Consider the following 72089-nt stretch of genomic DNA (forward strand, 5'->3'; position numbering starts at 1 on the left):
TGGGGCTGAAACCTTGGCGTAGGGTGAAGCCATTCTTCCTGCTATCCGTCATCATGTTTGCATAGGTGTGTGAGGTAAGAAACAGTGAGTCAAGTGTGGCTTACACCCTCCAGTCATTTCAAACTCAATTATTCTCCCTCTAGGTTTCTAGATACTGACAGAGCATCACTTTCAACCTCAAACAAAGCAGGTTAATTGTACACTGTACTGCTTCTGGTTTTACCCTCTCTGCAGTGCATGAGGCGCTTGCAAGAAGTGCACAAAATAATAGGAACACCTACCAATATAATAATACTGTAAAATAATATAAATGTATTGTGTTCAATTATCTCAAAAACCCTCTGTGTTTAAAAACTTACAAGTAGGAAAGGATAAGGCTTTACAGGTCCCATACCTTTCTTCTAGCTTCTTTAAGAAGATATGGCTGTAAATTCACAGGAAGGTTCCAAAATGTAGTAGTCAGTTTTCTGATTTATAAAGAACATGGAGATTTATGAATATCCAGTAACTTTATTCCAATTAACTGCTACTTTAAGACAGTTTTTTTTTTAACAACATTTAAGGGTTTATAATGCACTATATAATGTAGTTTGTAAGCAGATGTAAGGGTTTATTAATGTACTTGTCAACATCTATAACTCTTCCTGTGGGCAGCCATAAGTGGAGGCTTGTGTATAATGACTGACAATATTGTAAAATACGGTTGTAGTGATATAAAATGTCTTTTGGGGATGCCCTTATAGCTGTGTACAACTACGTCATAGTTTGTGTTTAAATCATTTTACTGAATTTTTGGATAGTACTCATAAATGCTAAATAGGGGGACCTGCCTTTTTTTTTTTTTTTTTCTTCCTGCATCATAAACCACACTGTGTTACAGTTCTGGCAGTTAAGACTGCCCCGAGACGAATGAGTTTACTTAACCCGGTGATTCATTCAGGGAAAGCATGCTGAGCGCACCTGCTCTGCTTTTGTAATGACGTTTGACATTCACTGCTTCATATGTTCACTTGTGTATTGTTGTAGCTTGGTGGTACAATTTGCACAAGGAGAGTGACGCGTTCATTGCTCCTGCTTTTGCTGTAACTGCTTCAAACAAGCCTCATTATTTGAAGTAGCTTGAGTGTGTGTGTGTGTGTGTGTGTGTGTGTGTGTGTGTGCGCACGTGCAGGAGATCAAACCAACAGTGAATACGGGACTATTGCTTGCAGAGAGAGATACACAATCTTCATTGTAGCTCAGTTGATCAATCCAGTTAGATCAAAGCAAATAAATGATAATGAGAGAACAAAACCACAAACTCACACCACATGTAATGTTTGTTTATTGAAATTAATCAACAGGAAGAGGAGGTCATAATCTGTCAAACAATCGTAGTAACACAGATGAAGAGTTTCTGAAATATTTAATCAAGGGATCAAAAGGACAAATGTAGCAGGGCTGATGTGCAGCGTTTCAGTTCTACAAACGGTGATCCCTGCAGCGTCTATAAAGCCCCACGATGTACAACAGGTAATAAGCAAACAAAGTAACAGTCATATAATAATACTAAATTGCACATTCTTACCGAATGACTTGTCTGCAGTGCCTCGTCTCGGTTTCTAGAAGCTAAACTACTGTTTCTGCTAATGGCAAAAAAATACAAAACTTCAAATAGCGCGTCATCTCTTGGATGATAATAACAGCAGGGTTATTTATTTGAAAATAACAATAAAAATCTTGATTGTAGAGAATTATACAGCTTACGTCACCTCATTTTACCTTCTTCATAATCAGTGTCACAAAGGGTAGTAGTACAATGGCTAATGAAATTTAAAGGACTTGAATTAAAGCAATAAATACATGTTTCTCCCCTGGCACAGCCCAACCTTCCCCAAACCTTCACCCACATTCTTCCTCGCTTTATAGTATAAAACAGTATAGTATAAAAAAACTGGGACAAAATGTTTAGCGCAACATATTTTATATTCCAGATTCAGCCATTAACCTGGCTAATATAGGCTCAAAAGGATACAGCCTCATGGATGTTTTGAAAATCATGTAACAGTCGCCTCAGAGATCCACTTTTGCATATTTTTTTTTATACAATATGTTCTGACCATTTTTCATCACTTTTTTTTTTTCTTCCACATAAGGAATGTTATAAAGCAGCCAACATACAGATTTAGTATTTTTTTAATTTTTTTTCTCATTATTGGCAACGTGCTCCTCCTGAGCACCACCTGTGCATGCAGCAGCCTCTGAGGTGAAAATCATCTGGTTGTAAGCACAATGCACCTTCCCCCACCTGAGATTCACTTTCCATCTCATTTTTTTTCCTTTTAAATTTTAGACATACATGTCAAAACCTCCTCACACTGTTCTCTTGGTGCAAAACTGACAGTTAAGACCTTAAGGTCTTACTGTAGTGACATTTAAAGTGGTGACATACATTTATAAATGTGTAAAAATGGCAAAACTGGTTACGATTATTTAACGAATCGAGTCAATCATGTGGGAATGCTGGATGTGGTTGTGCTGAGGAGTCTCCTGGAGTAAATATATACTATATATATAATATAATGTAATATATCACGTCAATATCATGTCTAGGCAGCATTTGTAATCAATGAATCATCTGATCTGGGGCTGCTGGGAGTGGATCAGCATAGAGGGGAAAAGAATCGGGAGCAGAAAGCTGGTCTTCTAAGGTATGAACACACAGGTGGGCAAGTGGAAAAAGGCTACAGATACTGTGGTTGATGGTCAGTGTTGTGTAGAGAGGAGGGATGAGGCTGAGGGGACAAAGGTTCAGGGCTGGGTAACTGCACTGGGCTCCTTGTCATAGATGTAGCTGCCCACACCACCAGTGTTCACGCCTGGAAGAACCAAAGGGACAACGGTGGGTGTCAGGGGTTGAGAGAGAGAGAGAGAGAGAGAGGGCAAGAGAAGGTACAACATGAGCAGGAGAGGCTGCGAAACATGTCCTGCAACGGTTATCCTCAGGCTCAAGAAGCTGCAGACAATGCTGTGATGAAATGACTGTTGAGTCACACTTATTTTGTGCAACGTATGCAGCTTGGATCAAGTGCTCAGACATACAACATTCTGTGTTCAAGTGTAGCTGATTAATTGGTGGGTTGACAGCACCCCCTAGCGGTTACCTTTGGGCCCAAAGAGAACAGCATAGCATGGTTTGTGGCAGTAGGGCTGGCCGTCATGCTGGAATAAAAAAAAGAATGGAAGCATTGACAAAATTACAGCATTATATTTCTGTTCCAAAGAAAGTAGAGGTACAAAAGTTATAAAAGCCTTTATTATAGTGGCCGCGTTATGGTCACTGAAGTATTCTGTAACCCTGTGAGAGGTGGTGACAGGCTGCAAATAATAAAACAAAGGGAATGTTTCTAACATAAATGCCACTGTATATGATTGGGTTTTTTTTTTCTCCACCTTCACCTTTTTTTATTAAATTAGGTGTTGATTTCCTCAAACGTGCCACATTTTCCTTCCGTTATCCCTTTTTTTTTTTTTTCACTGATCATTTCTTCTTTGTTTTCATTGTTTTGATTTAAAGAGAATCTACTTATATAATGTACATGTTTTCACAACCTGTCATTGCTAAAACATACCATTTCAAAGCAGACTGACAGAACTTACATTGTACAGGTATACCTAATAAAGTGGCCACCGAGTGTACTTCTGTCAGCACTTTTGTATTTGTCTGTTTTGACTCTTTCCATTTATTTCAACTGGTCGTCCCCCCCCCTCCTCCTCATAAATGCCTCTTTCTCTCACCTCTGCGTGGCTGCCAGCAGAAAGAGTCTTGCTGCACCTCTCACAGCGCAGACAGGGTCGATGCCAGTCCTTGCCCAGTGATGTCACCTTCTCAGCTATCGTGAAAAACAAACAAAACGCACCTGTGAGACACCCTAGCAACCACTTTGCAGGCTCACACCTATTACTGCACCTTTTTCCTCACCCGTGTTTCTTGGATGTGTGGAGCTACTTACCAAAATACACCTTCTTGTTGCATCGGGGACATAGGTTGGCCTCGCCAGAAAAAGTGGTGATGCTTCCAGCTGCTGACACATTATAAGCACACACATACACATTACAATACTGGAAAAGCTGTAGGTAGCGAAGGAAAACGGTTCCATAAATGACCACTAATGTTTCCAGTTAGGTGTGAAATCCCGTGTACTAATAATGTGGCGGAATAGAAAAAAAAAAATTGAGCCGGGTACTAAATAGCTTTTAGATGTTTCAAGATGGAATTTTTTAAAAAAAGGCTAATGTGTTCAATTTATATATTCTGGTTGCCAAGTTAAAACACTTCTCTCACTCCTTTTCACAGGAGCCAATTATGGCAGCCAAGGGATGTTTGATTACATGTAGCGCTGCGTTGGGAACTGCAGGTGGTGCCAAAAGGCGAAGGCTGGTTTTGTTTTGGTTTTATTGTCATAAAACATCCAGCACATGACACACTTTTCCCACATATTCACCAACAACAGACAAACTAAAGCGCACAGATTATAGCCAACGGAAAACACGGACATGCAGAAATGCAAACAAACTATAAACAGCATATAAAACAAAGTGTTTTTAAAAAAAAAAAAAAACTGAAGAGGCCACGTGCAGGTTTAATTATAGTATTTACAGTGTTACGCTTTATACAACTTGTACTAAAATACTAAAGTCATTAACCCATTTCTCTGCTTTCCTTTGGATTAATAAAATGTGTAATAGGTTTCAAAGATCTCATGTCATCTGGTAAACTGTTCCAAATTTTTGTCCAACACACTGAAAGAATTTAGCTCCAGTAAGGTTAGGGGAAAAAAAAATAAAATAGAGTTTTCTGGCTTCAACAACCAAGTGGTTGGAAAATGGCCACTAACTGAAAACTGCACAGCAGAAATTAATTCACCCAAAAAAACAAAAGTTAAAATGGTTTTGTTGCTGCTGATGTGGTATGTGCATCTGAGAAAATCCCCCACAAATCCCAGGAGACTTTCTGTATCAATAGTCTTATCATTGAGTCAGCAGCAGCCTGTTGAAAACACCCAAATCTCTATGAAAAAACACCTCCATCGAGCAGGTTTCTCACCTCAACACTTGCTGATAGAGCCACAGTGTAAGGCACATACCCTATGAATACATGCACACGTTTCCTGTTTACCTTTCGATGGTGCCTTTGGTGCGTACATTCGCTTCTCCTCAGCTTTGGGAGCTGAATCCACACCAGTGGGGTTGTTGTTGACTGGAGCGTCATACACATAAGAGCCTGCTCCACCAATGTTCACACCTAAAAATGACAGAAGACAGGATCCGGGGGGGGGGGGGGCAAAAAAAAAAATCAGTATTGAAATCAGCACTTTATCTGACTCTGCTGAAGACTAAAAACTCAAGGCTTTTTTTTTTTTCTAACAGAATAGATTGAGTACACAAATAAATGCAAAAGTAAAGTAATAAAGTAAAGATTTTCATTAATGAATAAAAAATGTGTGTACATCAGTAGCAGGTGTACCAGTCATTTAATATACAGACAAATAAATACATAAATAAATGTTGGAATAGATGAATAGATTAATGCAGATTTGAAAAATGCATAAATGTGTTTAAAATACTAAATGAATATTAATTTATTTACGTGGTATTTCAGGTTATGTGTTGTGGGGAGAATGTAAGCTGAATTTAATTTTAATCTTATTCTGCTTTTATGTTGTTGTTTGGACATCTTTAAGTATTTAATCATGGAATATAGTCTTATGTTTTTGTGGGTATTTATTATCTGTATTTGGTCATCGGTGTTAGCTGATTAGGATGGGAGTACTGTACAGTCCATGTCTTTATGGATGAATGAATTAAACCTTTTGAACCTTCACTTATTTGTTTATTGATGCATATCATTTTTAGTCCTTAACCTGACATACTGTATGTTATGTTTAAACAATGACAAATTACGAAGCACTGTTTGTTGAGTAAAATGACATGTACTTCACCTTTTGGCCCAAAGAGGGCAGCATAGCACGGCTTGTGGCAGTAGGGCCTTCCATCGTGCTGTGGGGGAGACAGAAAAACACCATGACAGACAGATAAAACCAACTCAAAAAACCTGTAATGAAGGGGGGAAAAAAATAATAAAAATCATGACGCAGATGAGAAAACTGAACCATGACATCCATGAGAAGTCATATTTTTTCACACATTTTTCTGACATCTTGTATTTGGTTTTGATCTTTTTTTTTTTTGGTGGAATGAAGAGATGGAGAAAATGTGTCCAAAAACGGAGACGTGCATTTTTTTTTTCCAAGGCTGCTTAATGATGTCACTGTCACAGGTTGCTTCAACACAAAATAATATCATGGGCTGTATCCAAGAAACGGGCCCGTGTTGATGAATTTATCGCCACACTTCAGTGCAGCCTACATGACCGTATGCCACTTGAAGGGGGGGCCAGTCTAAGACATAGATGGCCCGGTTACTGATGCATGCTGGGAATGTGACGGTCATTGCAGGAGCATGTGACCAGCTCGGGTAGGGGATCAGGGCTGGAAGCCAGAGCAGCCACTGGTCCAGAGCCCAATGCCCATAAATGAGAAGAACAAGGGACAAGGGGCACTTCTGCTTTGGCCAAATGAGCTCCTTTTCCTCAAAGGCGGTGCAGCAGTAAAAAGGACTGTTCTCTCACCTTTAATAATGCATAAACCGTGACAGGATCAGCTACTGTTAGAGCCGCCACGCACTCCTCTCACACGTCTCACACACAGGGTCTCATTGCCAGGTGTACGGAGTGGTCTATCAACAGCCTGCAATACAGTATCACTGTGGCTCTGGCTGCGAAGCATCAAGAAGCAGAGGGACCCTGAAAATGGATCATCCATCGCTGATGCACAGCCCACTCTCTTCCCTGCAGTTTACGTCCCACATCCTGAGTCTGAAATCTGTCGTCTCCATCTATTCTTCATTCTGCTCCCCTTTCCCTTCCACCTTTTGAACTCCGTGGCCAATTGTTTCAGCCATTACTCACTGCTTTGCTAGAATTCAAGACCAAAGTGAAGGTGGATTAACTTTGAAGCATTGGCTGTTTCCCCTTTGTTCTGCTTCTCACTTCCTTTATTTATTGGCTCATGGCAAGGTCTACATGTCTTAGCTGTTAGTAAATTTAGGAATAGGTTGGGCTTTTCAGAGATGTCAACATTTAGCATGTCTATCGTACTGTAAATGCTCTTCCATATTTTTTTTTTTGGCTTGTGACCTCTTAAAACAAAGCAAATATCTACTTGTGAACTAGCTCTATTTGGAAACTCCCATAGAGAAGTGCAGAGTGCCGACTGAGTGCTGGGTGGGAAAGTTAAACAGACATACATTTGCAAAACCAGCCAGTTGCTCCTCCGCACTAAAGTCTTTTCTCTCGTAAAACTGAAAAATAGGGTTTGAAGACACTTCAGATAAAGCATAAATCTCACCTTTCTAGTGCAATATCTTGTTCTCATTGTGGGCTGATTACTGCCCCCTGACAACAGAGGCGCCCTGATACTTTACGGTTGGTGAGAATTGCACTCGTAGTAGGTATTTTTACCCCTACGGCCACAAGAGAAAACAATGAGCCCATTCCACACTCGAAAACAAACGTTGAAAAGTGACACACAGGTGAGATTTATGCTTTATGGGTAGAGTTTTCGAACAGTATTTTCGATTTTGCAAGAGAAAGCCCTTTAAGGATGAGGACTAACTGATTGATTTTGAAAGACTTTTTTTTAAAGTCTGAAGAAGTATCCAAAGTATCCAGTATTTCACCAAAAAAAAGAAGCTTGAGAAAAGCTGGATCGTTCTGTTCCTGAAGAAACAAACAGTCTAAATATGATGATTATGAGGGAAGATTTTTAAGTTATGAGGAGCACATTTTTATATGATTTCTCAGCAAATTTATGGATTAACGCTTCAGAGTTCATTCTTGACCCCAGAAACAGCAGTTGACAAGCCAGTCTCACCTCAAGGTCCATTTATTAGCTGTTCTGGAGCTTTCAGTCATATCACATCTGCTTTATGAGCAGATGTGATGAATTTGGCCCAGTTGTCCTGGCCCTGGCTGTTTTTTATTCTGCTTCTCACTTCCTTCATTTATTGGCTCATGGCAAGGTCTACATGTCTTAGCTGTTGGTTATTTAAGGAATAGGTTGGACTTGGATCAATTATGGTTGCATAAATGTTCTCGTTTTGACTCAGAAAAGAAGGTATGCAAATTTTGTTACAAACTGTGCTAAACAGGTGCTACGGGTTAATACAGCCAGGATCATTTAGGGTCAACAGTGGAGACTTGTCACTTTGTCTTTTCCAGCCTGGCTCTCTGCCACCAGCCTCAGGAAGACCCCCCCCCCCCCGAAGAAGCAGCCATTACTGCTCTGAGGTTCTTAACCTTCTGCATACCAGGCCTAAAATGACATCAAACACCCTCCTAGACAATCCCACAGGTGCTTTATATGCTTTCCTTTTTTTTTTTTTTTTTTTTTTTCATATGTGATGTCTCTCTCCCTCACTCTGTTTCCATGACGATGATCGAGCATCGAGTTTTTCCTACTAAAGTCACGCTCGTAGCACGGCGCTGCAGCCCAGGGCAGGATTTGGATGCTGTCCATGGAGAGAGAGGATGGAGGCGGAGAAGAGGATAGTTGTGCAGAGAGCGCGCAGGCGTCAGAGCGATTGTGTGACTACATTACTGTAATCATGCAGAGATTAAAAAGTAGGAGCAGCATCCTTTGGGGTCTGCAGGGAAATTGCTTTTGTGTACAAAAGAGGCTGAGATCACATCCTCCTTGCACATAAAAAAAAAAGGCGGGAGACTCGGAAAAGTCCTTCAGTGATATTCACGCATGTAGAGAGAGAGAGAGAGAGAGAGTGGGAGAGAGAGAGAGAGAGAGAGAGAACGAATTGAATTGTTGGATGGGCCATGGAGGGCAAAATAAAAGGGGGAAAAAAAGAAAATCCCCAGGGTGAAGGTGTCAGCACTCATTTGGCGATCACAGTCTGGGGAATCTATGTTGAGATGTGATGCTCCAGTCTGATTATGTAACAGAAAGAGGAAAAAAGGATCTGAAAGCAACTCATCTGGCAGCACTAAGGGGGTTAAAATTCCCACAAGTACAAACCATATTGACAGGAAAAAGGGCACTCACTCAGCAATTTCCTGTACTAAACGCACATGGTCTGTGAAATGAAATAACCCACTGAAAAATGCTTAAATTTGAAAAGATATTCTCCCACTGTAATACTGCGCTTCCTCTCTGACACTAAACTACGGATATGGATTTTTAATTAAAAAATAATAATAGCAAAAATAATAATAAACTATCATTTTCCATAGGTTAAAACGCTCAAGGTTCTGAAAAAGCACAACATCTGCTGAACAGTTTACATTTTTCATTGAGGATTCACTGTAGATAAATGTCACTAAGTTAATATATAACCAGGCAGCACCGGCTTCCCCTTCTTAGATTTCACAGTAACAGTCAATGAACGATGGCGCAGTGTTTGTTGGCCTTAGACCCTGTGTTATCAGCCCTTCTGTACTGACATTTGTGTAGAAAAATAGAGCTTGAGTGAACACAGGGAAAAGTCTATGAAGTCAATTCAGAAGAGCATAACAGAAGCCATTTGGTGGACATTTTTAGCACCACTGAGTGCATACAATGTTGGCCTGAATGGCCTCAGAGGCAAGTTAACTCTTACCTCATTTAGTGCTGGTGACATTTTATTAGTTTGTTAGACGTTAGTCAGTCTCCAAGCACGTAGCTATACAGGCTAGGAGTCCATATCAATGCCCCAGTTGTGGAGTTAAAAGCCACATATTGTGGTTTTTCCTTTATTCCACCGTTTAATTACACTGTGAATGGAAAGATTGTTCTTCAATGAAAAAGACTGTTTGTTCAAAGTCAAAGTGGTTTTAAGCAAGAGGCTGGACCCTTTGGACATTCAATTTTGATCAAAAGATTATGACACATAGTGCTGAAGATCAAAAACTAATTGACAATTTGATTAATCATTTTAGTCAGTAGTTTCCACCCTTCAAAGAAAGCTTTGTCTTCTTGTAACGCCTTATGACAGAATGAATATGCTGCATTCCAGCGTCACTGTAGGTGGTCATTTTAACCAAAGATTTAAACTGTATTTGAATACTATGAGGTGCCTAAAGCTATAAAAGTATCTAGTAAAAGCAGACATTACAAAAAAAAAGTCAGAATAATGAACTTTTGTACTTTTATTTAGCAGGAATGTGATTTTCTGCTTTCCTGCTCTGTTAAAAAGAATACTCTTTATTCCACTATTCCATTAATCACTTTATAGAATAAACCATGCATCAATGGTTAGTTGCAGAACTAGAGAAGATAGGAATTAGTGTGACATGTATATAATTTCACTACTGTTACTAGTGCTGTCGTACGGACCTCAGCGTGGCCTCCAGCGTTAAGAAGCTTGTTGCAGCGGTCGCACTTGAGACACAACTTGTGCCAGTCTTTCCCCAGTGATGACACCTTTTCAGCTGCACATGAAAAACAAGGGACAGAGACAGAAGAATGGGGGTGAGTGCAAACATTCACATAAAGCAGCATTTATATACATTACTGTGAACAACAGCTTTTATTTTCTCCATCAGTTGTGTCGGGCTTTGTATGTGTCATAATGTGCCGTTCAATCACTCATCGCAGAGTGGAATGACACCCCCTCATTGCTTCACTCTCCTCAATAATGATTAGCCTGTGCACTGTATCTCAAGACTGCTGTGCCTCAGTGGAAATTCTGTCATTGCCAACTGAATGATTGTTTTCTGGGGGAAGGGCGGAGAGTGGGGGATACTGGGTATGCCTGTGTACTACACAGGATGCTGTCATGATGTCATTGCGGGACACACAGACATTGATGTGAGTCCCAGTCCAGCTGGAGCATCTAACCCAGATCCTTTGTGTTACCCCTCCAAACATACACATACCCGCCCCCCAGTTTACAGTATACCCCTCCTTCTGCAGACTGCCCCTCAACCCCATTTCCGTCTCCCTTTTCTCCAGTCTCCCAATATTGACTGCCCCTCCAGACAAGCTAAGGACCCTAACTATATCCTTTCCAAGAATACATTTCTGCTGCTTCCTCACAATGGGCCCTAAGGAGTCATGCAGGCAGCAGAGGAAACACCTTCTCTTATCAAGGCAGGGCACAAATAGCCGGATACCGGAGTCGGTTTCCTACATACCTTCGGTCAAAAATAAACACAAACATATGCACACACGTTCAGCATGTATGCAGACATGCAGACGATTGCTTCCTCCTTTTCTTCCTTTCTTTAGCTGCTTTCCTGCATGTACCATAACCTGTTAAAAGTAATGTCAAATTCCTTTCAGCATCATGTCAGGAAGCAAAATAAATGGACGTCAAAAACACGTCAGAAATTTGAGTCAGTTTCTGAACAGCATGGGGTGCAAAGAACTATCTTGTCAAAAAAAAAAAAAAACAAGAAAAAAATAAGAAACAAAACTGGAAGACAAAGTATAACTAAATATGGATGTCACAAAATGGATTCCATTTTTAAAAAGACCTTAGAACAATTATCACACTGGCCAACTTTCAGGAAGATACACAGATGCACCAGACCAGCAGACTTCTCAAAAAAATTAAACAAACAAGCAATACAGATAACCAAACTTGCATTAGCAGTAGCTAACATATTCAAACAGACTGAATTTTTGTAATGCGTCAGTACATTTGTTTCATCTTTGACTAAATTTACTTCTTTGGATAACAAAGTTAAATTGGATTTGATTTGCTGTGAACGACAACAATTATGTTGTGAGAATCATGTGGAAAAATGCTTCTCAGCAATGCTGTAGGAAACCCGATGAAGAGGTTTCTGTTCACTCACCAATCAGTCTCTCTGTCAGTTCTCGCTGTCAATTGTAGCACTGAGACAAATGCCCAACAACAAGACCCCGCAAAATAGCTGATGATGGGGTGCATTGTGAAGGGTGAAGGGTGGGGGCCTCCCATCAACACCTGAGAGCAGAGGAATGCTGACTTGGCCAAAACACACTGCCGGAAATGTTAAATCACTCTTAAAGATACTGTCAATCAGAGTAAAAAGCCTGTAATAAATCAATCTATAAATCAATAATCTGCTCTTAAATCAGAGGAGGGCCACAGATCCTGGAGTTTACAGTCACGAAATGCTGGCCATACTATCTGCCGAGGGAATTCACTGCTGTTGGCATCAGTGCTCAACAAACAGCACACCCCAAAGGATTTTTCAATGTCGTTGGTGACTTCAATCATGCAAATTTAAAGGCTCGCGAGAGGAAAAATACACTGGAACTTGGTAACATTTAGGTTTTTGCATCTGATGTAAGAGTGCTCACTCTTATCCTTAAGACTGTGCGGTGTTTGTATGTCTGTTATATGTTGCACTGAGGTCCATGAGGAACATTTTGTTTCCCTGTATGTATATCAAGCATATGTGGAAATGACAATAGAACTGAACCCGTTTGTCGCATGGGCTCTTAGCGCCGCAAAAACGTGGGTGACCTACACTCAGGGCTGAGCCTGAATGCATCCTGTGTTGACACAGATGGAGGACTGAAGCTGCTGATGATGCTGCTGCTCCTGCTGCTCAAGCTATGACTCCTGTGGTCTAGAACCCTTTCAGTGCTTCAAATTCGACTGCAATTCTCATTCAATACTTCACCATGCAAAAGAATTAACATTTCTGTTTGTGCAGGCAACCTTCAATGTAAATGAGCTGACTTAAATTGACTTTTGTAAAATTCACCTTGAGTTTATCTTAAATTAGAGAATCATCACAAATCTTCAAACTTCCTCAGTGGATGTTTAATAACAGTTTGAATGGAACCAGCAGGGGCTTAACCTGTCTGCTGTGAGTGTGAGTGTGTTTGATTTATTTCCTCCTAAATCTGAGGATAACCATATACTCCCTGACACGTCTACAGTGTTAAAAATAGGCTTCATAAATGGCCTAGAGGAGCCCTGCCCCTCCGTCCTCAATGTTGCGTATAGAGTGTGTGTGTATCTTTCATTGACTGACTCATGAACGCAGACACACCTCCAGACAGATTTGAAAAGTCTGCGTATGAATGGAAACAAACGTCAGAGCTTCACCAGTACGTCCTCATTCCTCTGTATATGAAAGTGTCAGTGTGTGTAGTAGCAAAGTCCACAGTTTAACAACTCCCTCTTTTAAAGGGCAGTTGTTATTGTAAGAGGGGTGAGCCTGTCTGTCTGTATTATGTGTTGTGGGAGTTATGGAGTGGGGGAGGTGGAGGGTATCTGCATTTGGCCCAGATGTTTATACCCCCAGCTCTGATCCAACCACTATGCTTATTATCCTTCATATAGCCCCGACTGCTAAAATAAATCCAGAAAATATGCAATTGGGTTTACATTATACATGGATACCAAATAGAAAAAAATCTAAATGAAAAAAATAAAAATTAACTAATGACCGCACCAGTGGATTGATAGACAGTCAGCTCTTGGAATCCCAAATTAGTACACGTGTGGGCACAAATGAAGTGACTGAAATACCACCACATCTTCCTCTACCTCGTTACAGCAACGACATGAGGGTAAATGCGCCCACATGTGTAAACAAACAAGCTCCTGTTCACAGGGAAGACTCTCCGGAAATTCACGTTTACATTGTCAACATCAGTGAGGATGTGCCAAATCCTTCTAGCCAAGCTGTTTTCTCTCACAACTGACTGCAATTTGCCTCAGTCAAAAGCAAAAAACAAAGGATTCCTCCTGTGTTTTTATGTAAACAGTGGACCTGCTTTGAAACATCACTGTTGAAGAGTTTTAGTACATCTCACCTGAAATTCTTGTTTTTACTATGAATTTACTATAGACATATACATATATATACTGTATATGAAATAAAGTAGTTCCAATAATTCAGAGTTTCCTGCTGGGTATAATAGCGGAGTTGGGCAACCTGAAACAAAGCCCATATTTAGTAAATTATTACAAAAATGAACCTTCAGGAAAAAAGAGCAGATGCACTTCTTCTCACAGCAAATGCCATATATTTATTCAGTGCGGTTGCTGTTTAGGCCGCAATCTACATACTAAATTGATTGCTTACCTCCTTGTGTAATCATTGGGCCTCATGCAAGAACATTTTCGTATTCGTACTGTCTTTTTTCAGTGAAGTTTGATCATTAGCATAATAAATGCCCCTAAAATTGCTATTAAAGGTTCCTATTCTGCTCCGTTTGTGGGCAAGTTTCATTCACAAAAATGATACCAAAGAGTAATACTTAGTGAGAAATAAGCCAAGATAATGATGTTATGGTGAACAGAAAATTAATTTTAAGTTAAAAATAAAAAGTTTGTCCTATATTTCTTTGTAGTTAATTTCATTTTCGTATTTTTTCTCTTCCAAATTCATTCAGATTAAGGCATTATGATTTCAGGTTTTTTGCCTTGTGGAGAAAGGCATACAGAGAAAGTCTGTACGTGACTCATACCACAGGTCTGGACAACTTGTAAATTTAATTTCTACTTGAGAGAAAATTCTAAGTAGGAGAAAATTGGTGAATGCGACAAATTTCCATAAAGCACTCACATGTGCCACTGAAGAACAACTCTGTTGGTGTTCTTGCACAAGGCCCAATGGCCTTGGCCAAACCCTATAATTGCATTCCGTTCTGAATAAATATAAACACACTAAATATGGAGGTGCTGAAGAACTGACAAACCTTTCTGAATCCCATGGATAAGGTTCATCCACGGGACTTGAAGGATTTCAATTAGATTTTTTGTTTTTGTTTTGGAATAACTGTATAAAGGTACTACTGTATATTAGGGGTACTACAGCTTAAAAAAAATCTGCATGGGTTTCAAGGCCCCTGAAAACCTGTTTTCTGAATCAGCTTCTTATTATGAGTGATTTGTTCCCATGTGAATACACAATTTTCTGCCAAGGTTAGAACAGTTTTGTTTATTTCTGTATTTGTGTTTTTGTCCGTGCCCATTTCACTGGAAATGGGCAGGACTCGTGGATAAAGGCAAAACATTCACATAGTTCTGAGCACCAATCAGGATTTATATATTTAGATGTTTAGATATTTGAGCCCGAATCTGAAGACAGTTGTACAGTTGTTTGCACATATTGCCAAATCAAATCAGATAAAACCACACCCACACATTCCTGAGTTGATTAGTTCAGTTTCTGACTGTTAAACTCTTATTAAATAATGACTGAGGATGTTTTCTCTCAAAGTTAAGCTTTAACTGTGCTCATATAGAAATTAATATTTATTGTTATAGAGAAATTCTTAGATTTGAAACCGCATAAACTCTGATGGCTGTTTCTTAAGAGATGTTCCAAACATAAATTGTACCGTAGAAAATTTACTTTATCTTAAATTATTCAATCTTCACATTTGTTATCTGTTATCTGTTTCACAGTGATGCCATAGTTACATTGTGCCACATTTTGCATCTAAAAAATTGTGAATTAAAGTGAATGTAGTTTAGTCATTATTCATGTGAATTACTGACTGACAGAGAGATGATGTCACAGCAGGAACATTGAGCTCAACAAGATAAATTAAAACGGAGTGACAGTCAGAGGTCATCACCATAACCATATGATACCTGCACCACTGTAAGCTGCTTAACTTTATTTGTAAATTCCGCGTCTAAGCTCTTCAGTCTGCAGTCGAGTTCTCTGATTGTACCGTCAATATGGCTTAAATCACTAAAACAGCCTGCTGCTGACTCCTCACACTGATTTAGCCTCAGTGTTTACGATTGCTTAGTTTCACTAATGTTACTGAACATTAATCCGTGTAAAGGAGGCAAAATTGGACATACTTGAAAGTGTGTTTGTTATTATGAAGAGTTTCTGTGTGCGTAAGCCACATACATTTCCTTATAAGATGTGATCTTAGCAAGCAGCAACAGAACTCTAATATCATGTAGAAATGGGTGCTAAAAACTGTGCACTCCACCCATCTCAACACAGTTAAGTTGATTTGGAGCCAGGAAATTACCAAACCGGCTAAACTGTAAAAAAATTGACTTGATGCCCAACGAAAATGGCATTACGTTAGCACTACTACTGGATTTGCACGGGCATGAGGGGCAACTTCTAAAATAAACACAATACTTTGTGTCATTCAAAAGTCAAAGCATGAGTAAGTGATTTAGGAGCTTTTATGTCACTAACTGGAAAAAACATGGAAATTGTGATTGGCTCATGTTTCAGATTTCATATGGTAAGACATATTTACACTTTACATAGCTATAATGCATTTAATAGCTGCAAAGGTAAAGATATACAGTACTTTGAACATCTGTAACAGAACTGTTACTGATGAGAAAGTACTTAGTCATATTTTATTTTGAATAATTTAGCTTTTTCTACTGTTAAGTATGACATACTATCCATGGTATGAGTCTGTAAGACATGAGGTTTTTTTTAAGAGCCAAAGCAGTAGATTCCAATAGGGAAGCCAAGGTCTCTCATGAAAGAGAAATCATTCATTAAGGCTAACTTTTTTTCCTCGGAAATTGGAGCCATAAGGCATCTAATGCAAACGGTAAAAACAGCAATTCAACCTCAAAAAGATCCAGCATCTTTGAAAACAAATTACTCGTGATACTTCCGAGGTTAAGAGAATCCATTCTGCCTCCAAAGACAGAGGGACATCTGAGAACTTCAAGCAGGCTATGATTCGATTTATTTTGTTTGTTCTGTTACGTGATGCACTTACACTTCAGACAGTAATGAGAGTGAAACCAATTACGACAGAGACAGAGCCCCACGGCCTGTAAAGGGGGCAGGCCTGCAGCAAATGGTCTACAAACACACTGCAATTGGACAGAACAATATGCAACAGACCTTTAATAAGAGGTCTTCAGAGGGAAAACATTATTGACCCATTTCTCCAGATGACTCAATAACCGTTGCTTAATTGACAACAGTGACAGGACGGCGGCACCCAAACACCAGAGCAGACGATGGACTGAGTTTCAGGGAAGTTTGTCCTCTGTCTTACAAAAAGTCATAACCAATAAACAACCACTAGCACAAGTTTCTGAACAAAATTTATGCAGTTGAACTCCCAGAATGCAGCACAGCAGGGGGTTGGGCTCTGAAATCTCACGTGGGTGCACGCTTAACGCTCCATAATTTGATCAGGGTGAGACGGAGGGGAAATCTAATGTGTTTGACAAAGGGGACGACAACACTGCCGCTGCTTGGCGTGCTGCAGGAGCTCCAAGTCACCAACAAGACAAAATCAGCAGCAACTGTAAAGGCTCCTGTTTCTGGATGTTCAACAGTTTGAAGAGGAGCGTACACAGATGTAACACACTTTAATTGAGCATGAGGGGACATATGATCGTCGAAGGACCCACCGCAGTTTATAACTATATTCTCAATCAGTTTGTCACAGATGAGACTGATGTTAAGTCAGTGTATTTTAAACAGACATCAAGTCACTGGATTAGGAGCATTTTTGCGCCAACTTAGCTCAAGCGTCTTCATAATGTTCATGATGTAACCCATGTTATTGTAAATATTTCTAAATCTCGCTTGGCTAGATTCCGTTCTGTTGCACCCTCTAGTAATGCGGACCCATCTGTTCGTTTATGAGTGTGTCCATAACACACTCATAAACGCACACATGCACACCGCCTTCTCACCATCCTGTTTCTCATTCCCTTCATCCATCAGTGATGGCTGAGTCCACGTGGCTGTTTTGCTTTTGTCACAGCAGTGTGATAACTGCACGTCCTAATAAACACCGTACACCTGACTCACTGACTGACTGACTTACTGACTGACTGGAGGCCCAAAAGGCAAAGCAGGAGTCAAACATGGGAGGTACATTTAGTGAAAAACCCAGTTCATATCTCAAGAGAAATGCAAGAAAGGAAAAAACAAGCCGCCTGTGTTTCCTTCTCTGCATCCTCTTACCATTCTGCTCTCTGGAGTACAAATACCCTCAAGGACTTGTGACCTTTTGCTTAACTTAGAGACAATGGCCATTCAGTCGGACACACAGGGGTATTCGACCTCACCAAGGGAAGTGACTTTGAAGGAATTTTCAGCTGAGGTATAAGCCGTGCATTTGACAAACTCATTCATCACTTACTTAACCGCATATTTTATTGAGCATCATCATGTCATCATCACATTTTTATTTAATAAATTCCTTTAGCTGCGACTACCAATTATGTTCTTGACGAACTGATGTATCTTTTTGTCTAGAAAATGTCAGAAAGTAGTGAAAAGTACCTTTTATTACTTCTGAAGTTATGTAAATGTCTTGTTGTTTTGTCTGATCAACAGTCCAAAATCCAAAGATACCGTATTTACAATTATATAAAACAAAGAAAAGGACCAAATCCTCACATTGGAAAAGCTAGAAACAGATTATGTTTGGCCATATTTTTGTCAACTGACTAATCATTTCAGCACTATTGTACAGTAACGGTATGAAGCGTAAGCTTTAACATAATTGCATGAGATTAATAGTCAATCCATACTTGATAGACTGTTGAGAATATTTTAAAAACTTGTGAAATTTGTGAAAAGGAAGTTTCGGAGTTTTAAAACACAATCCTCTGTTAGATCTGTCTAAACTAAAAGTGGGTTGAGCCTGGCAGCGGTGTGTTGTCGAACATGAAAATTGATTTGTTCAGGGTCAGTGTGTGCGTGCAACTCCCTGTGGTGCTCATACTGACTGTGCAGGGTGGAGACCGATGCTAAAGAGCCTCTAGGAAACGTGGATTTGGATCCGTCTCTCCCCGCGGCTGATGCAACCCTGTGGCAAAAGTTAGCTCTGGAGGTCGTCTGTCGCCTCAGCTGAGGCGAGGTTTCCTCCCAAGGTTTTCTCTCTACCCCTAACCCCCTCCTTCCCTCTATGAATAAAAGAGGCCGACCTTGTGAATCCTGCTGGCTGACGTAAATGGGCTGCAGTTAACTCGCATCCTGTCTGCGCTGGTCAGAGGAGCCGCAGGCAAAGTGTTACTCCACATTCCCTGCCGCTGTGACTTGTTGACCGACCCTAAGCCCCTGAGCCTGCTTACCCCACACCACATCTCTCCTCTAACCAGTGAGGACATGGTGTCCCAGCTACAGGGACTTCAAAAAGATGTCTTCAAAGGAGGAAGCAGGCCTATATCAGTAGAATTGCACCTTCAGATCTAGCCTATAGTAATTGGATAATCAGCCCTTGAGGAGTAGACATCATATGACAGAGGCATAAAACATAGCAGTGCTTAAATTCCTTTGAGTGAAATCATCTGAGTCTTGTAAAGTGGTGTAATAAAATTGACTGTGTCTACATAATAGCATGGTGCAGTGGAGTATTTCCCTTCGAAAGAGTTGACAAAAAGAAACCTCAAAGCTAAAGAGTTTAAGTCATAATTCTTTAGCGATTAAAGATTTCAGACCTGCTGATTTGGCAACACCTGAGGTGGTAATGGTATGAGCTTTTTAACAATACAGAGTAACATCAAAATGACACTTGTATTAACCACTTTGGGTAGCAAACTCGCCTTGAGCCGCTACTGTCAGAGACACAACAAAAGAAGTGTATCTGTTTACAGCACACTCAAACAAACCATGCGCTGTCACGCTGTTTTAATAAAGAGGAAGACGACTAAAGAACACATAGTCTAAAATGGTAAGACTGAGCACTAATAACGACCTAACGAAATCAAATGTTGTCTGTCGCATCACGTGAAATGCAGGCGTGTACTGGCTTTGGTTTTCGCATCCAGTACGTGCATGCATTTTTTTCCGTGAATCTCTTGTGCATGGGTAAGGCCTTTCTCTTTTTATTCAAAATTTGAGCAACTGTTCAAAAATTAAATACTCGATCTGTAATTATTTGTTTCAGTTCACAATTTTCCTCCATTCTTCCTCCATTTTCCTCCTGTATTTCTATGTTTTTGAAATCACAAAACCAGAGGATACGCGCTAATTTTACGCCTAATTTAAATAATAAATAAAACATTTAAACTTCCATGGCCTCATCTTTGCCACAGTTTGCACCCCGGGTGAATTTGTGTCTGTACATCGGCTTTAAATTGACTTTACATTTGATCTCTGAATTTGTGTAGTTATGTAACTTTACTCTCGCTCAAAAATCTCAAACATAGCAGAAAATGTCACAGACGGATACAAAGCTAAAAGATTAATATTGTGAATTGTACGCTGCATCCTAGCCAACTGCAATTTACAACTATCTGACATCTACACTCTAGCTCGTGCAAATGGTTTGCTCCTGCACCTTCGGTGTGACCATATTCTAATGGTGAATCTGTTTTTTTTCTTTCTTTTTTTTTTTAAACAAAACCTTTGTTCTATTACTGTCTCATCTTTTTCTGATTTTTCTGATTCTATAATTGAATTTACTGTTTTATCCAATACACTTTTCGTAAGAACTTCAAAGGCCAATCTTCAGCCTTTATTGGAAGCGTGACTAGCTTGATGCATAGCTGTATAACTACAGAAGACTACATTATAAAGAGGCAATTACAGAATGAAAATACACTGAACTGTTAGTGCTGAAAAAATACCAGCCATAAATAATATCAAAAATGTGGCCTTTAAACAATAAAAATGTTAAGGGTTATAACTTTAGAGTAACTGTACACAGACAACTTTGTTCCTCTGTGCTGTTATGTAAGGAAGGTGGAATGGTTTCACCTGTGTGTGTGTGGGTTGGGGGGGGGGGTCCAGCTTAATGTTATACCCATTAGGGGATCATATTTGTGCCTCAAAAAGGATGAAAAAAAGGGCCCTCATTGACTGGCGCACAGTAGTTGGCAGGTTATGCAATGGCACTGAACAGGAGGCAACGACTCAAGAAATTATGTTACATAACTGACGAGGCACATTCACACAGCCTGCTGGGCAGCCAAGTGGAAAACAGGGTACTCTAGTGTTGACAAAAAAAAAAAAAGAGGGGAAAGAAAAAAGGGCATTGTGATGATGTTTGGGGTAAAAGCGGAATAAAAATTAAAAAGAAGTGTGTGGGAAACACTGCACCACTCCGTATCATCAGGCGGAGAGGACGAAGGTATTCTCCCTCGCCGGAGCGACAAACATGCACAGAGACAGAAAGAGCCTTGTGTGAATGGAGATGTCGTTTCTCATTATAATGCATGAGGCACTTTGAGAGTCTCCGTTTAAATAAAGGCGAGCCATCTCACCCCATTTCCCCCAGTCCTTGTAGTTAAAAAAAATCAGGGGAGGAGGAATTCAGGGCCTGAGGCAACACCATGTGACTGAAGAAGAGGAAAGACAGCCAAAGTGAGAGGAATCGGTGAATGAAAGAGAAACTCACAGCAGTGCACCCTTAGTTCCCATTAAGTTCTCGTTTATTCACTTAGCTGCACAAAGATGCATTGCGCCCATTTGTCATGAACAAGAGTTGGATCGCACAGCTGAATTTGGGTCTGGAGTTGGGCGATTTAGTGAGCCATGCTGTGTTGTGTCCTGCATGGACTCTCTCACACGCTAAAAATGTATTTCCACTGGGCCTGTTCACATGTCAGTGAACAGTCCCTGGTGTAATATAAGCATCTCTGTACCACAGGAGCTAACAGATGCAAGGTTACAATGTGAACCCTGGGAATTTGAATTCAACCCTACAATTGAGATGTTCACAGTACCAGCGACAAGTGAACGTTTCCTTTTTTTCTTTGGTTGCCGTTTATTTGGGTTTCTGAAAATAACTTTGCAACACTTTAGACATTTCAAAGTCTGAGGGGATTGAAGCAACAGTCAACATTTGCCTTTAATGGCCATGGAATTGAAACGTCACCACTGTAAAACAGCTGCCCATTAAAGAAACAGATGGAAAATAATGAAAACAAAAAAGTTTCCATCCCAGACTGTGGCTTACCGCTGCCATTTGAGGATGTTTTTTTTTTGCAGGAGTAAATACGGAGAGTCAAGTGTTGAACGTATCGCCTGTAAAATCCAATATTGGGCAACACCAGCTGGGGGACCAGGTGGGTAACTACAGGGTGGGCCAATCACTGCTCTATATAGCACGCCATGAACCAACACCACAAGAAGGAAAAATGGGAGCTAAATGGGATGGGAAATAGACAATTTTCTTTATCAATAACACATGTCCTGGGGTAGATCACAAGCAGGGTATTCATGTCTGTTTTCTATCTTTAACTGTTCTGCAGACCCGAAATTTCACCTCAGCACTGGATTTCTTGCGTCTCTAGAGAGTCAAGTGGCCGAGGAGGAGGATTTATGTAGGTGGAGCAGCTGAGCTCATTCTACAATATCTGAAATTCATCACTGACATCATGCTGATGCTTCAGGCTGTGGGCAGCAGCACAGGCTGAACCTTTCTCCCTCCCTGATCTCTCCCATGTCTTGTCATAGGCTTCCCTGCCTCCCTTGCAATGACAGAAACTTTAATATTGTCATCAACACCTGCCCTAACTTTTTTACATCCTCCCTGATTTGACATGTGCAGTCAATTCCACCCATGCCGGCTTCCAGTAGCAGTTCATCATCACCCTCCTCATCTTTACAGTCAAAGCAGCCCAAGGCGCTCTCCACCCAAAAAGACACACCCCAACCAAAAATAACACCACTAGGCTGGATTTCAGTATGTTACATAAAAAAAATAACATACATCACTGAGGAGCTGTGACTCACTCACTGCAGCGAATTAAGGCTACAGAGGAAGTGAATACTCATACTTGCATAAAATCTGTATTTGAGGAAAATATATCTTATTTGTACGGATATTATTCCATGCCAGTGACTCTTGGGACCCACAGGATGAGCAGCAGCTGTGATGTTCGCTGCCACTCCTGTTACGTAAGAGGACTTCCATCCACTCACATAATTGATTTTGACCCCGGTGACAGCTCTGATGTGTGCTGTGAAGTGTTGAAACGATCTGCACCAAGGAACAGATTTATTTGTTCCCAGCATGTGGTCAAACATAATCACACGATTTTTCAAGGTTCAACAGGACAGAAGCATGTTCCCTAAAAGACACTGAACAGGGTGCATGTCATGTGCAGCCTTCAGATTCAAAAGCAGCAATGGAAGTTTTCGTTTAATATCACAGTCTAAGCTCCTTTAATTTTTTGCTTTGCTCTTGTACATTTTTTTCCACTGTAAAAGTCTGTTTTAGGAGATATATGATGCCATCTTCCTCACTGTAACTAGATGTGAGTCAAAGCTCTTTGCCCAAGTGGGTGTTTTGTTTACCCACCTTTGTTTACAAGGATGCAAAAGATGCGTGTTTACAGGTTTTCATCCCACTGCATGATGTTGCTGTGCTCCTCTGTGAGTGGGCAATCTCAGCATATGGCATTTCTGCACTCTTGGCAATGTCTTCCAGCAGCAACCCTCCAAAGCCAACTGCCAGGCTTGGATGTTTACCAAACACAACAAATTAAAAATGGCACAGATCGGTGTCAAAATAAGATTAATCATTCATCCAGTTTTGTGAAGACAGTGCAGAAGGGGCATGTTTTTCTCTCGCATTAGATAAAAGGATTTTATAGGTTTTAAAAGGTGTATATTTGTTTAAATGTTTGATCATATGGATTTGTTTACATTGATTGACTCTCCAGCTTTTGGTTCTACCAAAGTTTTGTCTCTGTGAATGATTTACATTGCCAACAACTATTTCCCTCAAACAATACCTAATCTAAAAGAAATGCTGTGAACTTTACTTTATGTGAGAAACTCATGTGGAAAGTGTAGGAAGGGTCTGTATTTTTTCCCACCACTGGACAGAAAAAAGACTAAAGCAATATTGAGCTTTATGGATTAAATATTAGGCTACAGTCAAACATACACCACAAAAAATACTTTTAATATTCTACTGTGCTCTACTGAGATATTGTTCAAAAGGCACAAATAGCCAAAGTGTATGTAACCATTCAGAACTTCATTTGAAAAGTAGGCATTTTTAGTTAATATACATTTTAAAACTTAATTCTAGTTGCGTGAAAGGTATATTTTTTTCAATTAATGGGCATTAACTACTTTATATCCGATTAGAAGCACTATTCATTGCATTTGCAAATTAAATAACTATAGCATTACAAAAAAAAAAAAAATGTAAAAGAAGTTGCCCCAAAAAGATCGATTGCCCTGTCAGGAGAATCTTTTGGCTAGCGCGCAGGATCACCATCATCAGCCGAAACTAATTTCAACAGCCAGGACAAAATATAGCGGGCATCACTTACCGAAATACACCGTCTTGTCACACTTGGGACATTTTGAAGCCATGTTGGGATGATGTGCGGCGAGTGAAAGTGATCTGTTTTTGTTTGTTTGTTTGAGCGGCGACCAATCTCTCTTCGTCCTCTGGCTCCTCTCTCCCACAGCAAGTGTCCCGCTCCACTCTCAGGCGCGGGGAGCATCTATTCAGTCAACGGCTGCTCATTAGCATAGCCCCTCCCCCACCGCGCCTCCTCATGTCTACTTCAGGTGTTGTGGGAAATGTCGAAACGTAACGGCTAATGGCGACACAAAAAACTGAATTAAAAAAAAAGACTCAATAACTGTTCACTTCTCTTTGATTTGATTCTCTTTTGCTCTATTAATGTTGGAACGTCAGTTAACCGCGTTTACTCTTCTTTCTGCCTCCCAAGCACATTTTTATTGTGACTATTCCTCAAACTACTAGCAAATAAACTAGCGAAGATACATTAGCTCTCTAGCAAAGCATTGAGCTAGCTATAAATATTCACCTAGCTTCCTGTTTTATTTGATGATGAGCAAAAGGCTAGAACTCAGAAATTAAATTTTCTTTTTTACTGAATCTTTGAGGCAGCTTTTTGTATCTAAGTTTGTTTTGTGAAAAAACAGCCACACGGTCCATTTAATTTTCATCTGAACATGCAGTATCCATGGCTAAGGAACTAGCCAAAATACAATTTAATTCGTCATAAAGCTTCAAACAAACTGCTTGTCAAATTATTGAACAGCTTCTGAAACCATCTCTCTACAATTTTACAATGTCCTGGAATTGGGACGGGGACGGGGATGGGGGGCTGTAACCTTCATATTTGTAACTTTCCCAAACCGACAATATGACTTTAAGCAACAGTTGGCCAGGTTTGCAGAGTTACGAAAATATGCAGAAATTTAACTTCTCAATCATACTGTCTCTGCTCATTCTTCACACAATTATCTCTATCACTTTTCATGTGTGCAACAAGGCGTAACATCATGAATGCTTTTGAGGAGATACTGTCCACAAGTGTATGCTGTTATGCCCTTTTGGAGTTGTTTTGCAGCTCTCTCTGACCACACGCTTCTTCCGCCTTCGAGCGTGGTCATTTGGACTACCTTATTAACACCTGTAGACATAGTTGGATTACATGTTGTACGACCGAATTAGTTTCAAGCATAGAATCTTCATAGCTGTATTCTAAGTTGCAAGTCTTACGAGCAGCACTTAAAGACAGCATTTCTTTTTCTTCTTCTGCGGATTCCACAGTCACTCCAGGGCCAGGCGGGAAAGCTTGGGAGCAAGTGCTGGGGCAGTCCACAGGGACACACGCACTCCCATTTCCCTTTTCCCCTTTTCCGCAAGAGGAGTAGGCAGTGTTTGGTTGAATCACAATGCACCCTTTCAGAGTGAGTGACTCGTAGGAATTTGTTAGGCAAAGGAAGACGCAGAAACATTGCTCGGGCAGATCAGCTTTCCCTTGAGGAGGGTTGCTGGCTTCATGACACATTAGGCCCACTGAGGGGAGACGGGCAGAGCAGAAAAAACAGCTTCTGAATTTCTCACAATCCAGGATGACATGTGGTTGTTGGATTCACATATGATGACTAAATAAAAGACTGGCCATTATCAGTTCTTCCAGCAGTGTCTGTCTCTTTCCACTTGGACCTCCCGAGAGGGACTGAGTTCATCTCTTTCACACATCGGTGCTGTCTGGGCTGTCTGCCTTGTGATACAGTGCAGGTCCTGGTCCACGAACGGACGCTGATATTTCCCACATCTGCGTCCCGGCTGATTAGCACCCGTCAGCATGCCTGTAACCAGTTCCTCTTTATCTCAGAGTTCATTGTTTTGAAAAGAACCTAGTCTTAACGGTCAGTTGGAGACTCAACGGCCTCTTAAGGAAAGAAAAACTGTACAGTGGGCAGATTCTGGGGCATTCCTAATCAGTTACAGTCATGGCCAGATTAACCTCCTTGGGCACCTCAGGAAAAAAATTTGTTTTTGGGCCCTATTAGCAACAATATTGATAACCAATTAATAGTTTTATTTTTGCCAAATCCACTGGCATTAGTTTCTTAAATGTGAATATTTGATGCTGAATAGGTTCAATTGGGCTTCAGGGAATAATGATGGGTCAGTCAATCAGTTATTAACGAAAATAATTGTCAGACGTATTGATAATGTAAATAATTGTTTGCTTACTCTTCTCCTATGATGGAATAATACTACCTTGCTCAAGGTTTTCTGTGTTTTAATTACTTGACAAACAGAAAAAAAATTGAAGCCAATTGATAAAATACACCTTTAAAATAAAGGAACTCAACATAAACTAAAAAAATTTAGGTCATAAAACTAGATTTTAATGCAGAGCCCCTCTACAAAACCATGGCCACAAGATGGAGGATGGAGGAAATGTCCAATTTCTGAAAAATTTACATTTAATCAAATTATATAATAATATGGAGAGAGCGTTGGGCTTTTTGGGCATCCTTGGGCACTTACCCACAATGTTCAGTTGTTAATTCAGCCTTGGTTATGGGAACCCAAAGAGATATTTCACAGTTTCCCAACCAATGTAAAGTTAGTGTAGAAAGTCTTCCTGCCGCAGGGATCACAGTGTGTTTTCACAGAGGACATGAGTTCATTACCTCTCACCTCCAGTCGTCTGCTGTGTTTGCAGGTTTGTTGCCAGTTCAGCCGTGGCGCACAATCAGACTCAAACCTGCTGAGAGGAGAGGAGGTCGAATATACTGTGGAGCGAAACAGAGACAGAGAGGAGGCAGGAGATTGAAGCTGTAGAGCTACTGATCTCCGAGTTCCTCGGCTCACTGAATATACGCGATAATGTGATCAAGGTTGAAAATATACGGCGCAAAGTTGAATGACAAGTGAGGGGAGAGATGCCCCTGACAGGCTCGGTCTCTGAGGACGTGTGATGTGACGTTACTGAAGAGTGGGTAATCCTGGGGAGACTGAAGTGGACATATCCAGGCCACTAGTTTTACTTTTAACTTGTTTCTGATCTGGTGCTCAGTTCAGACCTATGCTGTTTTCTCCAGAGCAGATCAAGCATCCAAGCCCATGGGGAAAGACGGTAATAGACAGAAAAGGGGTAGAGGGAGAATGTTGAGGTGGTCCTAGGGGCCCAGATGTTGGTACTTTATTCTCAAAGACTTAAGATAAAGCAAACACTGGTGGAAAAAGTACATGACAATGTGACACATCCTAATCTTTTCTTTATCAAAAAGCATTCTTAAAGGGAAACAAGCTCAGTCTACTCTTCACCACTTATCCTGTGAAGATAGTTTAATAATGTCTTCTAAAGTCTGAATAAATATGTTGGATTCAGCTTGAGATTTCAAATTTATACCTGAAAGCCTGCGTTAAGAATTGGGGCTGTAGAGCTTGAAATTTGCGGGCATTTACTGGGCAGGAAGGGTCATATGTAAGATGCCTCTGAACTGAGGCACTGTGGGAATTGTAGGATCCAGTTTTTTGGGAGCTTGACACATACTAGGGACAGGATATTGTTAGATCTAGCTGTTTTTATTTATCATACAAATATTAGGAGCACGCCAAAGATATATGCTGTTTGCACATCGTGAGTTTTAAGAATGTAATCACTCACTATTTTTCTACTGCTTGTTGCACATCGTTAGTGAAGTTCATATTATGAGAGTAGTCTGTTACATGCAATGAGAAGGTTTTAAGCATTAGCTCCACGGTGTGAGGAGTTAACACGGTGATAGTACTGACCTGTAACAGAAATAATGTATTGTTCACAGTTTGCACTCATATCCCACACTCCCTCACAGAAGATAAAATATTTAGAGTTTACTGATATGTGCGCAAGCACAGAGAACGCAGTTGGCAGGGCATCCGTCCATGTACATGTTTAATTTGATTCTCTGGTTTATAATAAATCGTTGAACTGAGAAATAACTCATCTCCTGGATTCTCTTCCCAAATCAACGAACGCGCCGACAATATCTCAGCCTCTGTTGCATCAGTTTAGATCTGTCTCTTACAGGTCCCTCAACCTATTGGAAGTGCAATACTAAATTGCTGAAGTAAGCTTTTAAATGTTGACTTACAAATGCTTTTAGTTCAAAGCTAATATAACTGGAATATCCTCCCATTTTTTTCTAAAACATTGGAAAAATGGTCATCCTATTTGTAATATGCTCTTCGACAATAATATATTATACCATCTTAAAAAGTGCCGTTCAAACCCTCTGAAAAGATTATTTCAAATTTTAATATGATCTCTATGACTAAATAAGCAAAAATCAAAGTTAAAGTTAAATGCAGTACAAAAAAATCCAGTAAAATCACCAAAAGTGTTCTACATTGGGCAGAAAATAGTGTGTTTATATCTGGAACCCATTGCTCATAGTAAGACGCCGGCTGAGAAAATATGTTTTAAGGGCCGTAATATTTCTATGCATCACTAGCATAGTTCCAGTGGCAATTAAACTCGTAACCCTTGCAGTGTTAGTGCTCAACCCTTTGCCCTACACAGGATGGCCGGGCTGTTACCCAGCCAGCAGCAGAGGGGTGTTTATGGATTCTAGCTGCACACCTGTCCTAAACCCCAACACACTTTACATAAGCCCCACGCCCCAAGGCCAAGCAGGTGCCAAAGCCGCTTTTGGCCCCAGACAGGGAAAATCCAGCGTCTCTGCCTTCAGCCCCCCCCCCACCCGTAGACGAACTCACACATTCAGGCTTCATGGCTGCAAATGCGGCACAATCCACACGAGCCACGTGACATGTCGTTTGCTCAGAGGAGCCCACATAACGGCAAGCCTGAGCCCGGCCCAAGACCGGGCTGCCTCCTTCAGCAAAGGGGCACAAGTGCAAGAGAAAGGCAACCAAATGACTTAGGTCAGGATCGAGGGGTTCTGAGGCCGCTATTTAAGGCGTATAAGCACATCATTTAAAAGACCTCAGACAGCTGTGGAATTTCTGAAAATGTACGAACATACTGTTTGTATGAACGACACGTGATCTGTTGGCCGAGCATGTGCACGTCTTTGAGTAAGAGAGAAAGAAATGAGTCTGAATTAATTATTGAAATGTTCCCAAAGCACAAGCTCCAGAGTGGTGATTATTTTAGAAACACTATCCTATGTTTAGCCCTGTAAGGAGACAAGAGTAAGATTAAACATTCTCAGCAGACGATAAGCTGTATGATGGGTGACAGGCGGACTCTAGGAGACTGAGTGGTTGGTGAGATTTTAATGGACAGATACTGTATCTTGTGGATAAGACTGAAGGACAGTTTTATCTGCCATCTTGCTCTGTGCCTAATAATGTGATGTACCTTACCCCCTGAAAGAATCCTGTACTCTTGTATGGCCCTGTGTACTGTTTAATAACTTGTTTGTGTAATGCCTATGCAATACAAGAGGACTGTATTGAAAGTGTAAGGCGTGCACATGACAAAAACGTGTAATCCTTCTGATTTTAACAATTAATGAAATATAAAACTGAAACCCTGCACACTACTGATAATTTTTACTCAGTTTATTTAATCACAATATTTCAGTCAAGACTGAGGTGTTAGACCAAGGCTGGATTACCTACCGGGCAAACTGGGCAAATGCCCAGGGACCCAGACCCCCGGGGGCCACAAAAGCCCAGGTAATTGTAAATTTGTTATAAATTTGCACCACTGAAGTTCAATATCAGCTATGTTGGGTCCTCCATCCTACATCTTGTGACCACAGTCTTGAAGATTGACCTTTTTTTAAAAAAAAATTTATATTGTGCTCATTTGTTTTAAAGTTGAGTTTTATCAAATTGCTTCAGAATCACAATCAGAAAAAATGTATTGTCCATTGCAAATGATGGCAATTGGTCTTTGACGTGGCTCACAAAGGTACATATAGAATAAAAACATACATGTGGCAAAAATATGCACGTCATTAAAAGAAAAAAACATACATTGTATTTACACACAGAGTTGAGAATGGCTTGGCTGTAAAGTGGAAATATGTACAAGCTCTTGTTATGTTGTGCAAATCTCTTAACAATTTTTCAATTAATCAAATTACCAAAACTTGTTCACATGCAGTAAAATTGGAACTTTTGTGGCCCGATTTGGTCTGGGCCTGAAATCCAATATGTGTATTTCCCAAAACGTCAAACTGTTCTTTTAATTTTAGGCAGTGTTTGCCTCGGCCCCCTCTGCCAGATGGGTAATCCACCCTTTATTGTGAGCTAGAACCTCTCAAAGTAATTCATTAAATACAATTTCTATTGGTTCTTAAGGTCGTCCTGCAGCCACACCAGTTGGAGACCGTTCATTACAAATAACACTTATGAAGCTGTTTCGAAATGATTTATCCTGATATTGATTCCCTATCTGACCAAATGAGGGCTCTTGTTTGTCGGGTCTGCACATCACATCCAGCCGAATCTTAGTTACGGCCACAGGGATCTCCTCAACCCTGATCCATCACAAACGTACACAGTGGGCCTTTTGACCCAACTTTACAGACAAGACGAGGGTCTGTTTGTGGCTGTGGGGATGCGAGAGTGACCCTGTGTTTTTCTTTAGCCAGTCAATTTGGAAGTATTTTAGCCCCATTGAGACTGTGAAGGGCCCAGATTCCACTGAATGCCGTTTTTAGTGATGTGGGTGTATTGTTTAACTTGGCAAATGACTTTACTGGTCACTGGTTCCACTGCATGCACTTTCACTGCTCCCTTGTCTAATCTAAAAGCCTATTTTTAGCTGGTGCATACTGGATAGTATATTCAGTATAAGCTGTCATTTCATTTTCTACCCTGTAGAAAAGGTTTGTTTACAGCATGAAGCCAGGGTTTAGGGGGCACATGTGCTGTACTGTTCCAAGGGGTGTAATAGATGCGCGGCACCCATGTTGAATCCCAGTGAGGGCGCCTGTGGAGGGAGGGTGTGGTAGAGGCAGCTGGCATGAGTTTTTGGAGGTTTTGATCTTGCTATCTACATGTCCTGTGATCCTCCCTCTCACAGAGCTCCCTGTCATTTCCGAGGGAATATCTCTATTGACGCACATAAGAGTTAGACCTTAAATACAAAGAACCTGCATGTCCTTATGTTCACATTAGCTTTAAATTATAATATTATCATTAGGAGGATAATGAACAGATATAATACCTACTTGAAACTGATTTAAAGATGACTGCTACTAAGCTATTTAAACCAGTATTTCAGATAATGGTCTTTTTGGCTTTCTGCATCCCTGGCCTTTGTTAAATCACACTAAAGAAACCGGTGTGGTCAGTTTTGTGTTCGACTAATTAAGCCTTTTCTGTTTGTGGGGCAGCATGTTGCTGAAGTGTAACTGATTAATGTTCAATATGTCTAAAGACTCCGTCTCACTCAGCGGCTATATCAGTGGTGATGGCGCAGTGTGAGCCTCATTCATCAAGCATTAATCAGCAGCGGAGTCATTCAATACAGCCACAGACTGACAACTGTTTAGCTATCAGTCATGTAGTTTGTATGTGTAAAGGGCTTCACACAAATATTAAAGGAATTTCACTCACTCCCTTGCCAAGAGTTAGAGTTGACAGCACTTTCATTTCTGTACTGTATTCTTTTAAATTTTGGAATACTGGTAGTTTAAGAGAATAATTTTTATATATTCTTGCTAATGACAACAAGTTATTACAGACACTAGACGTCAGAAGTTTTTGCAAAGATACTCGCTGGAAAACCCCTGGAGACACTTCACATCTTTTATCTGTCAGGCGCTTCCAGCCAAGTTTGTCCACAAACAAGATCAGTCACCGTGACAGGCCTGCTTGGCCTGTTTTGAGCCCAGATTTCATCATAAAAAACTCAGCACTGGAAAATTTTCTTTACCTCAGCGTTAAACAAAGCCTGTCTGTTTCGTCCACACAGCCAGGGACATATTAGATGTAACTGCCCGACACAGCTTTGGTCCAAGTTAAACTGCCTATAAACAATTTTGTTCTACTTGATGTAAAGCAACCTGCTGTGTACTCTGACTCGAGGTCTTGTGGTGTATAATTAGACCCATCTCAACATGGGTGGTGCTGCAGTGGAAAAAAACGTGTGCTCTACCAGGTCCCCATCCTGTTTCAGGTGTTTGTAAGGGTCTTTAAGAGACAAGCCTCCATTCTTTTCCTCGCCCCGCCCTCAGCAGGATGAAAGGGGTGGGCAACGCCTCTCTCTTCTCATTGATATAACTCAGTGTGAAGCAAAAGGCACCGTTGTGTAATGAAAGGTACATCAAGCATGTTTAATGTGTGTAATAGATTTTTACGTCAGTCAATGGTGGGAGTACAGGACGTGTCAATCTCCCAGGCATATCTCCTCATAAAGTACTAATACATTATAGGGTTATTGATCCCTCTCAAGAGGCTTTCCAGGTATGAAACAAATCGTGTTGCCATTACCTGTAATGCCACCATGGGGTCCACTGAAGAAATGCCGTTGTACAGAAAGGACTAATACTGTCAGGCTAAACAGAAAAAGAAAAAACATCTTCATTTTCAAATGTTTTTATAGGGCTTTTAAAATATTAACATATAATTTTAAAGCCCCAAGTTCCCACCAACCCTATCCCCTGCCAGATTGGCCCACACACAATAACAATATATACAAGCAGAGAACACAATGTCTGAGAGCAATAAAGTAAATTCGGGGCTGTAAGTGATCATTATTTTCATTATAGATTTACCCTTTCTCCGTTTATCATTTTGTCTAGAAAATGTTGGATGATAGTGAAAATGTCCATTGCAGCTTCCCAGAGTGAAAGGTTAACATCTTCAAGTATTTTGTTTTGTCCGAGCAGCAGCCCAAAACTAAAAGACATTCTGTTTAGAATTGTAGGAGACTAAGGAAACCAACAAATATTCAAACAGAATAGACTGGAATCAGAGAATTTTGGCATTGTTTCTTTAAAAATTGACTCAAAATGATCAATTATCAGAATAGTTGTTCATTTTCTGTTGATTGACTAATCAATCTGTTGTTGCAGCTCTAAGTAAAATGAAAAAAAAAGATACTACAAAATTGTGGTTACCAGTTAAAATTTTATTTTTTTTGTAACAGGACATTTTCATTGTAGAAGGTATCCTGAAGACAGAGATGCTTTTAAACTTTTTATTGAACCGACTAATCATAAACGAATTTAGCAAAGCATTAGTTCTATTCAGATATTAATAATCTACTTATTTTGAAATCAGATGTCTCAACAGACAAAACACTAGTAACCAGCCCATACTCTGGTTAACAGCCTACAAGCAAATTACCAAGCAATTATCTATACTTAACATGTACATATCCAGCAAAATTCAAAATGACATGACAACTAAAGGTGTAAACAATTGTACTCAGTTAAACCAGTATAACTGCCTGAAGGTGTATCACACAATAAGCTTTAATCAAGTACTCTGGAGGTTTAAGAGAGACCAGGGTCTGTATTAATCAAACTGCTAAAAATTAAATTCCTGACCTAAGTGCAAGATAAAAGTAAAAATCCTTCTTTTACTCCAAATCACAAACTCTAAAAACTATTTATCAAACCTCTTTTAACTGAAAATGCTCATGACTGAGAGTAGATCTTAGAGAAAACTTCTGTTTTCACACAAATAAAATGAAAGAAATTTAATAAAATATATAACTATATATGTTTTTGCAAAATAACATACCACTTAATAAACTGTAAGGATTTTCTCAAAAGAATGTACAATATGGCAGATGTAAGGTCAACCTATATTTCTGATTGGCTTTTCTTTGTCTGAGCATAAATGTGATCAATGGTGATCGTTTGAGAGTTGCTCTTAAAGGTTACTTTTATACTTCACCGTAAGTAGGAGTATGTCACTTGATAAATGTTATTGCTCACACTTGGCGAAGATCTGTTTTAGTCTTTAGTTGGTACTTTAGCGTGTTCTTAAGTGTAACTCTTAGAAGTTTGATAAATACGGGCCCAGATTTTCATCCAAACCAGGAACCTAACAAGGTGAAATATCTAATGAGCACGCTAGACTGAAATCTAGCGTGCCCTGCTTGGACAAAAATTAAAAAAAACATTCTCCCAGCAGGTATTCAGACTGGCACATGCTTAAAAACCCCACTGATGCAACACTTGAGAGCCCTACGTTTTGACTGTGACTTTGATGGTATACACACTTGGCTTTCCCTGTCCACTGTATGTCAGATGAATACCATAAAGCATTTAATGATATACAATTTGTTTCGACAATAACACATTTTTAAATCGAAAAAATGTTGCATCTAGTTACATCTTCAGTTATCAGTTATGTAAAGAAGCATTGATCATTCAGCAATCTAATTGGAGCACTATATTTAACGGGTTGTTTTTAACTGGATGTAGAAATGCACGTGTTCAGTTTATGCAGTGTACATTTTTGGTGGTAAGACATAAAAACATATTTCACAAGCTGCTGAATCTTCCTTCTTGACATCAGCTGGTGCAGCTCTAGCTTGATGATCTCGTCCTATAAAATAACGAGCATTCTCGGAGGAAAGAGATTGAAATTCAGTACGTGACTTCTTAAGCCATTTGCTATTCCAGTAATTCCTTTTTCATGTCTGACTATTGTGGGTTCTCTCCACATGACACTGTCCTCTCACCAACTGCCAGCACCCCTCTCTGAAGATGGAGGATCACCAGCTGCTTCACCAAAAAAAAAAAAAAAAAAAAAAAAAAAAAGTGTTGCTCTCGTCTGGCAGCTCCTGGCATTTTGGTACATGATCCTCTGGTGGAGGGTGGACATTCAGCAGCAAGATTCCCTTGCGAGGTGGGGCCTGGGACCTTCCAAGGCCATCTTGTCTGGTGCCACATATTCTTCTGTCTGCATCCACATCTGAAAAAAGTCTTTCTTCTCAGTCGCATAGACATTCCTTTTTCATTCTGTGAAGGTCACAGTATCAAGAACCCACAAGTGCAATATGGCTAATCCCTTTGGGTTGGAGCCAAGATTTCTCGTGAGGGTTTCAAAGTATAACTGAGCGTTTCCATCTGAGCCATGTCTGCAGTCACAGATGACAGATTGAAAGACATCTTCCAGAAGCAGTACACACTGTAAACAAGCTTTCTAGCGCTCTACCAGAGAAAATAATGAGGACACAATGACAAAGTTTGATTTATGTTATGCTTGAGGTCTACAGTCATTCCTGATTCTACTCACTGGCGTCGTCCCAGAAATCATAAAAACTCACTGAAGTGTCATTTCCGCTGTTACGGATGGCTGCATTGCTGGCCTTTTTTCTCCCATTGCTGCTGTGAAAGGGAGCAACTGAGGACAATAGGAGAGGCTGTGTGAGTGATGACCCCTTCTGCCGGTCTGAGGCAACTGCATCTTAGACCATCATGTTTTCAGTTGGCATTAGGCTATTCTAACGTTTCATCAGAGATTTCGGAGCTTAAATGTGTGTTTCACGTAAGATAAAGATTATGGGTAAGAGTATATCCAGCTGTACATGGTCTTAAAGCATCTGTCCCTAATATAACAACTGCTCATTTTGTCAAAAGCAGGACAATAGCTCCACCTGTTGTTAGATGTTTATGAATACAAGTTGCATGTCCTCAGCAAGATTCCCTGCGAGGGACCGTATCTCATCAGTTACTGACATTTTTAGCTGTGAAATCTGTCTGACAGATCCCCTACACCAGAGATTCCCTACTAAAAGAGTCAGTGTGTGCTGCCCTTGCGCCAAAGGTTTCTGAGCAGTGAAAAAAATGGCCAGTCACTATTGAAGTCTGCAACAGAGAACTGTCACATTCAGGACTTGTACTCAGTCAAGTCAGACAGTGAAAAATTATACTTGTGTGACACCATTCTTGGATATTTTCTAACATGAAACTGCAATGGTGGTGATGCCTTTTCAGGTGGAAGCAGGGATGAGAGGTTTTGTGTGTCCATTCACAAAATCTCTGGGGTCTCTTTGGATTGCTGTTTGTGTACTGCAGCTAAATACCACACAGTATGCGTATGAGTAATATTTACCATATTTAACTTTATACCTACAGCAGGAGTCAAAGCAGGTGGCTTGTTGTTACCAGTCAAAGACTGTGGTGCGGCTTGAAAAATCCCTGTCATGAACCTAGCTGACAGTGACTCGACGGGCTTTAGCACCACCTGTTTTCAGTGTTCCAGAATCAGCCTGAGAACACTGTCAGGTAGTCTTTCTTGAAAAGATTGAGTAAAACCGGTGTTTTTTCATAGTTGATACAGAAAAACACTCATGCACAGTTTGATTGTTAGGTACAGAGGAGATAGTGTTCTAACAGTTGTCCCTTTGTTGCTGTACCTCCCATAGTGTCTTTGGATCCAAGCTCAACCACACCCATGGGAGAACAAATGATGAACCACAACCAAAGGTGTAGAATGGTTTCTGCCCGGAAACAAGCCTCTTTTCCTCCGTGTCTTTGTCCCTCCTGTGCATTTATCTGCCACATGGATGAGTGGAGGAAAGAAAGAGGATGAGAGAGGAAGAGAAAGAAGGAGACAGAAAGAGAGGCCATCAGAGATCATCCTCCAGGACTGCAACCAAACCACAGGGGAGTTTCTGCAGACACTCTGTGTCTTAAACAAATCCATCTCCACAGACTGAGATTCATCAGGGAGAACACCTGCACTGTGCTGTGCTGTGCAGAGTTCTGCCTGCACGCTCGCCTGCCTGCCTGCCTTCCTGACTGCAGCAACATCTGGCAGAGGAGAAAGTGGATTCAAAAAGAACATCTGCGCAACAGCAAGCAGCCAAGTAAACAAACAGTTCTAATGAGAGTAGTCACAGTTCCCAAATACGAGGCTACATTGATGACCACCTATTTTCCTTTAATTAAGACCACATTATGTATTGGCACAGTTTTCCTCCCAGCCTATTGGGGAACATTACAACAGCAACTTTCTTGTGTCAGCTGTTGTATGATATATTGCACAGAAAAATGTACTGGGATTGTCTGTGATATACAGTACATTTTATTGTACAGTATTGCAGGAAAGGGAAAGTCAGTTAACAAGAGAAGCATATGACATAAAGTGCACCACAATGAGCAATTTTCTAAACAAAAAGCAGTGCTTTTCAGCCAGATAATGGCTATATTTTATGCAGAAATGCACTTTATCTTGCACATAACAGTGAGCAGAATGCTCTATATTGGGCAATAAATATACGATATGAAAAAAATATCCATTGGGTAATAATGCTCTTTTATTTCTTTAACAGAAAATTATAGTCCACGTCAAAATGCTTTTTAGTTCTGCTCCCACCATGCACATTATCATTAAGAAACATTCTCAAATTCACTATATTTTAGACTAAATGGCATAAACGGTTGTGCATGCCCATACATAACCGCACACACACAAACACACACACTCTCTGTCTCTTGTTCTTTTTCATTAAAGAGCCCTTAGAGACAGTACAGGACACAATGCAACCCTCCAATGCAGCACGGTTCCAACACTGAGACTGCACACATGAGCAGGAGTGCATACTGTAAGTACACACGATTGGCTCCTGACGGTCATGTGACTGCAGACTGTAGTCCCCAGTGTTAGGCCACAGTAATTGAGGCTTCCATATGGTATAGATCAGATGAAGCCTTCACCACAGCATTCCTTCAGCAAAGAGACTCTACAGTACGCTTATTTCAGCGTTGAAAGCTGAGCTTATCCAACGAATATCACCGGAAGATTTAACTATTTAGCCCTCTCTTGTCACATTGTATCTCAGTTTTTAGACACCTTCTGCTAAACACTCTTTTTACTGCGATCAAAAGCTATACTTTTATGTTTGCTGTCTTTATTTTTAGAAGTAATTATGTTTTGATTATGATTTACTGGAAATATAATCTTACAATATCCAAGGAGAATAGCTGATTTGTGGTAGGTGTTTCAGAGGAAACTTGTGCTGCTGGTCTTTGTTGCAGTACAAAATATCCCATTTTTCTGTGGTGGATTATGGCAAACTACGAAATCCTGTCCACTTTCTATTTGCCCACATGCATTCAGGTCCATACAATTAACTAAGTAGGTTGTTGTAATAAGATTGATTGTCCTAAACCTTCTTTTCCTGCTGCCAGAATGCTATGAATCCCGAAATATGATACCATCAGTCACTGTGCATTCCTGTCCTCGCTGCACAATGTGAATATAATGTTGGTACATTCACTGTTGTATACTGAGACCAAGGGTAAATATGAGAAATATAGAACAATGGACTAATGAATTAATCTGCATTCCTATGTGTGCATCCCTGACTTTGTTCCATAATAACTGATCAAGTGCTTCCATACTTAACTTGGTATCTTTTAGTGAGCAAAATGACATTGTTTGGCAGGAAAATGAACAAAATGAACACGTAAATTTGACAACCTATTAACATTTCGAGACTCTTGCAAGAAAAAAAGTCAGGTTGCACCCACAGAGCAAAAATATCCAACATTGCATCTTATCTAGATATCACAAAAGCCAATTCTATGAAAATATATAAAATCATATAATACATAAATTTAGTACAAATTACATACTACGTAAACACCTGAACAATTAGACTAGGTGTCCTGACATGATGTTATATTTAACATTTATCTGGTTACTGTCACCGTGGTGAGGGACCATTCTTGCATACATTAATTAAACTTAACTGAGCCTATTCCTCTTTTCAACCAACCCTGTGGGGCCTTGCCCATAGATCTACTCTACAGACCAAAATTGACACCACTGAGCCGAAGTTTCAAACACCAGTGTTGACCTTTTTACTCCAAGCGCCCATTAGCCCAGCCCTTAAAAGGTGCAAAACGGGGGTTTCATCTTATAATATCACAATAGTTTAATCGTATAAACCAGGTCTATGATATTTTTACTTTATGATATTTACTGTGGCTTTTAGTATCTGAGAGGGGTACTCAGATCCTTGACTTAAGTAAAAGTAGCAAAACCACCAATTGTGTAGAAAGGTTATTATCTTGTGCAACAAGGTAAAAGCATTTATATATATTTTTTCAGGACTTTGGGGTCTCTCCTGATAGTTTTGTTGCAGGTGCAAGTTACAGCTTTATCATTCTTACTGGTGAGCTCTTGTAAATCCCAGCATAACTCCAACCTGAATAAATCTAATCAGCCACATAACTGACAACACCTGTGTGGGTATACAGGACCTTTAATCAATAATAACACATAATTTTTTAGAATTGGTTATATTTCTTTTGTATGTAAAATCAAAGTAACTATAGCTGTTAAATTAATGTAGTGAAGTAAAAAGTACAATATTTGCCTCTGAATTGTAGTGGAGTGGCAGTATAAAGGAGTATAAAATGGAAATACTCAAGTAAAGTACAAGTACCTTAAAACTGTAAAGGACAGTACTTCAATAAATGTACTTAGTTACTTTCCACGTGGCCTGATAAATCTCCTAGGTGGACCCTATTGACCTGCACTATACATGTCGGTTTCATTATTTCCCCTGGTGCCCAGAAACCAACCAGCACTCTAGAGCTGAAATGATTAGCTGATAACTGATAAGTCAACTGACGGAAAATTGATTGCAAAAAATTTTGATGTTTGACTTTTTAAAATTTATGTATTTATTTATTTTCCCAACATTTTTTGGTTTTTAACTGTTGGTCCGACAAAAGAAGATATTAAAATATTATAATGATGTGATTTTTTCCACCATTTTTTCTCGTTAAGACATTCATTAATTTAACGTATAGTACTTCTATTATGGAATAATACTACCTTCCTGAGGTTTTCTGTATGTTAATTACTTGACACGTTGAAGAAAATAAAGCATAATAATCAAAACATAACAACACATCACATGAGCTCAATAGAAACTAAAACAGTTAAGGTCTTAAAATTAGTTTTTGACATAAGGTCCCCCAAAAAGACAAGCCCACAAGATGGAGAAGACTGGTCATAGTTGATATTAGGCCTCAGCGGTAAAAATTTCAAAGAAATTTGCAATTAATTATACAGACCCAAAAATGTATTGTAGACTGTAGTTCCCTGGTCAGTTGCCCGGCTGGTAATTCAGCCTTGATTTTCCACCACTGGTTTCCGAGCTACACCAGGTCAGTTTTAGTAGTAACAGGCCCACTTCCAAGTAAAATTTTTACTTGGAAGTGTTACTACTTCCACGTAATTTTTTTTTAACTTTACTCTAACTTACTTGGAAGTTGGAGTACTTTACTCTAAACTAAGTAATACAAGACAAAAAAAAAAAAAATAAATAAAAAATAATAATGGTACAACCGTTGGTTTTGGACGAGCCAGCCAGTAGCAGCAAATAATGGCGTCGTTAGATTTTTTTTGTGAAACGTTTGTTAGTAGTTAACGGTCACAAAATTAGCAGGACTAAAGTAGAAATGTGTTAAACGGCCTCAGATTTTAAATACTGCCGCCAAATGTCGGGTGAATATATGGAGTGTACTGTCTCTTTAAGGTCTCTCGGCTGGTCTGTTTCGTATTGATCAATCCACCATTTTCCAACACACAGCGGCGGCAGCGCTAGCACAGCTCCGGCAGCGAGAGAGAGAAGAGAGCCACCCCTCTACCTGGAGAGGAAGCCAGGGACCGGTGGCAGTCATGGCAGCGAACATGTACCGGGTTGGAGGTAAGGTGGCGGCGGGGAGAACATTTTTAGGAGCTTCCCGTGTGTTTTTTTTTTTCTTTTTATGGCGGACTCGCCATGATTCGTCGCGGGTCTTTTATGTATTTACAGAGCGTGGTCCGTCTTTTCCTTCCCTTCTTTTATTTCCCTAAAGCTAAACAGCCTTGTGCTTCACAGATGATGATGGTGACTGTGTGAAGAGGAGGATGGTGATGAAGAGTAGTGGTTCGCTTACCGAACTGCTGCCTGGTTTCCCTCGTTTCTTTTGTTGTTTTTTTTTTGTAACTTAGCATAAACCCAAACAACTACTTCAATGTAAAGATGCATCTAAACTAACGCGCATTGTGTTTCTGTATATTTAAGGTTGAAACAAGGCGAACATATTCTAAAAAGTTTTGCGTGCCATTCAACTACTGCCCGGGCTCCTCTTTCATGATAATAAGTAACGTTATTAGTATTTCACTTAACCTGCAGAAATCCCTTAAGACGTGCAGGGAAGCAGCAAGGAGTGGATGCAAATTGCAGAGGACGTCCTGGGATAAAAAAGTTAAAGGTTACTTCTTACCTATAAAAGCTGAGATGCGGACCATTGGAATAAAAATGTAAGCAAAGCATGCTTAAAGGTCTATTTTCCACATCTTTAACCAAGGTTTCTTTTCCTCTTTCGCTCAGGCTACTCCAGTTAATACCTAATTAAGATTCCTGTTTTCCCCTCCCACTCATTTTCTGATTATGTTGCTCTGATTCACATCCTGCTGGTATTGTGTAAAAATAGTGTAATGAAAGTTACTGCAGCTATAACATAGTTTAAATCAGGTTGTGGCTACTTTTTTTTGGGGGGGGGGGTGGTCCCCAGATCACTGTATATGGGGGGGAAAAATTGGGAAGACTCAGATGCCCAATGCATAAGAATATCAGCACTGCAGAATTTTCACTCAACGGGAGATTTTATTAGATTACTGCTAAAATGTTCACCGTAAATTTCACTGTCCAAAAGTGTGAGAAACGCGACATCACCGTGTGCTGTGACAGGTATACTGTAGATGACAGGTGTAGCTGCTCAGAGGACAGTTTCCTTACCCTGTGTGAGCTGGTCAGCCTGCTTTTTCCATCAACCAGGTTTCTTCATTCATGTTTCTTTTTACATGAGTGTAGACTGTTGCTCTACCTGTAATTGTAGGGTAGCCTAATTTTTTTTTTTTCTTTTAATTTACTTCTCTTAAACTGTACCCAAGTGTATGTGTGTCAAAGAGAGAGGGAGGGAACGCAAGAGCAGTTGATTACATTTTAAAGATATATTCACATGCGATGACTGACAGTAGTTCAGCGAAGTAGGAGTGCTGTGACTCTCCTTGGCACGGTACCTGCATCAAAAATAGCCCGTAGTGAACGTCAAAGCCCTCTTATTTCATCAAATGAAACAAAGCCTACCTGAGTGAGAACAGGATTACTGTATGTTCTAGAGCCGGGGAGAAAATTAACACTTCACCAGCGAAATGTTGCTGAATTTGGTATGTCTCTTCACTCTGTTGGCCTCTTATACTGAGACACCAACCAGCTAAGCTTCTTTGTTTCGTCTTCAGAAAATTCATTTGGTTTCAGAGGAGTAACAATGAGTGATTTATGCTATTTTCCCACCTTCTAGCTTTGAGATGGTGCATTTTGGCCCCCAATCTTCAGCACTCTGCAGTTTAAAATGAAATTTAATTAAATAAAATGAATTAAACTATATTATTAATACCATAGACTTGTTCTTTTTGATCACGATTGCCAATACAAGTTATTGTTTGCAGAAAAATAACTTGGCAGAATTGAAACATTACAAATAGGCCTAATGGTTTAATAACCTAAACTAATTTGAAAACACAAGTCATAAAAATCATATTACTGAATAACCATAGTATTGAATTGTTTTTTCTATACTCACAGTAATAATTTAGATCAAAAAGAGCACCATTTAGGCCAAAATATAAGGCTCATAATTGACCTAATCTTCTCCTGAGACCAATTCAGCCCAAGATCAGAACAAAGCAGAACCCTTGGAAAGATGGCCGCTACTTTGCAAGACAATGCAGGATCATCTTGGAAAAGCAATGACTTCCCTAGTGAATGAACCTTGGACAAAAGCCGTCTTTGTAGCCCTTGATGTCTTTGTTTTTACCGTGCAGGCCACAAGCCACTCTTCCGGTGCCTGCAGTGCTTCTTCCTTGTACTTTACCCCATTCACAGGAAAGTGCTGGTGGCAAGGTATACGCTAAACCATAAGTCTTAACATCTTAATGGTGGGAAGGCAAGAGAAACTAGCCCACCGTTTCTGTGAACAGGCCGCAGAAGTTGAAAAGTCTGAACCTGCAAAGAGCCACCAATACTTGCTGCAGATTTATTGCTCAGACAAAAATTACTCTCATGAGACTATGAGAAAATAAATAGTTTTTTTAAAGATCTGGATATGAACGCGTTATATGATAGGTTCAGAGTGTTTCAAGTCTGTCTTAAAACAATAGTTTCATGCCCATAAGAACACTGACGCGGATTTTGCTTGCTACAATCAATCCTGTTCATGCTGGCCAGTAAAAGATCCCATCCTCATGCATTTCCAATGTAAGTGATTTAAGACCAAAATCCACTGTCACTGTTTGTGCATTGGTGGAGACGTGTTGCTTCAGGTACCAGTGAGACGTGAAATATGATCCAGGAAGTAAAGTTTGAGCAACAGATCTGTGAATTCCAAGGCTTCTCAGATGCCAAAACACTGCAAATGGGTTTATGGTACTGTGAGACAGGATTTTGCAAACTGGAAAGTTATCATTGTTGCAGTTATTTTATCTTTCGTCATGATGATCGCTAGGTAAACAGGAGAAATACGGTGTTGCTGGATGAAGTTGTGTTGCATTGCAGCTAAAGTTAACCCAGGTTCAACTTTTTTTTCTGGACGACCATGTGTTTTTGTTTGTTTGTTTTGTTGTTGTTTTTTTTTTTTTTTGCTGGAGCCCCCCTGTGTTGTCACCTCAGCTGCACCAGTGGCCCCCATTCAAAGGAATGCCTTTAGTCCAACAGATCAAATGGATAACTTCCAAAGTTGAAGACTTTAAGTACGAAATTCAATCTTTGTGTTTCCCCAAACAGTGTTTCCATGTTGAGCTGCATTGGAGGACAGTGAAGGGAATTTTTTAATAAAAAGACTGCAACTCTGTAAGATCTACTCTTGAGAGACTGTTAAAGTCTGTTATTAGCTTCAGATAAACTTTCTAATGTATTTTTCCACAGAACAAGGACTTTGGATTTTGTTCTCCGTCACTTATACTGAAAGCATATTAGAAAAGGATAGCCAGTATAAACAGGAGAAATTATTACAGCAAGCATGTTCTAAGACTGACTTAAAAAAATGTGTGCACGTCCTTTAAATTATTACTTGTACTGAGGCTGTTGGAGTATGAAAACCCTTATGCAGAATGTGCTTAATGCGTTGTAGTGTTTACTGACTTAAAAAGTAACACACTTTGGTGTCAGTACCCACATCTCTATGACCTTGTACTGTTGGGGATTTTCTCCATGCTGCCAATTACGATTCAGAACCTGCTTAAAGGTGTTGCAGTTTTTACTAATCTACAAAACGACTAAGTTTAAAAACTTTGTCAGTGCCCACAGTTTGTTTGGTTGGTGGCTGGTTTTAATTGCCCCTGCTGGCAGTTGCCAATCTTGCAGGTCTGGTGGGTGTAGTTGCAGAGTGAAGATCTGAGGCCTGTTTCGCTGCCATCCTGCCAAATAAAGGACGGTCAGTTGAACAGATACATAACAGCTATTAGATTAATTCAACAAATTGTCCCTATCATCACCTTTCATTAGAGGCCAAACTGCACAGTGCACATACATCCATTACAATGAACAGGATTTGCTACGAGCTAGCCGCCTTGTGGAAACTTTGCAGGACCACAGTTATTTGAAATTGAAGATTTGGTCGTCTAAACTGCTCTCAAATAGTTGTTTGAGAGAGAAGGTTTTTATAAAACCTACACACAATTGCTGATTAATCACTTTCTAAACAAGAAGAAGATGCATTGGTTGCTGCAACGCAAGTTGCAGGACAGATGGGAGTTAAATTGCTACTACTTTTTATTAGATCAAATCCCCCTCTGCTTAAACATCATTAAACAGAATTGTTAACCAAAAAGAACTCCGATCTTTATGAAAAAGGCATATTTTATGTTTTACATTCTGGTGTTGAATGTGCATTGTGTCTCGGGTTAGAAGAGAGATGCAGAGCATTAAATAAAAGATTGTCTGAAAAGAAGACGTTCATTGTCTTCTGCTACGAATGAGAAGAGGAGCTGGTAGGTTAGATACATAGATGAGTAGATAAATGCTTAAGTCTCACCCTAAACAGATGTGAGCATCTGTGTCTAGGTTTGATCAGTGAAAGAAAGTTATATGAAGGTGCGAAAAAGATGTGCAAGATTGATTCAGAAGATTAAATTACCTGCCATTACCATAGAAACCTCCATCTGAGCTATAATCTCCTCCACAGTTGCTGCTCACGATAACGACACACTTCTGTGTGTGTGTGTGTGTGTGTGTGTGTGTGTGTGTGTGTGTGTGTGTGTGTGTGTGTGAGTGTGAGAGAGAAAGCATTGGACGGGGTGTGGGCTGTGTAGAGGGGGTGTGTGCGTGGACAAATGTGGGCGGATGTTCACATTCTCCATTTCCTGCCTCTCTCTCTCTTCTTTGCTCTAGCCCAGCTCTTTTCATCACTGTCATAGAAAGTACGCTCTTTATGGACACCACCTCTGTACCTACTACGGCTGTGTGTGGAGCCTCAGTAGTTTATGAATCCCAAATTAACTGTGTCTGTGTACCGAAAATTGTGAAACACCTAAAACTGTTAGCGAAAATTCTGATTTTGAATTTTAATTTTGTAGTGTCACACAGTTTTTATTTAGGCAGAGTTCCTGTACAACTGTTTGTATTATGATGACTTTAAACACTGATGCATTTTGAAGGTTGTACTTACTTTGTTGACTTTTTTTATTACAAAAATGCTAATGTCACAAAAATGAGGCATCCTAAACAAGTTTTTGTACCAGTAACAAAATTCGGGCATTATATTGGCAGCTAGAGTCCAAGATGACATCTCGGTGACGTGTGTTTTACAGCCTCCGCTGTTGTTTGTGGCACAGTTGGCATTTACCATTTTCTGTGCTGAATATAAATGCTGTGGCATAACACTGGTCCAGGTTTTGAAAGTAATCGCTGTAATATTAACCCCTTTAAACATTTAATGAATTGTTGACAACTTGGATTATCGTATATTGAGAAGTCAACACATATAACATCATGAAAAACTAACCAATGTTTGAATCAGTTCTGTTTAACTGATAAGCTAAGAAGTTAAGATTGGAATATAAAAGTAAGTTATGACTATGTAGCATGCAGGTAGGGCTGTAACCACCGATTATTTTCTTAATTCATCAGTTTGTCCATAAAATGTCAGAAAATAGTGAAAAATGCCTGCTCTAATTTCCAAAAGCCCAAGATAATGTATTCAAGTTGCTAGCTTTAGTTGACCAAAACCCCAAATTATTCAGTTTACAATCATCTATGACAAAGAAAAGTAGCAATTTATCACATTTGAAAAGGTGTAACTGGCAAATGTTTGGAACTTTTGCTTGAAAAAATTACTAAAATGATTACTCAGTTATCAAAATAGTTGCAGATTAATTTTCTAGTTGGTGTGATTCTCCAGTTAGTCCTCCAATTTGATGTTAATTAATATACCTTTTTAAAATAGTTTTATTTCAGATTTTTTGCCCTTATTAAGCGTGTTACTCATTCACCAACTTACATCTCTGTCAGGCTGTGCACTTCTTGGTGTGTCTGATGGCCTTCAGTCTCTCTTTCTGTCCATACCCAGACTCCATCAGTTATCTCATGTTTTCCCTCTCTCATCATTGGGTCTCCCTGACTGTCTGTCTCTCTCTGGCCTGGTTTGAATCAGCCCAGCAGACTTTCTCTTTTGGGCTCAGTAACATGCCTTGATTGGCTTGCACTAAATTCGACTGCACTGTGACATCATAGGCGCCGGAGCCAGCTGATAGGCTGACGCTGGGAGCGGGGGATGGAGAGCAGGAGGGTGGGTGGGTGGGTGGGGGGGTTATATGCGGGTTGAGGCAGCGGGAGGGCTGATGGGAAATGGAGAGACTGAGTGACGCTGCTCAGTGCCTACAGGCCCTCTCTTCTCTCTCTATTGCTCTCATTTTGAGTTCCTCTCCAGCTCGCTCTCTAGCAAGCTTCAGCTCCTCACATTGTGGAAACTCCAACACTCAAACATCCCACTCTTGACTGTCACTTAAGCGTTTTCTTCCCGCTTTTTCTTGCTGCAAGGGACAGGGGTCGAACTTTAAAGTGATTCCATTCTCGGTAACTGAAGTTCCAGAGTTAGGAAAAAGAGAGACAGTGATCTGTGTCCAATATCCCACCTTCACAGTGACTCTGTATGTGCTGGGAGACGCGTCGTCACCGACCCCCCCACAAAAAGTGTCTTGCGCGCATGCTCTGGGGTGCTGCTGGGTACTCCAGAACCACCGGCCCGCTATTGCCGTGGGATTTCTCCCGGGGGCCAGTCCAACTATGACACACAATTTGGTGTGTGTGTGTGTGTGTGTGTGTGTGTGTGTGTGTGTGTGTGTGTGTGTGTGTGTGTGTGTGTGTGTGTGTGTGTGTGAGAGGGAGAGAGAGAGAGATTGGATGGGGAGAGAGCGGGGCAGGGCAAGGCTGCACTGAGCCAAAACCTAAAGATACTCAATTTACTTCAGCATTAAAGATTAAGAAAAGCAGCAAATCCTCACATTTGAAAAGCTGGAAGCATCAAAAGTTTGGTACTTTTACCTGAAAACCGATAATTAATTGGTTAACAAAATAGTTGACGATCCTTTTGTGTCTGTTTTTAAAGTAAAACAAGGGAAAAAAGTTACAGATTAATTATCTGATGATTGATTAATCAATTAATTGACTAATTGTTTAGAACTAATCAGGTTTTTTGCTAGAGGATGCCTCAACCATGCTCAATAAAAGGATAGAGTCTGACTCACTTTCCCAGTCCACGTTTTCACAGCCAGTCTGGCGATCACAACTAGTTACAAACCTGTTTCTCTGACCTCTGACCTGCAGGCTGCTGCCTCCCCTGTGTGTTAGAAAACGAGCAAGTCAGATATCTTGTCTTCATTTTCTGTCTCAGTGCCGCTCAATTTCAAGTTGGCCTATTTGATATTCAGCAGCGGGACGAAGATGTCACAGTGGCAGTGAAGTCTGGTAACAAGCTGTTACAGGGTGAAGAGTAGACAGTCCTGATGTGAAGATCTTTCCCCGTCTCGTAGCGATGTTGAGTATTGAATGTTTTTCTGTGGTTTCCAGAAGACGCTGTCATAGAAATTACACTCTACATGCTTTCTGAACTCCTGCTGCTGCTTTGGTTAGCCCACTAGAGGAAGTGTTCTTACATCTTTTTATACACATGATCGTTCAGTGCATAAAAAATATTTAGGAATAATTTCATTGAATTTACTTATACTGAGGCTAACTACTGTCAGCTTTTATCAACTTCAATCAGCAGGGCATTTGCAGGTCTTGAAAAGTCTTGAAAAGCACTGAATTCATTTTCATCAAAGAAAAGGCCTAGAAAAGTATTAAAGACCTTGAATTTCATTTACATTAACTAAGGAGCTCATCAACTCATAGTGGGCAAACGTCAATTTTACCAAAAACCTTAACCGATTTTTAAAATAAATAAATAAATAAATAAAAATTTAAAATTACTTAATCTACCCATCAATTTTGTGCCACGTATTTGGGTCCAAGTTACATTAATTGATTAATCATATTACTAAGACTGATGAAAATTGGACAGTTTGTTAATAATAATTGTTATTCCTCCTGCATTTGAAAGAAATGTTTTTGTTTTTTTTCTGTAAATTACAATATTACAGAACATTTACAGGATCGTACGGATTAAGTATACATTTTCATTTACTTTCGCACCTAACCCAATATCGGTTGTGTAGAGACAGAGTATTTCCTCTCAGACAGCCAAGATGGGTCAATGCCGGTCCTCCTATGCTTGTCGGGAGGTGCAGCCGTAACAGCTGGAGAGCTCCTGGTGCTCTGACCAGGACTAGCTTCCTTGCCATCAGCAGCAGAGCTGCTAGCATTCTCATCACTGTTGCCAGATTGCATGTGTTTTGCATGACTTACGACGTTTGGGGTCGATGTCTTTCCATCTTTGGTTTTAGAGGGATTTATAACAATTGTTGGAAAGCTTTTATTGCACTTAACGTAACAAGTTATCAACCTGTATCTCCTCTGGTCCGCTTTGCTCTGTGTGTGTGTGGGGCGGGGCTAAGACACACACACACACAGTGAAACAGAAAGCAGAAGAGAGGTTACAAACGCGACCATAAAAGACAGCAAAATGCAGTAGAGACTCTCACACTGAGTTATAACGAAACAAGTGCGCATAAATTAGGTAAATAAAATAAATAAAATATTTTTAGTTTCTTTTAATTTTTTTGAATTTTTTTTTTTTTTTCCTCTCCACCTTTGGTTTCGTGGGGGGTCACGTTGGAGAGCCACATACAAAATCTACATAGGCGGAAATGCATAATTTTGCTTCAGTGGAAGATGTGACCTGAGCTGGACAGAGCAGTCGGATCTCAATGTGGACACTGGAGACACATTAATACCCGGTGTGAATGTTATCAGGTTAAAATCATATCTTGATACAGTCTGGATACAAGACGCATTTTAACGCCAGGTGTAAATGGACTCTTGAGTACTGCAGCCATGTCCCAAACTCGAAGACGTATTTCCGCCCACGTAGTGGTTGTATGTGGATTAACAATGCATTTGCATTTGTGTTCGGTGGGGTCACAATGCACCCCTGACACCCCTGATGTATTGTGGGTGCATTTACACAAGTTCTTTCACATGGTCAAGCACTATCTAATTGCAGTCCGGTCACACAAAACACATTTTAATTCAAGGTGTAAACGGGGTAAAAGACATTCAATTAACAATAATATAAAGCAAGAAAGTCAAAAATTTTTTACATTTGCTGATAAGCTGGAAATAGAGAAAGTTGTCCCTTTTCACAACTGCCAACGGTTGGCATAATAGTTTTATTAGTTTCCTCTAAGTTTGTGAATTTTGTAATTGTTTTACTATTTTATTATTATTCCTGGATGCAAAAATGTCTCTACTCTGGAGCTATCAGTGCCAAAAAGAAAAAACACAGTAGCAAAGAGGTCCAAAAATACAAGATACATGACGGGTAGATGTTCCAACAATGTTTAACAAAGTGTTTGTAGGTGGATTTTTCCTTTAATTCTGTCAGTAATAGAAATGTTGGATAGTTTTGGATGCCAGTGCAGATCCTGGGTGTGCTAACGTGATGGGTGCATGCCTAAACCAGTTAGTGTTGGACACAGGAGGTGCAGGAAATAAAAACGAGTCAGTGTGTATCACGGTTATGCTGGTGGAATTTCGGCCAGTCTTTGGCTTAGTCGGTCAAGAAGATGGGGGCCTATGGGAGTGTGGGGGATGGGAGGGTGGAGGTTCAGGGTGAAGGGAGGAATAGCTCAGGCTCCAGGCAGCCTACCAAGTGTGGGGTATAATCTGACAGCACTCAGCCAAGACACATGCAGGGCTAAGACCAGGCACCCTACCAAGACTCAGGCCTGTGGGGATATCCTGGTGAGAGCTAAGCCTCCAATGGGCCTGGAGCGGTGCCAGAAGACACACACAAACACACACAAACACACACACACTCACACATGCATAGTAAAGCCACACATGCGTGGTAAGGCTTGTGCAGTCTCTCATACACACCCATATGAATGCAAACACACCGTGCATGCAAACAACACACGCGGGGGGGGAGGAACAGAAAAATAAGACAAAGAAAGCATGAGGGCTGAGGAAGTAAAAGGCTGCAGACTGAATGGAATGGTCTTGAGAGCCAGGTTTGGGTGTGTGTGTGTGTGTGTGTGTGTGTGTGTGTGTGTGTGTGAGTGATGGTCAGACCCTCCAACTAAAACTGGATGTCCTTAGTTTGAAATTAGCCTAATCAAGTTAATTCAACATTGTGTGGATGTCTGTGTTGTACTTTTCCTGTTGATTAATTAAGCTGTCATAGAGTGGTCCAACTTTAAATCACCCTGAATATTTGGATGACCTTGCAATGCTGACTGACTTTTTGTGTTTCTTTCTCTTTCCATTCTCCACTCTCTTTCGCTTTCTCTTCCTCCTCCTCCTCCTTGCTGTTCCACTGCAGATTATGTTTATTTTGAGAACTCGTCCAGTAACCCACTGCTGATCAGGAGGATAGAAGAGTTGAACAAGGTGAGTGTGTGTCTGAGGTTGAATTTGTACCCTTGAAATCTGATGTACGGCTGTTGGGTCTGTGCTGCATTCATGTCACTGTCCCAACCCTACAAATCCAACCTCCAACCTGAACAGATGAGAACAGTTTTATTCCTGATATTCATATCACCCCTGAGTCTGTTGAAGATTGCCTCTATAAAGCAAAAATCTAGATTTATTTTTTTCAAATCTGTTTTTCTCACCTTTTTGGGTTGGCTTCTGTGATAATTGGAGGCTACTTTACACTTTTTACACCCTAGTTTGTTCAATTAAAAAACTCCCATCCTGTTGATGTAAAGGGAAAGTATTGATACTATATATGCTCTTATTCTTTTCCAATTGGATTAGGATCAATAAATGTATCACTTTAAAAGTTATTATAATGGGAAAAAAACTTATATTTGTTTAAAATTCATAAAAATGGAAGATTTATGGTTAAAATTAAAATTCTGGTTTGTGCAGGTTCAAAAGATCCTGAATTTAGTCCCGTATAGGCCTTAAAACATTAATTGATTCATTGATTGATTTATCAAACGAAAATAAATAGGCAGCTATTTTGATAATCAGATTTTAATCGTTTTAGTAATTTTTCAGCAAAAATGCCAAACAGTTGCTTTATCCAGCTTCTCATTTGTGAGGATTTGATACTTTTCTTTGTCATAAATGATAGTAAATTGAATATCTTTGGATTTTAGATTATAGGTTGGACAAAACAAACATCTGAAGACGTCAGTTTGGGCTGTGGGAAATATTACTGAGATTTTTCAGTATTTTCTGACATTTTATAGACAAAACAATAAATCGATTAATCGAGGAAATAATTGACCAGAAAATCATTAGTTGTAGCTTTGGAAACAATATTAAATTGCCTTTATGTATCATTATTGCCCCAACTCAGGGAAAAATCTTTATTATATTAGAACCAAAATATTCTTGTACTGAAGGTATCTTTCCAGACATATGGCCATAAAATGGCAAAAAAAGTAAACCGGACTAGATTATTAACTACATCAAGATTATTGTTTGTGTAAGAAACAAAATTATTTAACTTTTTTTTTATGAGATAAACTAATCATAATGCCAGCATTGACAATAGCTAATATACCAATAAGATAATAATAATAGTAACAATAATAATGATGATAAAAGTTATTGTGTGACTCAAATAGTAAATATCTTTTTTTCTTTCTCTGAAAGCATTAAATACTATATTGTATTACCATGTCAATAGTAAGATAAAAATGTTGCTTTGGAAGGTGTTGGGTAAATCCCAGCCTGCCATCTCGTACACCGTTCAGTCAGAGAAGCAGAAAAAGAGTCCTGTCCCTGACAATGTACAGGTGCCTGCTGTCTGTTGCCTGTCCCAGCTCTGTGCTGGATAATATGGAGGCTGTTTAATGCGATTGATACAGAGCTACGAGTGAGCCCTCTATGCTGCCTGTCACTGTCAGTCTCTCTGCTCCCTCAGGGATATTAGGGTTTCTCTTCCATAAGGTGTTTTTATATATTTATTTATTTATTTAATAAGATAGATAGATAGATAGATAGATAGATAGAACTAGTGTAGGGAAAAATCTTGACCACCACCAGCTGCTCTAAACTTATGACAGACAGAGAATTAATAGTTTGGCTGAATTGAGTGCACATTATAGCCTGTGTATGTAATGCTAATTCGTCTAAATTTTATAACAGTGACTTAGAAATCGGTGTCTTTTTATTAGTGCCACGAATTTAAGAATATTTAAAAATGAAATATGCGTGAATGATTTTACTTACGTTTTAAGGATGCAGCTAAAGATTCTTTCATCATTATTTTGTTCAAACCAACACTTCAAGGCTAAAGCTATTAAGGTTATTATCACATAAGACAATGAAAAGCATAAACGGCTCACAATTGAACCAGAAAATATGACAATTAATTGGTTATCGAAAAAGTTTGATTTGGGTGACTAATCTTTTAATCAACAGTTTGTTTCAGCTCTAAAAAGAAAAATGCAAAAAATGTGACGTTAATTTATTCAAAATGCAACGGGTGATAAGTTTGTGGCCTAAGGTAGAAGGCATCAGTTTTAGAAAAAACCTGGCACATTTATTTTTCAACATAGTCTCCTCCTACATTTACACACTTAGTCCAGGGGTCATGGAGCCTACGGATCCCGTTAAGATCATGTTATGGATCTTGACAACAGTCTCCTGTGTGTTGACGGTGACCGGCTTTCCAGGACGGGGGTCATCTTCCAGGCTCTTTCTGCCACGTTTGAATTCAGCAGCCCACTTCTTCTTCATGCTGTAAGAAGGGACCTCCTTGCATGAGAAGCCCTTGAGGCCGAACGAAGGCCGATGTTTTCCGTTTTCTCAGACAGAGCTGACTTGCAATTTTCAATTTACCTTAAACCTTTCTGCATTATCACTCAAAGGGTTGAACTGCAAATGCATGTAAACAGAGCAGTGTAACTCATCTCCTTCTACCTTAGGCCACAAACTTATCAGTCACCCCACGTAGAACAGGAAATTTCTCATAGAAAATTCATTAACCTTGCTCCTTGACTGCCACATGCTTACAGTACACTATACCTTGATGCAGTATGCATCTATAATATGCACTATCCGTGTGATCATATGCCTTTATGTTTTTTGTTTTTCTTACGCCCATACTCACATCATATTCCTGCCTGTGTCTTTCTTTTCCCTTTCCAGTTTCTCTCTTATCGTCCTCTGTTATGCTCTGCTTCAGTTGGGCTTCAGACCAAGTTAGGTTTGCAGTTTTAACTTGCATGAACATATGATAAATATTTATCAATTTATAAAGGAGATGCTAATGGGAATCATAATCTTAATTCTGCTTTACTTGTCAGATCTGTAGGCCGCGGAAAATCTTAAAAGGCATAGATTTCAGGTTCCTCAAAAAAAGGCATCCGAAGGTATTAAAAAGTCTTAAAATTAATTTACAAGGATCCTAAATATTTTTTCTAGCCTTCCATAGGTAGTGATGTTAGTGGTAAAAATGTTTGTGTATGTGATTTCAGTAAAACGGATAAGTGTACTGTAATGTAATATCTCCTGAACTATTATTCTAGTCCTCTGTACTTATGTAAAATTCATATGTGGACCTTTAAATAGTTATTTTTTTAATTGGTCCGTCCATCCATCCACCCATCCATCAATTTTCCGCTGATTATTCAGGTCTAGGTTGTGTTTAAAGATTAATTAATGACATTATTAGGAATTACTATTACACACCGCTGGGATGTACTGACAAAAATGTGATGTAAATGTCAGTGTTAACTCTAGGCCTTATCATCCCTATTAGTTTTCATTGGTATCTCACAAGCTTTGGCCGGTATGACCAGGAAACAGGTGTTAAATTGCGTTCAATGTGGTAAAAGGTCTTAAAGTTAACTTTGTGAGTACAGCAGGAATCCTGGAGGAGCTTTAAAAAGATTTTAAGTTTTAGAAAGTTCTTTGTTTTGCTGCTTGGCTGCCACATTCAAAACATGCCTTGATGCATCCTTATGATTGAAGCTGTACATATGCCTTTTCTTTGTTTTTCTCATACTTATTTCATAGTGCTGACTATAAATCTGTTCACTTGGCCTATAGAGCAAGTAAGGTTTACAGTTTAAACTTGTACGCACAAGGAAATGCTTAAGAGAATCTTACTTAATTTTCCGTCTTCAGATTAGCTGCAGCTGCATCTGCACTTGCCTAAAAATGTCAGTGTGTGTCATGCAACGAAAGAGCAAAATCTAAACAAACTGGGAACACAGGTCACCTTGGCAGTCCTCCACATTTCACTAGAAACATGCTTCATTTGTAAAGAAAAGCGTTTTAGTTTGCTCTCTGAAACAATCATAAATAAGCAAATGATCTTTTTCTATTCTGTAGCCTGTTCAAATACGGAACCGTGGAAATTTGGATTTTAATTATTTGATGATTGGCAAAGTAGCAAGTCTGAAATACTTGTCTGCAGAATCTAAAGAAATCTGATGTGTTCACTCTCGTTGCTTACTCTCCATCATCTCTCCATCCATTTTTGTCTCACATTATACCTCACTGGAAGGATTCATGAGGGAGTTCCTAATCCAATAAGCTTGCCCTATAATAGGGTATAAATGTGATTGTCAATGATATGTAACACTTTTAAGAATCACAGTTTATCAATACCATAATTTATACTCTGTTATTCCATTTTATTATATGTGTATGGAGTTAAAGAGGTAAAAGCTACAAATCAATTTCCAAATGACCCTTTGCTTTTAAAGCTTTTTTTACCCAGAGCGGTCATTTTCCTTTTTCAGGTGGTATTCAATAAAACACAGTCATGCAGCTTCTAATTTACCAAGTGGTTCATCAGCATACCAATGTAGTAATACTTGGAAGAAACAAATCTTAGGACAACACGTACAACCCCAAACACGCCTTTCCTGTCCTGATAACGAACACTTTTTTTTTTTTTTTTTTTTTTTTTTGGAAAACTGTTGTAGTCTGACACTGTTTTTCAACTGAAGTTAAAACCTAGCCTCATCTATGGGTTTTTGTGTGTGTCTGTGCGTCCATGTGTGGGTGCTCTGTGTGCCGCACCACTTGTTGCCGTGGTAACGCCGATTGTCTCTGGTTTGCAGACAGCCAATGGGAACGTGGAGGCCAAAGTGGTGTGTTTTTACCGGCGTAGGGACATCTCCAGCACACTCATCGCCCTGGCAGACAAACATGCAAGTGAGTAACTGACCAGAACCCAGCCAGCAAACATCAGACATGAAAAACACTCCAGTCAGGATTTAAACAGTTCTTTTTGGCAGACCTCTGCAGTTATTTTCCACTTCAAAGTTGTGGTGCCTTCACATCCAATCAAAGAAGATTCCCCTCAACTGGAAAATACAACTGTGTTTGTTATGAGGTTTGATTATAAGCCTTGTTTGAACACCAGATTTGATGATGGAGTGATACAAAATTGAATTGAGTTTGTGTGCTGTTACTGAGCTGAGAGAAACGGTCCAGACTGCAGCCACTCCTCTGATAAGTCTGATTTCAGCATTGGATCTGCTGGATATGACGAAACCTGTGTGTGTCTATGCATGTGTGCTCTTCCTGTTGAAGCGTGGGTTTGTACCGTGTACCTGAATGTGGTACCGTTCTCAAGAGCTTGAAGCAAGCCCTGTAGTACCTTTTAAGAGCTGGCAGACTTTGAATGGGCACAAGCAGCTTTGTGTGGTCTTTTACTGTTCCGGGCACCAAGATGTTTTTCAGGGAGAAAGACAGTGAAACAATGGTTTAAAAAATTGGTGATTGGAAAGAAAGAGAGAGAGAGACGGAACTACAGAGGCCAAGAGGGATAGAGATGGTCAGTTTAAAGTGGTTAGTAGTAAAAGAGAGAGTGTGGAAGAGGACTGAGTTGCAGGTAACCGAAGTGTGTCGCTTGAAGGCTAGAGCCATTCTTGACTGCCTGGGTCGCCTCCCCAGTGGTCAGTTGGAAATGATGCCTTTGGGGCACTGCTCCAGAGTACCTGACTTCAAAGAGTAAAGAAGCAGGAAGGGACGTTGTGCTTTATTCTCGCCGTTGGATATACTCACTTTTTTTTAACATTACAAGAAGTTGCCTCTTTGATAATTTAAGTGTATTTAAGTATAGAGTGAAATTTGTTCAAGTGGATGGATTGTAAACCTTGTCTCCCAGCCAGACTTGCATTAGATGTTTATACAGAGTCTTAAATGAATGTATTTGAACTGAGGATTTATATAAACTGCATTTTACAGCTGATCCGAATACTGTTTTAGGGGCTTTGAAGCTTCATTTAGAATTGCCCACAAATATATGAAGGTGTGAATGCATGCTGAACTAACATCAGCCATTGTAGAAAAAAGAAAACTCTGTAAGACAGCTGTCACTTACAGTTGTCAGGTGATTCTCCAAAGTCGTCGTAGAGTTGTCATACTTCAGTGTCCTTGGGCATATCTGGCACTCGCAAATTTGGAAGTTATTTGCTGACACTTTAACATCTTGCCACCGCAGTTTCAACTTGTAAGCCTGTCATGTGGTCACCTGTCACTGTCCCAGTGTCAGTGCTGGTAACATTAGATGAGAGATGTGACTGACCCACCAAACTATCACTAAGATTAAATGTCTTTGTCTGACAATATCTAATAGTAATTAATGTTGATGGATAATGAATAGCGTTGGATCACTGTTTCTTATTTTGTGGGCTTTTTGGGATTTTTGTGTTAATGCATATATAAATATATAAAAAATAATAATAAAAAAAAAACTCGAAGCATTCAAATACTGATTTGGATGTTGATTACCATGGCAACAGTAGAAGCTTTGAAGCTTCAAGGCATTCGGGTCAGCCCTACTGCATTTCTCATTTGAAAGAAGACCTGACGGTAGGCAGAATTCATTCCTGCTATTTAACTGTTGGTTGTCTACACCCTGATCCATCCTTAGTATAATCTTAGTGGGAAAATACCACCACCTACTACACACATGCTGGCAGATTAGTTGGGAAGTTAGTCATCCTTAACAGTCACATTCAATTTTCTTTTTTTAATTATTATTATTATTATTATATTGAAATGCAAAAAAGGAAGAGGAGAGAAAACCCTTGAGTGAATCCTGTCCTGAGTCTGCTACATGATTTCCACACTTCACAGGCTCTCGTGTGCACATGTAGGACTAAAAATAATGAATAATGGGTGCATTAAAATGTGTTGGGCAACCTCTTATGTGTGGTGGGCATAGATTGTTTTCAGATCACTTGCAGATTTTTAAATTTGCTTTAAGCAAAAACATGAGACAGTTCCGGATTAAAGGATTATTTGGGGGGATATTTTTACAGTCTAGAGGCTATTAGGATGTATTTCAGTATTGATATTTATATTATTTTGTTTCATATTCAATCAAACATGAAATGATCACTTAAACTTAAATTCTAATACAGTTGTCTTAAATAATTTGTGTGGCGGGATTAAAGATGAGGGTATCTTGAAAAGGAAGTAGTCTGAACGTCGAAAGGCAAAAGTGTTAATAGCTGTTCTGTCTGACCACCTTTTGAGGTGGTTTGAAAATAAGTGTTGTCATAGAGAAGGGCGAGACACAATGAATAATACAAATGAGAATAAAGGTGCTCAATTTCAAATAGTCACTCCTGAAAGACATTCATGGCGTTGCAAACGAGTAGTGTATACAAAACGTGGCATAAGCAGCTGTGTAGAAAATGGGGGGGGGGGGGGGGGATTGAGAAGAGCAGTTTAAACCTTGCATTAATTTATTACTCCACACCTGGCCAGTCACTGTGTATAGGACGTGTGAGTGTTAGATTGTTGGTTTTAGAAAGTTGTTGATATTGTCGGACGCCAACACTTCATTTGAGGCATTCTGATGCCTTTTTAACATGGCGCATGATCCACTGAACATATCGATTTCTGTGACTGCTTTACTTCGTTACATGGTGAGTGTTGACAGACCACAGGAGCAAGAGAGAAAAGGCCAAGGCAGTTGTGTAAAAACACATTAGTTTGAATACACAGTGACACGACTGAGTGGACTGTGTCGTTTCCACATCTGGTCTCAGATGACCTGTATGTCTCTTCCTCTGTCTGTGATGTGGTGCAGCAGGAATAATGTCAACAGCACTGGCAGACGGTTTCTTGTTATGTAGGCTTAAAGGGCACATTTTAAAGTGCAGTTAATCATGCCCTCCTACCTGTGCACATGCTGTCAGGAGTAGACCCACTTCTTGACGCTTGAAATTTACCTTAAGCATACGGACAAACTTAAAAGCAAACAAAAACCAATCAGCCTTATAAAATCAAATTGGTGTAAAAACAAATAAGTTAATTTTAGCACATTCTGATGTAACTCACTCCACTACTTATACCACTAGTGTTGTCATACATAGAAGTAGAAACATTGCTATCGTATAGTCCACACTAGCAGATGCAGCCATTAGACTTTGACTGGGTGTGGTAGGCTAAATGTTGGCGAGTGTGTGTGTTTGTGAGAGAGAGAGAGTGTGTGTGTGTGTGTGTGTGTGTGTGTGTGTGTGTGTGTGTGTGTGTGTGTGTGTGTGTGTGTGTGTGTGTGTGTGTGTGTGTGAGTGTGTGTGAGTGAGTGAGTGAGCTACTAAGTGTCCTGTTTGAATCAGCGCACACGTTTGACTCTTAACGCAGAGTCCACAGAAGTGGCCTAGGGGGGTGTATCCGTGGCAAGAGGGGATTGTTTGTTCTGTTGGACCACACAAGATCAGTTTCAAAGTGTGTGTCCCCCTGTTGAGAAAGTCTGATTATTTTTGAGCAGCATTTGTGTGCGTTCGTACGCATGATAGTTTATCGGCGCTCTTAATTTTTTTATTTTTATTTTTCAGGATTTTTGGTTATTCTGCTGAAAATGTACTCCTTTTGGTGTGTCTGCTAAAAGAATGATGAAACATTATGACTTTTTTAAAGGCCCAATCAACCAAAATTTAAAAAGAGAGCACATTTGAACATTTTTATTGTTTTTGCATGTCCATTTTGTTTCTGCGTGCCAAGTGTTAAGTAAACACGAATATTTCACTTATAACGAGGCTGCTTAACCAAAACCTTATTTTTGGTGCGTTTTTGATCAAACAAATGCAGTTTACAACAAATGCAGCAGCATCATGATTGTATTGGCACACTGATGGATGCAACGGGGCATTGTCTCTGAACCAGGAGTAATGTTTGTGTTGGCTATTCCTGTGCAGGCCTCTTAGTTTTGGCTTTGCTCTGCCAGCTGCAGTTTGGTAAGGGGCTTCCAGACATTTGCAATATGTAAAAAATGCATGGCAGGAACGGCTGGGCACCGCATGGGTGTGGGCTGTATCCTGTCTGCGTTTCTGTAGCTGCAGCCTCACTGTATGTGGCGGTGTGTCTGTGTGTGTGTGTGTGTCTGTGTCTGTGTGTGTGTGTCTGTGTCTGTGTCTGTGTGCGTGTGTGTGTGTGTGTCTCTGTGTGTGTGTCAGTTAGCTCTCATGTATGTGTGTAATTGTGTTCCTATATGCATGATGGACTTGAGTTCTTAGCTCTGGACCCTGTCACAAGAATTGCTGGAGGGGTACATTTAATTCAGTTTCGTTATGGATCAGTGAAGAATGGCAGTCGTGTGTGTGCTCGTATGAGCCTGTGTGTCTTTTATGTGTGTCTGCTGTGAGTCATTGATCAAATATTTTGCTTGCAGAGGTTCTGAGCACTCCCTCAAAGGGGGCCTCCAACTCCGGCGTTAGCCCCTCCCCTGTGATCGAAGCAGCCTCCTGAGTGGTCAGCTTTTTCTGTTGGACTTGGCATTTTACTTCCTTGGCCCCTCCCTTCAGACATTTGAATTTGCCATGACTCAAACCTTTTTGTATTTCTGAGATGTGGTTCCTAGCTCCCATAAACAATAGACAACAATGCTGTCAGTAAACTGATGCACAGAAGTAGAACTAGTTCAACTTAGGTCAAGCTGGTCGTGGGCTAAACACTGCATATTACAGCCACTGGCTTTTTTTTTTTTTTTTTTTGCTTGGACTCCAAAGTGGGTCATAAACCTACAGTTGGCTGCAAAAGTCTGAGACCACTTTCCCATTCACTTGGACGCATCGTATTGAGTTGTTGTCCTTGTTATGGAGCACACAGAGGTTTCATGTTGTAGTCAATAAATGTTAAGCAGCTAACTGGTCTTATTAGTTTTAGCTTTATGAAAATTGAATCAAGTGTACTGTTTGTCAGGCAGGAAAGGGGAAAATTATGCCCAAAATACCTTTTGTGTGCTGCATTTGTCGTTTGCAAACCATGAGAAAATTATGCTAAAAAATAGCCTTGTATGCTACAGTTGAAATCTGAAGTTTACATACACCTTGGCCGAATATATTTAAACTCAGTTTTGCACAATGCCTGACATTTAATGCTAGTACACATTCCCTGTCTTAGGTCAGTTAGGATCACTGTCTCAGTGTCTTCTGTGTCTTCATGTAATCCCACACTGACTCCATGATGTTGAGATCAGGGCTCTGTGGGGGCCAGACCATCTGTGACAGGAATCCTTGTTCTTCTTGTCTCTGAAGATCATTCTTTATGACTCTGGCTGTATGTTTTGGCTCGTTCTCATGCTGCCGAATGAATTTGGGACCGATCAGACACACCCTTGATGGTATCGCGTGATGGATAAGAATCTAAATTTCTAAAGTGCCTAAAACGTTTGCACTGTGCTGTTTTATGCGAGTCTAATAATCCATCCGTTTTGAGGAAAGCTCATTCCCCGAGAAACACAAGGCATCTAATTCAAACAGTACACATAACTCCCGTAAACATATGTAGCTTGTTCATAAATTGCATAATATTTGTATCAAGAGGAGGGTATGCATAATTAGCCACGGCTTCAGTCTACATTTTTAATCAGTGCTAGAAGAGTACTAGACTCTTTTTGACAATGACGTATTATTTTGTGACTGGGAAGGCACTTTTATCCCCAATTATATTAACTTGGGCCAAAAAAGATCAGCCAATCGAAGCACATTATCCCAAACAATGTGATTCTGTTGATGCAGAAATACTTGATGATTTTGCCTATTATGCCTCTAATTATGCAACTACAAATATACTGTAATAGCTTATAATTCTCAGATCTGTTCATCCCATATGAATCACACTACCTACTGTTGAACTTTTGACATTGTACTTTACACATGCCTTACAAGGTTTTACCTTTAGGTATAACTTTATATCGCCATTTTGATAACTGAACAACACACTGCTGGATAGCTCTGCAGTTCCAGATCCAGGACAAAACCCAGACACAAATCTGCAGTGAATGCAGACTAGTTTTGAGAGACAGACAAGAAAAACTGATCAGCACCACTGCACTACATTGTCTTGTTGCACTGTTGTTGTTTCCCACTGACTATGCTGGTCTTGTTCTTACTCTTGTTTGGAATGTGCTGAGAATGAAGAAGAATGTTCATGATGCACTTGTGTGAGGTTAGATGACATTAAAATTGAAATAGTTTTTTTTTTTTTCCCCGAACTTGTCCTTGACTGGGCAAACCTGTAGTCTAGCCTGCAGATCTGAAGACACAATTGCTTTATTTAATGTGGGAGTTGGAGCTGGGCAATATTGACAAAACTGTTATCCTAATATTGATAATGTGATGTTTTGGGTATGACTATGGGTAATTTCATACATTTATTTATTTATTTTTTATATATGGGTGGGTAATTTAGTCACTGAGAAGAAAAAAGTGTCAATAATGGATAGGACAGTTATATAAGCTCATAAAATTGTATCACTTCACTGTAATGCAGCCTTTTAGACCATGTTAAGACAATATTTAAGTTAGGTCATAACATTACCGTAACCAAAGTCACATCACAGTATTAATTTTATACTGATTGATCTCCCCTTTTTAGTGGCAATTATGATTAAAAACATTTATTTTCCTTCTGACCAGGGATTTTTTAACGTGAAGCTACATGTCTGTAGCTGTTTGCTTCTGTCTCCAGTACCACCTCCTCCACATAAACACACACTGTATCATAGAAGTGTAGTCAGTTTGTTACAGTAATAACAGTCTGCTGTTGCTCTCCTCACATCCTCTTCTCATCCTCAGGCCTGCTCTTTCCACTGCTTTCCCTCCTCTCGCTGTCTCTCAGTCCAGTAAGGCGACCCATTCATCAATAATTGATAATTGGCTGGGACAGGTGAGATAGAGAGGCAATTTGTAGAGAGTATGGTGTGGGTGCACTGCCAGGAGATTGGCTCAGAAGAGGAAGGAGAAGGACTGAGGTTGGGGAGTTGACTAGCTACTCAAGGACGCACAGCCAGGGGCCAGTTGGAAGGGCCAGCCTGCTGATGGAGCACTACATAATCCTGCTTTTGTGTGTGTGTGTGTGTGTGTGTGTGTGTGTGTGTGTGTGTGTGTGTGTGTGTGAACTCATGGATATGTGCAAACAGATGCAGAATAACCTATTCAAGCATAACCTCCAAATCTGAGTCTCACAACTCAAGTCAAGTCAGTTTTATTTATATATCCCAAAACCATAAACACATTTTTACTTTTAAAGGGCTTTACAATCTGTTCAACATGCCTCATCCTGCATACTGTAATTCGCAATTCGGATTATACAGAAATTCCACAAAACATTCTTTACATGGGAAAAAGGAAGAAATCTCCAGGCCAGCTGCAGAGGAGAGATCCCACCTCCCGGATGAATACACATTAGTGGAAGATGTCATATATGTAGAGTAGACAGAAATAACAATATTAAAGTGTTTTTTTGTTTTGTTTTTTTTTAACCTCCAACAGAACATGTGCCTTGGTATTATTTGTTGGAGCCTAAAGTCTCATTTCTTCAACAGAGAGCAACCGGTACACTGAGTCACATCTGCTTTCATGTATCTTTCATCTCCTTTGCTCTGTAACAAGGCCTTTTCTGGAAGTTGAAATAATAATATCACTTCATCATTTGTCTTGTTTTATGCAAAAGCACCTCACTCATGTGGTCATTCAGAGGCTCAGGTGTATATTCACAGGGCTTGCTCAAACTATTGCAGAGATGACCAGGTTTCCTGCTGTTATATAGTGGAGGCACTCTGCATTGCCTGGAAAAAAAAATGCACCTTATTACAATTTTATGTAATCTAATAAAAGGCTTCACGTATAACGAACAGAGGTGCTACATCACACAGCAATGGCCACATACTTAATGAGTGAGCCAACTGTATGAGGTTTCACCTAGTGGGGCATCCTGGTGGTCTAGTAGTTAAGGCGCCAACCACAGTGTCCCCAGTTCACGTCCAGCTGAGGACCTTTGTTCTCACCTCCTGTCAAATCTTTACTTCTGGCTGTCCAATAAAGGTATAAAATGCCCCCACCAAAAACAAAATGTAGTTTAGTAACTACATACTGTAAATAACAAGAAGAGATGTGCCATTAACTGTCTGATTTAGCTCAGCAGATGAATGAGCGATTGATCACAAAAAAATTCATCAGCATCTATTTTGCATCTATTTTGATCAGTGATTTATCGTTTCAGCCACTTTTCAAGCAAGAATGTCAAACATTTCTCAAATCTGAGAATTTGCTGCTGTTCTTTGAGTCATGATGGTTTATGATGGTTTATGGTCAAATCAATCACCTTGGGCTGTGGGGAGTTTGAGTTCTTGACATTTCACAGACTGAATGAAAGACTAATCGAAAGACTAGACTAATCTCGATTAATTGAGATACTCAGATTAATCGATAAGGAAAATAATTGTTGATTAGTTGCAGCCCAAAGTCACATTGTACATTTACTAACTAATCAGAGCAGTATGTTGCAATGGCAGGGGAAGAAAAAACCCTCTGAGTTTGGAAAAACGTGGGCAGCACTTACACCTTCTGCTAACTAGTTCCCTGGGGGAAACCCAGAATGACTGTCGGTGATGTATGACTTTAAATTTTGTTTGTGTTTGCCCTACAATTGCACATATGGCCATCCGGTTTGCTTGGGAGCCTTTGTGGAGATCTTTTTTAAAAAAAAAACACAAACAGGCTTCTGTGTTGTTTATAGAGCTAGACAGATAAATTAGCCAGGCTGGTATATATTCTATATTTGTTTATTGCAGATATAACAAAGTGCAGCACAGAAATGCCAAGCAAGGTTTAAGGTAATTTAGAAACAGTGTCAACGTTAGTTTGGCCAGCAGAGAGCACTTACATGTTGACTTCAACTGTGACAAAGGTCCTGCTTAGTATCTTTCTTGATCCAATCATCTATATTGTTTAGTGTTGGCCTCGAAAAATCCAGTATTGGTTGGGTTGTGACCTTTTTTTAAAAAAAAACAAACAAACCAAAAAAAAAAAAAAAAGCTCTTTATGCCATTATTCTTCTGAGGCAGTTCTTCTAATTCTTCTCCTGCATAACTTAGGTGTGGCTGTCATTCATTTGTCTTGAAAGTTAATTTTCTTGCTTTTATCGTTTCAACCGATCTGCTGTGAAAAAAAAATACACATCTTGGTTTAGAGGAAGTTTTGTTTTGCAGTGAGTCGAGTGTATGGCACATGCCTTTTTTTCTCCTTTACAGTGAATGTTTTGCCAACAATTAGTACACTACTTGTGCAGTTTAAATTTGATTCAGTACTGCATTGTTATAAATTGTAATGCTAATGCAGTGCTTAGTAGGGAAAACACTACCAGCACTACCAGTTCATTATGAGAACCTCTGGAACATCGGTAAATGCCTTAAGATGTAAAGCAAATGTACAACATATGTACATGCCAACATGTAATGAGGTACCCACAAAACACGTTTAAGTCCTGTCACACATGCATAGTATATTTGATGCCTCTCTAACACATACAGTTGACATACACACATGTTGTCTCCTCACTCACCTTCCTACAACTTCCCACCTTGTTTTGTATTCCTTTTACATCTTGTTTTTCTTTTATTAATAATCTCAGTCTATATTTTTTGTTTCTTTTACGTGGTAGAAGATGGAGTGAGGCCCATGCTCTGTGTGTGTGTGTGTGTGTGTGTGTGTGTGTGTGTGTGCTCTGCCTGGGCTCTGATAGTGTGTCTGCTGGGTGCTGAGTGCTGGGCAGAGTGAGGGAGTGAAGGAGTACTTATTGATTTTGGCCACACATCTCTTCTCCTGAAAATCCCTTGATTGCTTTTGTTCTGCTCCCGTCTCCCTCTTTCTGTCTCGCTTCCTCTAATGAAACTCCAAATGAATTGGAGCACGTACTGACTGCTCTCTCTCACTCTGCCCGTTTAACTTCTGTTCTCTCATTGTCCTCTTTAGTCTCTCTACCACTTTCTCTCTCTCTCTGCCTGTTTTTGTCTCTCTCTCTCTCCTGCTCTCCCTGCTGATTTCTCTATTGCTCCCCTTCCTCCTCTCTCTCTTTCTTGCTGTCTTCATCTCATGCTCCCTTGCTTTTTATCACTTTTGTCACACTTTCCCCCCTCTGTGCTCTTCTTGCCTGTTTTATCTGATTCTCTGTTTATCTGTTTTCCTGTCCATCTCACCCTCTCTTTCCCTGTGTCTCCCACCTTCATTTCTTCCTTATCCACATGAGGAAGAGTATATGAAGTGGAGATGTTGCCTTACCGCAGCAGCTAAATCTATTCTTATAGAATGACTCAGGCACATGACTTGCTTTTTCTGCACCTAATCTTTGTGCATGTTAGTGTGTGTGTGGTGCAGGGATTCTCCCAAGATTTTCCCTCTAATCCAAGGTAGCAGGAGCCTTCAAGGTTAAACTTTGGATTAAAAGACAAATCTTGAAGAAGCTGTGTCAAAGCAGTCAAACAGTTGTATAATGTTTCTGGTTCTGGAGGTGCTTTGTCAAGTCTGAGAAAGTAACCCAAATAATTTTATCATTATAACACAGTCTAGACCTGTTCTAAACTACATTGATTTTTTTTACATCCCATTCGGGTTCTTTTAGTAGGATTCTTGCTTGAAATACAGGAGATTACCCCAATAATAATTTTCTGAAAACACTTTTGGAGAGCATTGGAATGCCGGAGAGTCCTGAGGGGACGAAGAGGAGTCTGAACCAGTGTGATACTTTTGTAATAAGGGTTGAAACACAGAATTGGAAGAGGAAACATTAGCCTGCTGTTACTGCAAGCCTCATGTAGGCACAATCCGCGAAATGTTATGTAAAATACCTGTGTATGTATACACAAGTCTCCTCCCTGGGGACTTCATTGTTCTGGCTCCTCAGGTGTGCATCCTTGTGCTTTTTATGTTCTTGTTGTTCACCTGAGAGTGTGTGTGTGTGTGTGCGTGTGCGTGTGTGGCTGAACCCTATAGGTTTGCCAGTTTTTCCTGTGGACGCCATTGTTCCGCCTCATCTGATGTGCGTATGTTTGACCTTTGCCCCCCTTTTTCCCACCCAGGGGAGCTGGAGGAGGAGATGGAGAATCCAGAGATGGCGGAACTCCCCGAGAAACAGAAACACCAGCTCAGACACAGAGAGCTATTCTTATCCCGCCAACTGGAGTCTTTACCTGCCACACACATCAGGTACACTGCCGTTCCATTACTCCCCTGCAGAAAATAAAAATGAGCTGATGGTAAAAATGTCAAAATGACCGTTCTTCTTGTTTTTTGTAGATGAATTTTTGATGAGCCATCATGGTCAGTGCTAACTGAGGTGACAAACATACTGCATATCCCGTGGCTGCTTCAGAATAAAAGCCACTCCGTGTTTTAATGTGAAGCAGCAGTAGGAAAGGTTACGTTTACATTACCAGTTTTACACCAAAATGAATGCCTATATGCAGGTTTCTTTTAAATGTGGACAAACCCGCTAAAAAAGGCGATCGACTCCTTTCCCACTGCCAGTAGACAAGTTTTCCTTTTTCTTCTTTTTCCCCCTGGTGTGTCATGTTCGACGTCAGGAATATGCTGGTAAACAGTAGGAAGCAGCATGGAGGCCAATGACTACTTCCTCTCAACTTGCTGTCTTGCAAGTATTGCATACGAAGAACAAAAACGGTGTTGCTCATTGTTCCCATAGACTGTAAAAAAAACCCCCAAAAAAACCCAATAAATGTTCCTGGCTATTTACACGCCACCATCCAGAACTTTGACGCGTGTCATCACATTGAGCCAGAAAAGGGGCGAAAATTTTCATGTCCACCTGGGTGTCATGTTTCCATCGCTGCTAATTTGGAGCTGAAGTCGATAAAGACCCGTGACTGCTGAAGAGTCATTTGACCCGGGAACGAATGCCAATTGTACCCTCTCCCATTGAAGACAAAAGCGAGACATTAGTGGGTGTTAGTGGGTTTTTTGTCCAGTGTGAAAGGGGCTATAGGGTATAAAGAGAGTAAATACTAAGCAGAGAGGCTGATATCAGTCAGGTGAAATTGAGCAGGATGACGTGCCGCATCATTTCCTTTTCCATCAGGTTTAGGAAGGCAATATGAATGACTCCACCACTACTGATTAAAAACTATTAAATAGAGAAATAATTACTGAATATAAATACATTGAATGGCTATTACAGTGACGCAGAGCATAAAAAATAAGAAATTGGGGGGGCCATAACATCTGTTTTTTACAAAGCTCATACTATTAAATTTTTGGTGGCATTGTCAGAAATGTGTGAACTCAATTATATATTTATTATTCAGGTTATAGTTAAAGATGGTGTTGTACTGGACTGCATTATATTGAGAGGTGTGTTTTTGTCCTTCTCATTTCCATACATACATACTATTAGGAACACCCCTGAATGTAATGCAGTCCAGTACAACACCATCAGTATGACTTCAGTGCTAAAACATATAATTGAACTGACATTGTCAACAAAAAACAAGCATTAAAACTTAACATTATAGGCATAAAAGTAAACTTCATGGCAGGACAGTTGTATTAGACTGTATGGGTGTACCTAATAAAGTGGACTCTGGGTGTATAATTTTAACCTAGGTATTCGAGGTTGCATAAATTATTCAGTAGCATTAAATGCTTCTAAAATGGCAGTATTTCACATTTTGGGAACTGATCCCATTGTGGGTTGTGTTTTTTTTTTTTTTTTTTTTTAAAGAGAAACTTACAAAACTAATTTCTACCATTCGAATTCTGTGCATGTGGCTGTAAAAACCGCAGTTTTCTGACTAATTTGGTGAATGATGACAGTGCGATCATTTATTGATTCCTTCACACACAGTGGCAATGAACTCAACAATTGAATTCAGATAGTAGTGGTCCATGGACGGAGACCAGTGCTGGACCATGATTTGACAGATAACAGGCTGCGCCAACTGGAGCTAAATCAATATCATCGTTGCAGATTTTGAGAAGAATTCACATCAAAGTACCATCTTAGACAGTTTCTCTGGCAGAGGGGAGTTTGTGCCAGCCTTACAACTTTCATCATGCACTTACGTAACTAGTTATCCCATAGACTCGTCCGTTATTCTGTGTTTCACGTTAAATATTCACTCTTTCTTGCCTCCTCTATGTCTCTCCCACCTGTCTTTCCTCCTGTATCATCTTCTTACCAATCATTTGTGCTTCTGTCCTTAATTACTACTCCTCTCTTTCCCTCCTTCCTTTTTTGCTGGACTCAAGGGGGAAGTGCTGTGTGACGCTGCTTAACGAGACAGAAGCCCTCAAGTCCTACCTGGAAAGAGAGGTATGTACACGAGTTCTTAATGTCCAACAGTGTGATGTCTCCTAAACTGAGATTGGGCGTGTTAGGCTTCAGGACATATTTAAGACAATGTGTGTGTGAGACTTACGAGTTTAGAGATTCGTTTCCAGATTAATTATTCAGCGTGTTGACCTAGAATGTTCTTTTCACATACAGTAATGAGCAGATGAGAGACTAGCAGAGGGGAAATGCGCGCACACACACGCAGAGACAGATATACTCCTCTTTCGCCTCTCCGTTTTGCTTCCTGTTCCTTTGATTGCATCCTCACGCCTTCCTGCCATCTGTATTTCCCAGGATGCCTTCTTCTACTCGCTGGTGTATGACCCTCAGCAAAAGACTCTACTGGCTGATAAGGGGGAGATCCGTGTTGGGAACAAGTACCAGGCCGACATCACTGACCTCCTGAAAGAAGGTACATCGTACTTAAATCTCGTTTTAATTGACACAGTTTTCAAGAGAAACTTGGTCTCAGAATAGCACATTAACCTTTTCCTGCAGGGGGCTTTTTACCCTGCTGTGTGCTGAGATTTTTTTTACTTTTAACACAATTTTTCAGCATTAATAGTGTAGTCTGAGCTATAATAAAGTACTTTAAATTTGATTTTTTATTTTTATTTTTATAACTGCTCAATTCTCAGGAACACTTTACGAACTTTAAGTGGGCTTTTTCTGCCCCAAGCCAGTACTTCAGTTTTTTACAAGTAAAGTTATAAAAAACAAAACAACTAACCCAAGTTTCCATGGCAGTCACAATATGGCAGCATTATTATACATAATCAAAGCGTTTAAATGTTCTGCACAACTGATGATTTTTACAGTTGCCCAGAGAGTATGGAGTTGACAGGGTGCCTGATGTTACTTGAGGAGATGGTTTCAAAGTTACTACACAACTGCTTTATTGCAAACAACCAGTCAACCTGCCTGAGCTTCTAACACATGTAAAAGAATTTCATTAACATAGGTTTAATTAGCTTAGCATCCCACAGTGCCCTAATTGGAATTTCAGAGGTTTTCCCACCTGCTAAGAATAAATTTTGGCAAAACACCTTGAATGCTAAATCTGGCAGAAAAGTAGTCACATTTATAGCGAATATCGGCACAAAATATTCTCACAAAATGTCTGGGAAATATTGTTCAGAGTGTTCGAATTAATATGAATATTTCATATTTGTCTCACCATCAGCAAAACCCATGAAAAGACCAAAACCCACAAAGATTTGATCCTACTAACAAGTTTTGTCCGTGTGGTCAAAGTCTAATATAACTTAATCCTCTGTGCTGCAGACCTCAAGTGAGGTCCAAAAAAAACATTAAAAAACTAGTCAGTGGAGCCACATGGTTGCAGTGGGTGACACGTTCCTAAATGACGATGAACCTGAGCACTGCAGTTTATTTTGACTCAGTCCCACGTGCACATACTCACAAGAGCACCAAATATTTATAAATGCGTGACTGAAAAAAGTTCCCCAACAACTGCACTGTTTACCCCTGTTTGAGTGACGTTTGCTAGAAAAACTACATAGCGCAGCTGTTTTAGAAAATTATTTAGTCTTTTCTTAAAGATGAAACTATATATCTGTAACCCATTTTTAAATAGTTAAAGTTAAGTATGTAGGCTCAAAAGTAATTGGACAATTGTAGGTTGATCAGTTTCATGGCCAGGTGTGGCCTGTTCTGTTGTTATTTCATGACAAATTAAGCAGATAAAAGGTCTGGAGTTGATTCCAAATGTTGAATTTGCAGACTGCACATTCTCAGATCTGGGATTCATTAAATCTTTACATAAGGGAGTAATTTTAAAAAAGGAAAAAAAGGGGTAAATTTATATATTATTGTGAAGGTAAAAGGTTTTTGTACATATGTGGGTTCTTGGGAACCAAATTAGGACAACTTAAGAGAATTAACTATCTGTGTTCTGGGTCCATGTAGGTGAGGATGATGGCAGAGAATTGGAGAAACTAGAGGAGAAGGTCTGGGACCCCAACAGCTCACTGACAGAGAAACAGATTGACCAGTTCTTAGTAGTAGCTCGGTAAGTCGACACAGAATAGTAAAAACAAACAAATATTAAAAAAGAAAAAAATGTTTTTTTTCCTTTTTTTTGATATTAATATCAATAAAAATTCATATGTCTGTCTGGTAAATATGAAGCTTCAGCCAGGAGATGGTTAGCTTAGCTTAACACAAAGACGTAAACAGAGGGAAACAGCTAGCCTGGCTCAGCAAAAGTAACAAAAAAATCTGCCTACTAGCACCTCTATAGCTCACTCATTAAAACACTGCATCTTGTAAGTTTGATCTGTGCAATCTGGTAGCAGTGACTTCCTCGAGTTTCTGCTGACCACTTTTTGGTGATGACGAGACCCCAGGATGCTACTGTATCTGGCCAGGAAGTAGTTACCCCCCTGTAAACTGCTTTTGTACAGATCAAACAGTCAAGGTTTGTTTATTTGTTTTCACATTAAAAAAATAGTTATTATAGATGATATGTAATGTAAACAAAGACACTCATATATACAAACACACTCTTGTTTGTATAAATAGTTCAGAAAAAGACCAGATGGATCTACATCAAATACCAAATCTCCATGGTGAAAGTAAAACCCAAAGTTTGTTTCCTGTCTCTACATATATATTCATGGCTTAAAGTTGTCTGGCATTCCTGCAGGGGGGGCGGGCCGTTT

General features: G+C 39.8%; 2 protein-coding genes across 5 annotated transcripts in view; one reads left to right on the forward strand and one right to left on the reverse strand.

Moving 5' to 3' along the window:
• Window positions 1-1306: 1306 nt before the first annotated feature.
• Window positions 1307-24392, reverse strand: crip2 (cysteine-rich protein 2). Of its 2 annotated transcripts, none has more exons than XM_040136473.1 (8): window positions 24244-24392; window positions 10425-10519; window positions 5982-6039; window positions 5159-5284; window positions 3993-4061; window positions 3778-3872; window positions 3144-3201; window positions 1307-2858 (listed from the first exon to the last, which is right to left on the reverse strand). In XM_040136473.1, the coding sequence occupies exons 1-8, from the start codon at window positions 24284-24286 to the stop codon at window positions 2791-2793; spliced, it is 612 nt and encodes a 203-aa protein (XP_039992407.1). In that variant the 5' UTR covers window positions 24287-24392; the 3' UTR covers window positions 1307-2790. The 2 variants fall into 2 exon arrangements, with proteins under 2 accessions (XP_039992407.1, XP_039992406.1); XM_040136472.1 differs by having other exon boundaries at window positions 3993-4064.
• Window positions 24393-40236: 15844 nt separating this feature from the next.
• Window positions 40237-72089, forward strand: part of mta1 (metastasis associated 1) — a 48131-nt gene continuing 16278 nt past the window's right edge. For 2 of the 3 annotated variants that reach the window (XM_040136468.1, XM_040136469.1), the window contains exons 1-8: window positions 40625-40646; window positions 40732-40848; window positions 51167-51234; window positions 55878-55971; window positions 67136-67262; window positions 69321-69384; window positions 69700-69817; window positions 71335-71437. In XM_040136468.1, the coding sequence (XP_039992402.1) occupies window positions 40640-40646; window positions 40732-40848; window positions 51167-51234; window positions 55878-55971; window positions 67136-67262; window positions 69321-69384; window positions 69700-69817; window positions 71335-71437 (698 nt within the window). In that variant the 5' untranslated portion in view covers window positions 40625-40639. Of the gene's footprint in view, window positions 40307-40624; window positions 40647-40731; window positions 40849-51166; window positions 51235-55877; window positions 55972-67135; window positions 67263-69320; window positions 69385-69699; window positions 69818-71334; window positions 71438-72089 lie in introns of those variants that run through there. The other variant, XM_040136470.1, reaches the window with a different exon arrangement.

Source organism: Xiphias gladius, chromosome 10 (assembly GCF_016859285.1).
Source record: "Xiphias gladius isolate SHS-SW01 ecotype Sanya breed wild chromosome 10, ASM1685928v1, whole genome shotgun sequence".
NCBI lineage: Eukaryota > Metazoa > Chordata > Actinopteri > Istiophoriformes > Xiphiidae > Xiphias > Xiphias gladius.

Excerpts from the sequence above, each read along its gene's own strand:
- crip2 (XM_040136472.1), bottom strand. The coding sequence starts at position 24,286 with ATGGCTTCAAAATGTCCCAAGTGTGACAAGACGGTGTATTTCG. Across the intron at positions 6,040-10,424 it reads ACGCTGGAGGCCACGCTGAG|CACGATGGAAGGCCCTACTG; the intron begins GTCCGTACGACA and ends TCTCCCCCACAG. Across the intron at positions 3,202-3,777 it reads CTGCTGGCAGCCACGCAGAG|CATGACGGCCAGCCCTACTG; the intron begins GTGAGAGAAAGA and ends TTTTTATTCCAG.